We start from the raw sequence: 66,087 nt of genomic DNA, 5'->3' as shown, positions 1-66,087 counted from the left end.
GTATCAAACAGAAACTTGGTCATACATGGTCCTCGGACCACATACCTTATGAAAATTGATATTTTATCATGTGTTAAACAGAACCTTAGTTATGTCGGGTCCACATACCTTCTACTTTGGGGAAATTAACATCTAAAGTTACAATTTCTAAGTATCAAATAGAAACTTGGTCATGGATGGTCCTCGGACCACATACCTTGTGGAAATTGATATCTTATCATGTGTTAAACAGAACATTAATTATGTCGGCTCCACAGACCTTCTACTTTGGGGAAATTAACATCTAAAGTTACAATTTCTAAGTATCAAACAGAAACTTGGTCATGGATGGTCCTCGGACCACATACTTTGTGAAAATTGATATCTTATCATGTGTTAAACAGAACCTTAGTTATGTCGGGTCCACAGACCTTCTACTTTGGAAAAATTAACATCTAAAGTTACAATTTCTAAGTATCAAACAGAAACTTGGTCATGGATGGTCCTCGGACCACATACCTTGTGAAAATTGATATCTTATCATGTGTTAAACAGAACCTTAGTTGTGTCGGGTCCACAGACCTTCTACTTTGGGGAAATTAACATCTAAAGTTACAATTTCTAAGTATCAAACAGAAACTTGGTCATACATGGTCCTCGGACCACATACCTTATGGAAATTGATATTTTATCATGTGTTAAACAGAACCTTAGTTATGTCAGGTCCACATACCTTCTACTTTGGGGAAATTAACATCTAAAGTTACAATTTCTAAGTATCAAATAGAAACTTGGTCATGGATGGTCCTCGGACCACATACCTTGTGAAAATTGATATCTTATTATGTGTTAAACAGAACCTTAGTTATGTCGGGTCCACAGACCTTTTACTTTGGGGAAATTAACATCTAAAGTTATAATTTCTAAGTATCAAACAGAAACTTGGTCATGCATGGTCCTTAGACCACATACCTTGTGAAAATTGATATTTTATCATGTGTTAAACAGAACCTTAGTTATGTTGGGTCCACTGACCTTCTACTTTGGGGAAATTAACATCTCAAGTTGCTATTTCTAAGTATTAGACAAAAACTTGGACATGTATGGTACTCGGACCTTGTAAAAATTGGCATCCTACTTGTTCTAGAAAGGAAGTTTGGTTGTGTCAGGTCTTTGAACCCTTTACTTTGAGAACATTAGCAAAAAAAAAAAACCATATCACATTAGTGCTGAGGAGTTGATGAAACACTTGGATTGCTTTACGTCCCAAGTTAAATTCTAAGTTAAGTTTTTTATTGTATATTGTTGTTTCACATATGTCTTGTTCGTGGGTCATGATTTGCAAAGTATAAGCTAAGTATGTGTGCTTCTATTTAAAGTCATGACAAATTAAAATATTGCAAGTGGTGTTAATTGTTCCATTCATTCATTTTTGTGTTGATGAGCATTATTATACTAAAAAATTGGAAGGCAAATGAAAATCAAACCAAACAGTTTGTCATTAATTTCTCTTAATTTACATTCCAAGCAAAAAATTTAAAAATTTGTTACATAGCAAGAAAAGGGAGAAGTCCTAGCTAGCCTAGACCCTAAGCTTTTGAAGGGAGGTTTTGCTCCGAAGTGCTGGCAGCCTCTGTGCGTTTCAGCTCTACTTCAAATGAGGACTGTGCTTGTTTCCCCTTGTCTATTGCCACAGGTGGAGGGACGTTAGGCTCGGCGCTTTGGCTCGTAGCCTTCTCGGCACCTTCACCCTGTTTAATCTCTTTATTGGAACTTGTAGGTTCTGTAGGAGTACGAATGGGCTCTGGGATCTTAGGAAGGAGCATGGAAGGTGCTGTCTCAGGGGTAGGGGTGATAGGAGGAAGTTCTTCTATCTCCTAGATGTCTAGGGGAAGCCAAACGTTTTCGGGCTTCCTCAGCTCGGAAGTAGAGGGAATTCCTGCCACATTTAAGGTTTCCTCCCAAACTTGCTGGCAATACTCTCGGCACAGCCCGACGAACTCTTCAATTAGCTGGTTTTCTGTTGCCACTACCCCTTCCTTGTAAGCGGCCTTCTTTGCAGCCTCCATGGAGTCCTTGAAGGTACAAGCCTCATCCTTCATCCTGGCAAGCTCTTTCTTCAAGTTGGAGTGTTCTTGTTGAGCTTTTGATAACTCTTCATCCTTTTGACGAGGAAGCTTGCATTGCCCCTCCACCTGGGTCCTTATTGTCCTCAGGCTGGCCTCGGCACCATCATTTTCCCTTTTTAGCTTCGCCAGCTGTGTGGTTAGCTTCGCATTCTGCGCAAGGGCCTGGCCTAAGGACTTCTCGGTCTCTTGCCTAAGCTCCAATTCAAGTCCAGCCGTCTTCTGAGAATCCTCCACCCACTTCTCGGCAGCAAAGACTTCCTGGATGGCCTGTGGTGAAATATCAAAATGAATGCACTATTAGTAACACAAGTCCCCAGTACATAAGAATGTTTCTTATAGTAAGGGGTAATGAAAAATAAGGCGAGGATAAGACTCAAATACTTACCAGGACTAAGTCCCTTTTTAGCGAAAGGAACAGATGGGGTTGGTTCATCTTGTCTAGGGCTTCCATGTCCTTGGGTAGAAGAAGGGGACGTTCCAAGGCATCGGCCAGGTGGAGGGCATGGCCTTCTTGGAACGCCCTAATGTTAGACTGGCAAGAGATTAGTGCCCTGTCTAGCTTGAGCTTGGGAAACCAATTAGCCGGTGCACGACGCACCTTAGCAAGGTCCCTGTTCTCCCCGCTTTCCACTGAGGAGGCACGTCCTTTTCCTTTGCTAGGTTTTGATTGTTGTTGTTGTTGTTTCAACTTTTTCTACCCCTCTGCATCTGTATCCTCGACCTTGCTCTTTCTCTTCTTTTTAGGCTCCACCACGGGAGGCTTAGGATCAGAGGGAGGAGGGGGTGGGGGCAGTGATGGAGGGACTTGCGACCCACCTGCTCCCTTTTGGGAGACTCTCGCACCCTTTTGTGCATCAATTGCTTTAAAGCGTCCATCTCTTCTTCTTCAGAGCTGGAGTCAGGCTGGGCAATCACCAGACCTTGTATCCCTGAAGTCTCGGCGGGTGCACGCTCGTTGTTCTAGAGAATAACAGGTGGATCTCCTCGAGGCCTTTCAACGTCCTCGAGTTGAAATTGGTTTATCTCTTCGTCCAACGAGTGTTGCGAGGACGCTTGTTCTTCTCGGACGGCGGTTGTCTGGGAGTGCGCCGAGAGGGGAATCGCTGCGAAAGGGCATGTGTATAGAATGGTGGTGGGATCGTCGGGAAGTTCGCGATTGGATAGGAAGCCTGGTCTTGCCATGTTTATCCTTCTGCGTCGCCTATCCCCCGCGATGATTGCGTTTTCAATTTCCTGGAAGTCCACTGATATGGGGTCGTATCCCAGTATCAGGTGGGCAGCCCTCACTTGTAGGTCCTCGTTGACAAATACTTCTGAGCAGAGGACACGGTTTAAGTCAGCAACGTTGCAAAGGCTGAGGCGTGGACGTACGTGTTGTTTATCTGTGAGAAAAAAGGCATCCGAGAAAACAAACATGGTCAGATTAGTGATAAACATTAAGGCAAGAAGTAATAGTGTGCAATATGAATTGAAATGGTAAAGGTAACGGGATTGAATCACGGGTTAAGAAATTTAACTCCTAAGGAGTCACACCTGGCTCTCCCCATTCGACTGGGTAGTGAGGACCGTCATACCAGTTTCCTGAGGAGACGAGGTAGTCGTCTTTCATGCCTTTGTTGGATTTAGGAAGGCAGGAAATCAGCCTAACTATGTTAGATCGGGATTTGATGTAATATCCTACATTTTTAAGTTTATGACACTCGTACATATAGGCAACGTCGTGCCATGTAAGGTTTAGGCCCATTTGCTCGTTTAGAGCATCAACACTACCTAAGACCCTAAACACATTTGGCGCGCACTGGTCTGGGCATAACCTATGGTTGCGAAGGTATTCGCTGGTCATATTTCTCATGGGGAGAGTCATCCCACCTTCTATGAAGGCAATCATGGGAATGATGACTTCTCCGTCTTTCCTAGCGCTACCTACGGCTTCTACTGGGCAGTATCTCAAGCCTATGTCATTGGGAATTTGGTACTTGGCCCTAAAACTTTCCATACCGGCGTCAGAATCCACCAAACACTTAAATCTACCCATTTGGTAAGGGCAAAAATGAAAGTTAAAGGAAGAAAAGGAGTTTAAATGGTGGCCGAGGACAGAAGCCCAGAAGGAATGAATAAAGAAAAGTGAAAACTTACGGGAATTGGTTATGCGATTCTTCAAGAGCTTCTGGAGAGAAAAGGTGATGATTGACACTTAGATGCGATAGATCTCTGAAAGAATGAATGAAGGTACAGGTTCCCAGGCGTTTTGACGTGCGGGAGGCGACCTCGAAATTAAAGTTCTACCGCTTAAATTTTCAGAGCCAACCTGGACCGTTGGATGTTCATCTCACCGTTGAACGTGGGGAACAGGATGTAACTTGCGGTCATAAATGCGCGCGTTCCAGGTTTCGAAGCATCAGAAGCGTTTTCAGGAAACGAAAGGACCCACACACGCGTGGCGGTTTACAAAGCGTGTGGGAGGTGTGTTGGTCGGATCAAAACTCTATTTCTCTCCTCGGATGGGAAGGGCAAAATAAAGTTTTGAGGGGCTATTGTGGGGGGTAAAAACTCTTGAATAAACATTTGGGTTTTGGGCCTGATTGGCTAGTACCAGTTTGTTTTGATTAGGGCATCTAGGCCCACAAGTCAGTCTGCACTGTAAAGGTCTGAGGAGGAATATCTCCTCGGACAGGCCCAACAACGACCTTAGGACTTGCTAAACGGGTTAGAGACAGAATTCTGGAAAAACTAATGGGTAAGAGGGTGATCCAAACACCCTTTAGAAGCAAGGATGTGAGAGAAATATCTAAGGAAAAGGCTGCTACCTCCACATTAAAGACCCTGCATCTACCTCCCTAGTCGCATTAATGGGGAAGTGACCCATGAACAGTAGAATTCAGCCTCCCTGCTATTGTTTGAAGACTTCAAGAAGGCGGTGGATAGGACAAGTATCCAAGGGAAAGATTTGTACGACACGTGGATAAACCAGTAAAGAAGAAGAAGTATATAAGGAGAAGAGAGAGGAAAGAGAGGGGGATCTGCACCTTCTGCTGAGAAAAATAGGTACTAAGGGTTGTAAACTTTGGCATAGAAAGAGAATATTTATACAACTCGTCTTCGGCTTAAGTCCGAGAAGGTCTCTTTGTCATATTCGTTTATCATTTGCACAGATAGTGGCACTCTAGCCTATCAATTAAACTTCCAACATCCCGAACCTAGATTTCAAATCCATACTCTATAAATTTTATTGCATAAGGCTCATTGGGCCTGAGCCCAACACTTGTTTTTGGGTCCGGGTACAATTGTGCGCTTACAGTTTCAATACTATGTAACATTTTATGTTGCAAAACAAGTTTCTATCAAACAAAGAAGTAAAAAATAAATGGGCTTAAATGCAAAACTCATTTAAGTTTTTTCTGAATTCACATAAGTCCTCTAACTTTTATTTCATTTATTTTAGTCCTCTAAGTTTTAGATTTATTCAATCAAAGTATTTTTTTTCAACTTTTGTTAAAAATTTTTGGAAAAAAAAAGTTTGAAAAATACATTTCAGACTTTTTTTAAAAAATTTAGAAAATTAACTAGGGATGGCAATTTTTCCCCTCCCCGCTTCACCCTGTGCGGGTTTTTCCCACCTCGCAAAGGTGATGGGACGAGGATGGGGCGAGATTTTAAATCCGCACCATAGGGCAGGGCGGGGATGGGTTTACACTTTTTAGGCCCGCCCCGCCCCGCCACGCCACGCCATGTCACGCCACGCCCCACCCCGCATTAATAAGGATTAAGTTGTAATTTTTTCATACTCTAAAGTCCTACTATTTAAACAAAAATATCATCAGCTTATTTTATTCTACCTAACGTGGTTCTACCTCTCTTTTCTCTCAAGCAAAGTTGGAAATAAGGTACCAGTTTTAACTTCTTTTTTTTTTTTTTTTGTCTTTTCATTCATGATTCATATGTCTGTCTCAACTTACTTTTCATCATTAACATAATATGAGATTTTTGTGTCATACTATGAGATTTTTGTTGTGACATTGTCTTGTTAAACATTTAGATAATATTATTTAGTTTTTGTTAAAAAATAGTTTGATTTGATAGGATAAATTTATTTATAATTTCAAGTATATTTTTAATATTGAAACGTGTCATTTTATTTGAAAAAATGGTAATAGTTATAGGGAAAATTAACAAGAAATAAAATTTTACAGTGTAGGGCGAAGCTTCGTAGGTCTTCGCGAAACCTTAAGGGGCGGGGATGGGGCAAGAAATTTTCCCCATTATGTGGGGCGGGGATGAGACAAGAAAAATCTATACGGGGCAGGGGCGAAGATCCCATCCTTCGGCCCCGCCCCGCCCTATTGCCATCCCTAAAATTAACCACTACATATAATAAAAGTTATAGAAAAGCCTTAATTGAATAACCTTGAAAGTTAAAGGACTAAAATAAATTTTGGTGAAACCTTAGACTACAACCTTACTCAATATCTTTTTATTGGAGATGAATTTTGACAAATGCACTATTGGATTACATCTTCTTCTTATATCCTTCATTCTTGCGAAATTTTTAGAAAATTAAATATCAATAACTATATCATCAATAATTTTTTAAAATTGCAAGTTTGTGTACTTTAGAATTATGCATAAAATATAAACTTATAGATTATATAAAAAATAATATCCTATTAACACAAAATTTGGCATGTGTATTAAAAGCGTAAAGAACATATAATTTAACAATTAGATCTTTAAAATATGTAGTAATACTTATTTTATTGAGTAAGATTGTAGCTTTAGTCTACAACAAATTTTATAACTAAATTTTGTCCTTTAAAACATTATAGCATATTTGAGTGATTTTTCAAAAATATTAGATTGTTATGGGGGGAAGGGGAAGTGGGGTTTAAACAACCAATATGAAATATAATAATAATAATAATAATAATAATCATTACTGCCGAGTACTGAACTATTACTTAAAACTCCAAATCGGTGTAACTAGTATCCTAGAAGTTCTTGAGCCTTTTCACAAACCACTAGTAAAGAGTTGGAAGAAAATAGAAGAGAGGCAGCAAATTATAGCCATTTATATAAGAGAATTATTAGATTTTTTTAAGGTTTGGATCTATACTTTTGAGAGGTGTTTTTGGAAATTAGTTCTTGCTCTAGGTCCTATAAATAAACTATATTTGTAACGAGTAATTGGAAGCCTCTATGCTAAGATTGGTGTTAAATTTATTTTAAATCATATACTATTTCGTCGTGAAGTATTAAATTTGAATACTGACATCTACTTTATTTGTTTGGTTAAATTTGAACCCATTATACTACCTTTGTCATGTGTTGGGCCTCAGGCTCATTTGTAGCTATCACGTGTCTTATTTTGACATGTTGGAAGTTATATAGACTTTTATATTTATTTTTTTGGTTGATCAAGTCTGAAATTTATGCCAAGATCTTTTATAGCTAGTCTTGTTTAAAGCTATAGGTTGTTGTTTTAATTTTCATTTTAAACAAATTAATGGTTTTTTTTTTTAAAAAAATCGTTAGAATATTTAAAATGTGTTTAAGAATAAATTATTTTCAGTAGCTTATTTATATAGTTTTATCATAAGATATAATTTTTTTGTAACTTTTATGTTATAAAATTTAAATTTAAATTATTTGAAAAAAAAAGAGTTGAGAAAATAAAAATGCTAAGGGCATGTTTAATAACTATTTTTTCCCTTTATTTTTTGTTTTCAAAAACAATTTTCTATTTTTTAAGACTAAAAAACTTGTTTGACCACTCAAAATGAATAAAAAAAAAACTATTCTTAAAACTCAATTTGTGAAGGAAATTGAAAACATACAAAATGTTGCTTTTAGTTTCTAATTTTCAAAAGTTTATGAAAATATGCATTTAATTTAATAAATCTGTTTCATTTAATGAGTTAGCATTAGAGTTCAAATCCTAGTAACAACATATTTTAGTATTTTCTATTTTTTCTTCAATTTTTTTATTATTTTTATTTCAACTAACCAAACATATTTTTGATTTAAAAATACAAGAAAATTGTTTTTTCTTTATGTTCTCAAAAACAAGTTTTTGGAAAAAAAAAAAAAAAAACTGCTACCAAAGATAACCTAAACTTTTTTAAGCAATACCTAAAGGACAAAGTTTGGCAACAAACTTTGTTGTAACCTAAGAATACAACTTCATTCAACATCTTTCTATTGGATGTGAATTTTCACAAATCCATGATTGGATTGCATTTTCTTTTATATCTTCCAAGTTTACAAATTTCCAGAATATCAAATAATTATACCTATGTCATCAATCAAATATTTAAATTTCAAGTTTTTGTAGTTTAAAATTATGCATAAAAAATAAGTTAATTGATTGAATAATAAATAAAATCTTATTAGCACAAAATTTTAGATGTTTGTTAAGAAATAAGAACTTAAAAAACATTCAATTTAACAGTTAGATTTTTAAAATATATAGTCAAATTAATTTTTGAAATAAGAGTTGTATTTTTAGGCTACAACCAAGTTTGTAGCCAAACTTTTTCCATACTCAAATGTACACTTAAAGGTTTTTTTTTGTTTTTGTTTTATATTCTTATATATATATATATATAACCGAAACCTTTGAAGTTCCCACAATTTTTCACATCACCACTATTTTCTTTTTCTTTTTATTTTAAAAGGCCAACTCTCAGTCTCTCACACAATCCCCCTCTCATCTGCTTCTTTCTTCTATCTTTTAGTCACGCTTCACTCTGCTCCTCTCTCAAACCCTAAAACGCCAGCCTTATATGTCTCCACTCTAGTCATGTATCTTCTCCACTATATGGGTATTGGTCATGTTTCCCTGACTCCGATATTCCCCTCCCAGTTGCTTCTCTGCCTTCTAGCATTCATCTATTTTGAAAAAATACACAGGCTGAAACTTGGTGTATGAATTATATGAAATTTATAATATGTATTGGTGTGAAACCATGTTGAAATTTTCACCATTTCAATCAGTCTTTTTGTTCATAATAAACACACAAGATAGTCTGAAGAATTACATAAAAATTATTACTTTTTTGTTTGATAAGTAGTGGTATTTTATTAATGGAAACGATTAATATATGCTCAAGATAATGAGCCTGAGCACATTGTAACATTAATAAATTCTGCTTAAAAAGATTGCTTCTTTCAGCTTTATTCTACAATGTTTTAAATTCTACAACGTTCTATTGATCAAATTGGCTACAACCTAATAATCCTAAGTAGGTGACATTATCTGCCCATTTAGCAAGCCATTCTTTTTCACATCTTTGCTAAAACTTCTATTTTGCAGAGTGCTTTGATATGCTTATCTAAGCAACATTTTGTGCTAACCTTATATGAATTTTCTAATATGTGTTGGTGTCGTTGGATTTGATTATATTGGTTGAAACTTGGCTATTTAATATTTCCAAAATGACTTTACTATTTAAAATTTATATGTTAATTATCCTTAAATTATTGTTAAGTTGGTGCTAAATTTTTTTCAAAATCATATTTTGATAGGTACTCTTTGGTTTTTTTTTTTTTATTATTCCAATCTTCTATTAAAATTTGATTAAAATAGTAAGCTTATAATTTAATCTCCATTATGATTTCAAATTTAATTTTTCCTGCTACCAGTTTGATAGTTATCGTCATTGAAAGTATCAAAGTACATAATTTTTCCATAGGTTTTTGAGATGGCATAGGGTTTTGTAGCAATAATTCAATTTGAAATAATCTGATTTTTGTTTGTTTGTGATATTAAATATTATTTCATTGTATCTTATTTTCAGTAATTTATATTCTCTGTAAGTTCATAATTAAAACAGTACAATCAGGTTTTCAGTTAATTAGTTGGATATACGAAGTTGTTATTTTAACCATTTATTAATTTTCTTTTGATTAAAACAAAATATACATAAGTAATTATGATATTTCAAGAGTATAGCACAGTGGTATTTCTCCTTCCTATCCCACAATATTTAATAATTTTATAATAAAATATTTTAGCTTTTACTTAAGTGTAAGAATAAAAAAATCTTGTCCCATTATCGGTATTATCCAGTAATTACAGTTTGTCATGTGTTTGATTTTTTTTTTAATTATAAATAATTTGATAGTTGAGGTGGGGGTTTTGAATCTTGAAAATCTCTATTGAAAACATTATGAAGTGTCAGTTGAACTACAAAACTTTTGACGTATCTAATTTTTTTCCTCCATTCTAGTGAAAGTTTATAATAGCTCTTTATGAACTATTGATTCAAGGACCGAGCCAAGACTTGGAGTTAGGGAGGACGACTCTGTTGCTCGCTGTGTGCAGTAACTCCGACCATTGACTTTACTACTTAACCAATAAGGATTTTTGTTTAAAACTTTTTAAAGAGCTAGGTTGTTTGTTTTGGGTAAACTATATTGGTTAATTGGGCTTAATTTTTTTTAAAAGCTTTTTATCGGTAATTTTTGTTATTGGACTAATTCTTTTGTGCTTGTATATTTTGTTTTATATTTAATCTATAAATTTGTTATGGCCCTTAAAAGGTAGAAAATGCTAAAACTATGAATTGATGGTATTGTTAAAGGGGGCAAAGTCTAATTTTATTGAACAAAATTACTAAGATTAGTACCTAATAATATATTAATATTTAAAATAAAATAAAAATTTGGGGGGCATCCTCCCCCCCAAAGTCAATATATAGCTCCACCCATGTAAAGATTCCTTTGTATGCAAGAAATGGTAGGAGATGGATGGTCACCTCTTATTGTGACTTTCTTTATGTAGTTATTATTGGCAAATTTGGTGATAAGACTGGCCATGGTGATGGTTACCATTGGCAAATTTGGTGTTACATCCGGTCTTACGTGCGTTTACTGGCTTTGTGTCACTTTGTGATCACATGGCAAGCTCTGCAGTTGTCAATTTTAGGTCAATAAAGGAATTATCCCCTTATTTTAGAGTGGTACACTTCAAATTGGTTATATTGCTAAAAACATATTTTCTCAACATATATATTAAGAAAACATGCATATCCTTCATATGAGATTTTTTTTGGTGCAATAAGTCCTTCGACTAGTTGGATATAAGAAGTTGTAATTTACCATTAATTAATTTTCTTTTGATTTTATTAAAATAAACATAAGTAATTATAATATTTCAAGAAGTACCATGGTACTTCTTCCTCTTATATGAATAGTAGATCCCACAATATTTAATAATTTTATAATAAATATTTTAGTTTTTACTTATGTGGAAGGATAAAAAATTTTTGTTCCATTCAAAGTTATTCACTAATTACAGCTTCTCATATGTTTTATTTATTTATTTGTAATAATTCGATAGTTAGGGAGGGGGCTTTAAATCTTAAATATCTTTATTGGGAATAACATGAAGTGTCAGTTAAACTGCAAAACTCTTGACGTTTCTAATTTTTATTCCTCCACACTAGTGAAGGTTTATAATAACTCTTTATGAATCCTTCACATGTAAGAAATGGTAGGAGATGGACGCGTCAGCTCTTTTTTTGGCTTTCTTTATGAAACAGTTGCCATTGCCAAATTTGGAGATAAGACTGGCCATGGTGACGTTTACCATAGGCAAATTTGGTATTAAGTCTGGCTTCGGGTGCGGTCATTGGCCTTGTGTCACTTTGTGATCACGTGGCAGACTCTATAGTTGTCAATTTCAGGTTAAAAGAATTGTCTCTTTATTCTAGAGTGATATATACTCCAAATTGATTATCTTACTAAAAACATATTTCCTCAATATAATATATATTTTTTGAAAAAATATGTATATCCTTCATAAGAATGTTTTGATCTCACATATGATGCATCACAATAAGAACTTACATATAAGCTAAGTGTCTATTTTTTTATATATAATTTGATAGTTATGTGAGGAATGATTTGAATTCTGGTCATTTCGTTAAAACACTAAAAAATACCAATTAATTTACAAAGTTTTTAACAAAATATATAAGTGTCCATTATTCATTGACTTAAAAAACATCACTCTTTTCTATAGTCTCACTTTTTAAATATTATTTCATAAAAAACAAATCTTAATATCGTTACAATTCACAAACCTATATATAGTCTCTCCATTTTGTTTGGTAAGTTAGACTATATACTCATCACATTCTCCCACACGCAAGAGAGAAAATCTATCTTTTCTGGGAAAGACGAATCACAGAATCTTTCAAACATACATACGTGGCTAAGAAAAATATGGAAAAAAGCAGTAGCATTGACAAACTAGGGTAGTACGTACAAGGAAATCAGAAAACAATATTGTGTATATATATATATATATATATATATATATATATATATATATATATATATATATGTAATCTTTAGGCGGCACGTCCTTGCACGGCCAGAGATACAGATTTCTTTCATTCGGGCTCTTTTTGTAAGAGAGAACAATGGTGAGAGAATCTGCAAGAAAGTGCTCCCATTGTGGGGTTAATGGGCACAACTCTAGGACGTGCAATAATAATAATAATAATATTGCCAATGGCAATAATAGCGTGAAGATTTTTGGTGTGTATTTGCCAAAAATTGTTGATGATTCTATGAAAAAGAGTTTTAGCACAGGAAATCTGAGTTCCAAAAAGATCAATGACGATGAAGCTAATACTGGGTATCTCTCTGATGGTATTGTTCAACGCAAGGCTGTTGATCGTGAGAGAAAAAAGGGTATGCATGTATACATATATATGTCAGATTTGCTTTATATATCAGTGTTGTTGCTTTTGTTATTATTATTACTACAATACTACTTCTATGTTTTTGTGTTCTTGTGTGTATTGGGATGAGTTTTGATTCATAACATGTTGTGATTTGTGTACATGGGATCTGTTTGTTTGGATAATTATATTTCACTATTTTTTTTCTTTTTCTTTTTTCCAGTTTTACAGATTAGGGTTCTGCAATCTATATATTTGCTTGTTAATTACGATTATTATTACTACCTTTCATCAAAACAAGAATTTACTACTTTCAGTTTTAATTAAATCTGATGGAATTTATCACACAACTTTTCCTTTTTTTATTTATTTGGATTTGTTGGATTAATGGATCTTCAGTGAAATCTATTTATTTGATGTATGATAGTATAATTTATAATTTTAGATGGTGGGTTTTATTTTATTTCTTTCTTTTTGGCTTTTGTAACTATTGTGGTAATTTGTACTCTATAATTTAGAAGGAGATTTCTGGGATTTTTTGAACCCTACGCGAGGATATGCTTTCCATACTGATTTGTGAAGACTCTTTTTATTTTATTTTATATATATATATATATATATATTTTTTATAGCATTTATCAAAACATTCAATGATTAAAAATATTACTAATTTGTATTCCTAAATTATTATTACTAATAGCACAATGATTGATCCCTTCAGATTCTTATATTTCTTTTGGATAAAGTTAAACTCCAAACATGTTTAAAGCCAATAACTTTTTAATGTGAGTTTTAACAAATCCACCATTAGATTATATTTTCTTTATATTTAAGAAGTAAGTTTATGAATTAAATAAAAAATAATATTGGATTGAAATAAAATTTGATATACATATTAAGAACATAAAAAATATGCAATCTTGTAGTTAAATTTTTAAAATATATAATTATGTTAATTTTTTTTAGTGGGTGTTTGAAGCTAAACTTTGTCATTTTCTTTTTACGATCATACAATATTGTGTCCATTTGGTGTTTGCTAAAAAGACGTTGCTGTTTGTTTGTTTGTTCAGGGACGCCATGGACTGAGGAGGAGCACGTTATATTTCTAGCTGGTTTGAAGAAGCTTGGGAAAGGTGATTGGAGAGGAATTTCAAAGAAGTTTGTGACCACCAGGTCCCCATCTCAGGTTGCTAGTCATGCACAGAAATATTTTCTGAGACAGGCTGCAATTGATAAGAAGAAACGTAGACCAAGTGTGTTCGACTTGTCTCTGAATGAATATGTAATACATCTCTCTCCTTCTCTCCCTCTCTCTCTCTCTCTCTCTCTCTCTCTCTCTCTCTCATTTCATAGATATGACTAGAATCATGGACTTACAGGAAATAACTCCTAAGGATTCCCCAGTTTCACAAACAAAGAAAAGTGATAGTGAAAGGTCATCAGAGGTAAGCCCATACACCCAAGTTTATTCAAATATAATGCAAAACAGTATGTTAAAATACAGTTGTTAACTTAGTGAATATTAATGAGAGCCAACTAGAGGTAAAAAAAGTCCATAGATCAATGAGTATAACTAATACTTGTATCTGAGTTGTTGGAATTTAGAAGTCTTTAATGGCTTTTTTGAATGTTATAGGCTACTGCTGCAGTTCAGAATGTGAATCGATTCCCGCATGTCTGCATCGATATTCCACCATCTGCTCAAATGTCACCCCTAATCTCTGGTGCTCCAAATTACTCTTGGTGTCCATCCATGGTAAGCAACAATTTGACATTTGCCACTTTTTATTTGTCGAGATATTTCATATGGTAGTAAAAATACTGATTTTAAGTTCACAGCATTGTGAGTGTTTTATCTGTACTATTGGATAATTGGATAATAACTATATGAACTATTAAGCTAAAAAAGAAATCCGGTTAATGATCTTTAAATGCAACTTGTAAATGCATTGAACCTTGTAAGGAAGTAAACCATTCCATGCACACTATTTATAACAACAGAGATTCAATGTCTTGAAGTGACATTTTTAAAAAAATTTCTTTATGAGGATTTTAGAGAGGGATTAATATGAAGGGTTCTCAAGGAAACATGATTTCTTAATTATGGCCACTGGAATAGTTTTTAATGGCCTAACTGGGAATGTACCTTTACAGAAATCATTTTCCTTTTACACTGTCTTGCCAATCACACAACATGACCACAATGTTTGAAGTGTTTTTGGTGTTTCGTTTTAGATATGGAATTAGTATATCATGTGACTTGTTTTGAGTGGTACGTAGTTGCCAAGATTGGAATATTATTTCACAGTACTGCTGTAATGTAATCTTGTTTAGCAAAACACAAAAAAATAAAATAAAATAAAAAAAAGAAAAAAAAAAGTGTTGTAATCTTAGGGATCTTCTATGCTTTCCTTCATTAGAACTAATGTTATATAATTGGAAATTTGTAACCTTTCTTTATGCACTAGAGCCTGGGGGAATATGCATATATTCATGATAAATCACTGCCAAATTGATGTTGCATCACTGTTCTCTAAATTTCCACAAACAGCATGTTGAATTCTATGGTGACTAGGACTTATCCTTGATCTTTGTCCCCATTGCAGCCTCAGATGTTTCTAAAATTCACAGATAGCTTGTTACAAAATACATTTCTTGCATGGAATTTTATTTTGTCACTTTTCATTCACCAATAAATCTGAATACTTGCAAGTCTTAGGATATAAGAACTATGAATTTCCTTATGTTTCCTTGATTTTTTTTTTATAAATCTCCTTTTTATTTTGAATATTTCTCCTAGCCTAAGCACCAAACCAATTGCTTTATGATGATTTTACTTGTCTTACCAGGTGGGAATGCCTGGCAATGACCAGTTCATCCCAACAGTGAATTTTGCTAGACAAAGTTTTCCATCCTATTCTTGGCTGCCTGGAACCCAGAGGAATTTTGGTACTTGTGCTCCTGTTATTATCCATCCATCTGGTATTCCTTCACCAAAGTCTTTCCCTCACAGTCTATCTCATTAAGGCCTCATTGCTTCATCAATTGCAAGAGATGCTGTTGAGCTTAAAATTGGACAACCTCAAAACCCCACCAAGCCAAAACTTATCATCTCAGACATCCTGAGCTATTAGACCGACATGAAAATTTTTGATGAGTTGAAGCTTAATTTTTGCATTTTGAGTTATCAGCTGAAGTCTAGAGTTAGAACAATGTGAAGGCAATTTATTCCTTGCAATTGAGCCTTTAGATATATAACCCATCTGGCTTCATATCTTTTTCCTAATCAATAAAGTTTTGCCAAAACCACCAATTTTTGATCTATTGCTGATTATTTCAGTCTGCAAGTTCGCTACAAATATGGCCTACATCATTTTCTTTGTGTAGGTGTCAATTCTAGTGATTGCATTCTCTGTCTAGTTCACCTTTTTTTTTTTGTTGAAACTCTATCTGATTCACCTTAGAGATAGGAAAGGAAGAGTACAAGGGTAAAATATTTTTTATAAACCATATTCATTTTAGATATCCTTTATGTAGGTCTCCATCTTAAAAATAATTTTATCAATTCTAATTTTAAAAAACTTTTTTTTGTTGTTGTAGAATTAACTAGTATAACATATATTATAAGTAGAAAGTAAAAAATTACAGTCCATAATTTTCTAGCACCTCCCCCCCCCCCTCCCCACTATCTATCCATCTCAAAAAAGAAAAAAAAAAAAAAAATCTAGTCCTAAGAGTTGAAAAAATCTGTAGTAATTTCAGAATTTGTATAAATTGACTGCAGTTTTTTTTTTTTTTGTGTGGAGAAAAAAGAAGATATATTCTTTAATTATGATATAAGAGGGTTAAATGGAAAACAAAAGGGAGCCATTTCAGTCAAAGCCTCATTAATAAGTAGTCTAATATCCCATTGATGATAATAATAATAAGCTGTCTAATAAATTTTAAATTTCATATTTGTTGGTTCATTAAATGTGATTCTCAAGTAAGAAAAGAATACATCTTTTGAGTAGAAAGTGATCTTCTTCAATTGCGAAATCTACCTCCTTAAAAGATCTGGATTCCTATCCGTTTTAAATCTTTTTTCTTCTAAACCAAAACTAGATGTAAGAAAGGAAGAGTACAAGGTTAATTAAAATATATTTTATAAATCATATTCATCTTAGATATTCTTTATGCAAGTGTCAATCTTAAAAAGAATTTTATCAATTATAATTTTGAAAAACTTTTTTTTGTAAAATTAACTAGTATAACATATATTATAAGTAGAAAGTAAAAAATGACATTCAATAATTTTATAGCACCTCCCCCACCCCTCTCCACTGTCTACCCAACTAAAGAAATAAAATAAATCATTATCGTTGCAATTCAGGTCTAGTCCTAAGAGTAGAAAAAATATGACAAAGATTCAAACAGTTTCCAAATAGTTCCACAGTGAGAGCATATATGTTTTATATTGTCATAGTATGGTTTCTAATTCATTAGTTTCCCTGTTTATGTTTAGTTATGAGATAAGAGAGATGCACAAATATTTTCTAGAATAAGAGTAGAAAAAATATGTTGCAATTTCAGAACTTGTATAAAAATGTCGGAGGTTCTTTTTACGTTTCTTTTCTAAGAAGGAAGTTGGGCCTGACGCTCCACGGAATGGGCTCCAAAATACCATTCTGCTACTGCCAGTTTGTGCGCAAACGTTAAGTCCAAGTCCATGGGAAGATGTTGCAAAGTGGGCTTATCCTCTATTTCTGCTGCAGAAGGAACTTTTCTCCAGTTTCTGCCATATGATTGACTTTTCTGCTAAGCAGTAAAACCGTTTGCTTTGCAATAAAGCTTCTTGCTCTGCAGTAAAGCTTTCTGCCGTGCATTAAAGCTGTCTGCTGTGCATTAAAGTCTTCGGCCGTGCAGTAAAGCCTTTGGCCGTGCAGTAAAGCCTTCTGCCGTGTAGTAAAGCCTTCTGTTGTGCCGTAAAGCTGTCTGTTGTGCATTAAAGTTGTCTGCTATGCATTAAAGTCTTCTTCCGTGTAGTAAAGCCTTCTGCTGTGCCGTAAAGCTGTCTGTTGTGCATTAAAGCTGTCTGCTGTGCATTAAAGCCTTCTGCCGTGCAGTAAAGCCTTTTGCAATGTGAATGACTACTCTTCATTGTTTACTGCAGAAATACTTTTCTACTTCCTGCACATAAACAAATCTAAAACCCAAAGAAAATACCAACCAAGCAAATGTTAGCTAACATGGGTTAGCATATTCTCAAATATATATACATACATATTCGTAAATATACTTATACGTATTCACATACACATCTATAAAATATATTTTGTAGAATATGAGAAACAATATATATATGTATATATACTTATGGCAGGATAATGATTAATTCGTGTCAAAAGTAAAACACGTAAGAACAAAGAAATAGAAAAGCTTCAACAGAAAAGGTTTAGCTATTATAATAGCTAACACGGTAAATATGATAAAAAAGTGCTACAGCAGAATAACTAGTACAACAAGTAAAGATACCACCCCAGGACGACTGATGCAGCAAACTTGATAAAAACGTGTTACGGCAAAATGATTAAATACAATAGATATAAATTATAATGAGAGAAATCAAATATATTTACAATCGAAATCAAGTATTGAATCTTCCTACAGAATAAGTAAACCAAGAAGGAACTCAAACCCCAACTTGAACAACCTTGTCATAAGCTTCTGTCATAAAGTTGTGCATTTTGGAGAATATGCCTAAATGGCTACTATCTATTACTTTTGGAGACTTCAAAGAGTGGGTTTGCTAAAAAGGAGGGAAAAGATGGTCTATTGATGCATGCCCCTATTCCTGCCGTGTTTTCTCTCTTCGTTTTACTACTTTCCTTCTTTCTTTCTTTCTCTCCATTCTTTTACTCTTAGTTTCTTACTACTCTCGTGTCGTGGGTTGTTCCCCATTTGGTCTTTTCTTTTCCTAGGTCCCTCTCTCTGGGTGTTTACTACTCTCTCACCATGGGTTTCCTCCCTTAGGTGCTTCCGCTCCCTTGGGTCTCTCCTCCCATTTGGTCTCCCTTAATTCCATGGCTACCTCTTCCTTTTATAATGAGCTAATTCAATGGGATTTCTCCCTTTTATCCCTAGGGCTTCACCAATTGTTTTTGGTTTGTTGTGGGCATCCCTTCAGGACTATCCACCAACTCATTGGTTGCCTAGCCTCTGCTTAGAATACGTCAGCTGCACCATTACTCATTTCATGACAAAATTTCCTTTTGTTTGTTTTTGCTGTATACCTCTACCTCTGGGTTCAAATGGATAAGGATTGGACTACCTCACTACCTAGCTCTATGGCATGCATCAAATGGTCTCAACCATCTACTACTTCTTTTGGGTAAAATACCATCCCAGCAGGATATATTCCCAAAAGAAGTCACAGCTGGAAACCAAATATAGACCCCTTTTTCCCCCCACCACCAAACCACACCCTCTGAATCCCTTTGACCATGGGCCCACCTCCCTTGTATTGGCTGGGTATAGGTTGGTGGTGCTCCGGCCCTTCTGTGCTTGCTCCACTATCTTCTGTTTTTGTCTCCCACGCCGTTTTTGTCGTAGTAGATTAATTCTGTTTCGTTTTGCTCCGTGTCTCTGTCTTATTTCTTCACGCGTTTCCTGCTGTGTTTGTCATTTCCTTTAGTTTGGCTTTTCTTTCCTTCACGTGTTTCCTGCCGCTAACACTTTCTGTTGTTCCTTGTTTATTTTCATCGTGCTTTTTCATATTAGTTTTCACGCCTATCTTTTATACAAAATGATTTGGGCATTTGTGGGCCAAATAATGTTGACTGGATCAAACGGTTCTTGGGCCCAATATGTCTTTATCTGCCGAAGTTATTTTGCCAAAGAACTGTATTTTGCGGCAGATTTGTATTCTGCTGCAGATTGCTTTCCCTTGCACTTCTTTCTTTGGACCTTTCTTGCTCTTTGGTCTTCTTGGTGGATCTTTGGGCCTTGCTTTTTATTGGGTTTTCTTTCTCATAGGCTTTTGGATATGGATTCGCAAAAATAGGCATCAACAAAATTAAATGCAGTTTTTTCCCCCTTTTGAGAAGCAAAGGGATATATTCTTTAATTATGATTTTTTTTAGAGAGTTTCAACTTATAATGTCCGCTCCTAATGATAACTCTTTATCATTAAACTAAGACATCAATCGATTTTGGGTGTAAATGAATATTAATGAACTCCAAATCTCTTATTCAACTATTAGAGATTTTACTAGATGAGTTAACTAGAATCCACTTCTTTAATTATGATTTAAGAGGGTTAAATGGAAAACAAAAAGGAGTCTTTTGAAAGTCAAAAGCCTCACTCGTAGTCTAATATCCCTTAAAATAATAATAATAATAGAATAATACTAGAGATATAAATTATTTTACAAAATATTTTATAAACTACTGATGCGGTGAGTGATTATTGGTAAATGAAAAAATGATATTAATGGCGGGCTTAGATAAAAACTAATAAGACGTTGGCCACATCAACATTTTGTAAAAATCTTATAAAATAGTTTGTGACTGTAACATTGCTCATAATAATAATAATAATTAGTCTAATAAATTTTAAATTTCATATTTTGTTGGTCATTAAATGTGAATCTTAAAAAAGGGATTGAGTTCAATTACACCATACAATTAACTCCCTCTCCCTCACAATATTTTTTCACTAAACTTACCTTTTTTACATTTTTTTTATTTATTCAATGGTTGAATTTAAAGTTGCTTTTTGCAATTTTAACTCTTAGCCACTCATAACAATTACACCACGTGCGATATTTTGAGTAGAAAGTAATCTTCTATTGGAATATCTACCTCTTTAAAAGATCTGGATTCCTTACCTTTTCAAATCTTTTTTCTTCTAGCCAAAACTAGATGTCAAACATCTAGATTTCAATTTTTTTTTCCCTTCTAAAAAGAAATGGGATCGTTAACATCCGATTTCCATATTTATTATTAATCCGTATGTTCAATCTGGATTCTCTTAATTTTCTCTATGATATCTATGCCCTTTCTCATATGACCAAAATGACTAAAAAAACAAAAGTTTGAAGCACAAGAGAAGAACTATGCACTTTCGCTTTCATTTAGCCTTTTTATTTTTTTAATGAACAAAAATGAGCTGGGGCGACCATTGTGACTCACCCCCCTGAGGTCAACCATAGGAGTACCCCCACTAGAGAATGTTGAAATTAGCCATTTAATACCATTTATTCGATGCATTGCCTAGCTGAACCTCCCATTCACAACTTGCAACCTTTTAGAAACGTCATCATGAGTAGTTAGAGGCACTTGTATAAAATTGAAACTTTAATTCAACTTTTTCCGTGCAAAGATTAGTCGAAATTTATATAAACTTCGACTGCATTTTTTATTTTGCCTCTTAGGACTACAAATTTCTCTCTTTTTAACAACACTGTTGCCTCCCTTTTTTTTAAACCAACATTGTATGCAATTCATTTTTAAAGCATTTCTCATCATAATTAAGATTAGCAGTAGGTTATGCTATTCTTTATTCATTTGACAATTACAAAGAGAGAGCCATTAAAAACACCGAGAAGTGCCAGTTGAACTATAAAACTTTTGCTAGGTTATGCTATTCTTAATATACTTCTACAACTACAGCCAAGGGTTTCCTATCCTGTTCACTAGAATACGTTTCGCTGTTCAAAAAGTTGTCTAGAATTGCGGGTTCATGATATTTAACAAATTTGGCAAAAACACACTGCTTGAAAAGTAAAACAAAAGGAGAAGGCCCTAAACATGCCCTGCTAGAAGAAAGGGAGAAAAAAAGGGGGGGGGGGGGGGTTCAATATTTTCTCATTCCAATAGCAAGCTAATCGAAATATCATCAGACTATGAAGTCAAAGCATCAATACCTAAACTTTGATTAAAGTGTGATTTGCAGTTTCCAGAGAAGGAACAGTGAAAAAAAATTTAACAGATATTGTGGCTGAGCATCAGATCATTTTGTACAGACCGTTTAAAAACAAACTGAAAAGAATGGAATGGCAGAACATCTTACAAAGCAAACTGATGGGCATATCATCATATATAGGTTTTAGGAGGCTTGAACGGTCCACTCTGATTCAGAGAGAAGGGCTGCTCTTATATGCATACATGCAATGGAATTTCTGAAAGAACCAACTAAGAAGAGCAGCAGCCAGATTTCTGATTAACCGGTTGTCCTCGTATCTGCACTGTTGGTGGCCTTACATTGTTCATTGGTTGACTTGCCATACTGAAAAAAGTGATGAAAGAATTAATTTCTCATAGAAAAAGGCAATTGTGCACAAAGATATAAGGCCAAGAAAATCCTGTCCCCAAGCAACTTAGACAACCGCAACAAAACTAATGCTGAATTTATTTCTTAAATAGTTCCTTTAAAGCTGCCCAACACCTGTTTTTTCCTTGAAAAAATTATGCATCTTATACCCCTTCTCTAACTAATTTCTACAATAAAAACATCAGAATAGCTTGAATAGTTGTATATAAGAAATATGTACCGAGTCTTGATGTCAGCAGCCATGGCCATAAAAGCCTGCTCCACATTAGTAGCATTTTTGGCACTCGTCTCCATAAATGGAATGCCAATTTCATCGGCAAACGCCTTCAGAGCCCAATCAAATCACAGGCAACAGTGTTATTTGAGTTCTCAATAATACAGTAAAAGGAAAAAAACAAGGAAGAGCAATTATAGGACCGTGGTTCTACCTTCGCCGTTTCATAAGACACAACTTTGTTAGCAGTGAGGTCAGACTTGTTTCCAACCAGAAGCTTGTTTACATTCTCACTAGCATATCGGTCAATTTCACTCAACCATTGCTTAACATTGTTAAAGCTCTCTTGGTCTGTCACATCATAAACTATCTGGCACATACACCAAGAACATTGTGAAACAAGTTCAACATTCACACCAAATCGTCAGGGCAGAACCATGAGCAAAATGCTGAAAATTTGAGAGAGAGAGAGAGAGAGAGAGAGAGAGAGAGAGAGAGCTTACAATAATGCCATGTGCTCCACGGTAATAGCTACTAGTCATTGTCCTGAAACGCTCTTGTCCTGCAGTATCCCACTAAATATCCCAAAAAAAGTTCAACAGCCAGATAGAAACAACAGCAACAATCATAGGATGTTGCACTACATAAACATCATATTATGAACCAATGACCAAATTTCAATCCATTAACAATATTTAGGATATTTAACCATCTTGTTAGTCGTTTCTGCATGAAGATGGCTATCAGCCAAAAGTAAACATGTTAAAAATGACCCCAACCCACAAAGAGATTCCACCAAAGGATTATAGTAGATTTTTTTACCACCACCACCACCACAACTATCATAATCATTCTTTATTACTTGTTCCCTGTGATAACTAAAAACAACCCATACACCCATGTTGATTTATAACTACAACATCACCCTCCACCACTTATTTTAGAGGGAGGTGATGCCATTTAGTCCATGGCCAGTGGCTTACTTTTACATCATGCGTTATACCAGATTTAAAGAACAAGAAACACCCCCCCCCCCCCAAAAAAAAACCACCACCAAAAAGAAAAGCAGGCAAAAAAAGAAAAGAAAGGATTATAAAGCATGCGAATGATACTTCTTTGGACTGCTGATTGGGCAGTTTAACAAATTTCCAGGAACTAGTACAACCATACAACTTTACCAAACTTAAAAAAAGGGGGGAAGAAGGCTTACGATCTGAAGTTTTATGGTCTTTCCATCTTGCTCCACAGTGCGTATTTTCTAATAATAGGTGGAATGCAACAATTAGGATTATATTGCTTCAATTGATATAACATCTATTAAAACCCAAAGATAAATACTTACAAAGTCAACTCCAATTGTGCTAATGTAACTGTCCAGATATGAATCATCCTGTGTCAAAGAGACGAAAGAAAAAAAAAATCACATTGCATTTATATTCATAAGTTCTGCTCAAGAATTTCAATTAGAGCCAAGTAGGCTTCAATATGCTCAGCAACCAGAAAACTTTCCACTAATGAGTCAAACATTTTTTTTTTTTTTGTTGCTGCAGTTCTTTTTATAACACCAAATGTTGCTTGGAGATAATATTAGATAGTATGGTAAGATAGCAGTAGGATCTACCAAATACATAGAGTACATGTTTTGAATATCATAAAACACCAAAATTCAACTCCAAACAGAAATTTTTTATTGGTACAATACCCATGCCCCCCATGGGTTCAGAACCCAAGACCTTACTTTCCATCCCATTATTAAGGGAGAAGGGAGTGCCATTTAAGCTAGAGTTCATTGGCAACTCAAAATAGAATTGCTAAGAAAGAGTGATAATAGCAACTCCAAACAGAATTGGAAGACAACTTTCAAAATAAATTCTACTTAAGCCTTAAAAATTCACTATAGATGTGATTTTTTTTTTTATTAAGTAATAAAATTTTATTTATAAAAAAAAAAAAAAAAAAAAAACTACCTCATGTACACATAATGTATACATAAGGTAGCCTAAAGAATTACAAATAAACAAGTATTACAATACAAAAAGATAGGGAATCTATGAAAGCTACAACAGAGTGAGAATCACTAAAACCCCAATCCTGGGAACTATCAAACAAAGATCTAGTAAAAAACAACTTCAATTTCTCCCAAGGCTTTCTTATCTTCAAGAGTAAGCTGATTTCTCTCTCTCAAAAGTGTCCATACCAGGCATATTGATGCTAAATTCCATAGTGCATAAGAGTGTTTACTACACTAATTCCTCCACTCATATAGACAACCAACAACACTCAAGGCATCAAATGCACCCTAAAGAAGCTGAAAAAATGAAGGTCCACATGGCTATACAAAATCACAATATAATAACAGATGATCCACTATCTCGCCATTTCTACTACACATGCAACACCAATCTACTATCATTTGATGTTTAAACCAAGTTCAGCCATAATCCTATCTGAGCTGAAAAATAAGGTGTGGAAAGCTGATGATTTAGTTTCACCCTTAAACTAATCGGTGTGCCACAATCTCTTCTTGGGGGAAGAAATAGCAATGAGTAAAAAAAAAAAAAAAAGAGGGGGGGGGGGGGATCATAAGTGCCCTTTTATATTGGTTGCAGAAGTAACATATCTATCTAAACTTTAACATAATTCAAAGTGAACTGTCACTTTAATTCACAAAATTACTAGTATGTTAAATATCTTATAATCACTAATTTAGGATAACCATCCAATGAAATAATGATACAAGGTCTCAAATTTTCCTCTCTTCTAAGCAAGCAACAGAGCAAAGCAAATACAACTAAACAAAACAACAGCAAAAAGGATTAAGAAGAGCATAATAAGAGGCAAGTAACAGATAAAATAGATCAGGAAAAGAAAATTCAAATATATGATCAAGACAATATTAATTAACAACATATACATACATACATATATATATATATATATATATATATATATATATTTGTGTGGGGGGGTGGGGGGGTGGGGGGGGGGAGCATTTAATGAAGTCAGGCATTTTGACAGCTTACAGCAAATCTCAGAAGAAGACATGATTTGCCAACACCAGAATCTCCAATCAGCAAAAGCTTGAACAAATAGTCACTGCAGAAGACAAGATGAAAGCCAATAAATCTTTTGCTGCAGTTCCATTTGGGTTGCAAACTTGTAAATTTATTATTTAACAAAAAGAAAAATTGTTTTCTACTTTTAGAAGAAAAGGATATACGTGACCCCATTATGAAGGCCATGGGTATGGCACTACAGCAAATGGTATTCACGTAAAGTCGCAAACTAACCCAAAAAGTGAAATAGTATATCTAGGGAAACTCTACACTTTTTTTTAATCACAATAAAAAGGCCTTAGAGTTTAAGCCCCTAACAGCACCTTGTTTGGTATACAAGGTTCCAAGTTTGATCCTAAACATAAAGGCAATATATACTTAACTTAGGGAGAAACATATAATTCACAAAATAAACATTATTTGGCCAAACTTGGTTGCAACAGCGTAAAGTCTCTTCAAAGATTTTTATAATTTTGAAAAGTCTCCTCACAGAAACTATCATTCTAATTATCACAATTTTCAATGATAGGTAATATGCAAATCAAACCACACACAAAAATGCAAATAAGCAATTGAGCACGCTTGTGCACACACATGCCACAAATTGAGCTATGCAATCAGACTAAGCATTGAGATCTGAAACTTTAACCTAATTAACTTATTAAGATTGAAAATCACAATCCAAACAAGGAATGATCCTATCACAAAAGTGATATTTTTCATAACAAGACTATCAAAATACACAATTGCACATCGCAAGTAAAACACCTCAAATTTCAGATCTGAATCGATGAAACAACAAGCGCTTCGATTTTGTTCTACATATACGATTACAGAACAATAAACTACGAAAATTAAATCTACATAAAATTGAATTATCCATAAATTTTTTTTTAATTAAATCTAAAATTGGCGACTTTAATTTCTTCTCTCCCCTCATTTTTCTCGGTTAACCTATATTTTAGGAATTCGTCAAAAAATTCTCTCAAATCCACAACCGTAAAAAGAACAAAATCATCAAAGATCTAAAGAGATTATCCAAATTAACATCACGTTCGGTTGCGTAGAAAACAAAAGAGGAAAAATAAAAATCGGAAAACGAAAATTAAACTCAGATTTTTCATTTCCTTTTCGTTTTTAATTTTCCGAGCGACCAAACAGAGGAAAAAGCTGTAATAGTAAAGGAGATTGAGATCGAAGATGCTTACTATTCAGGATTCATGACTGAATTGTCGTTGTTGGTGGTGGAGGATCTACGAAGAGCTTGACCGGGTTTAGACCGGTCCGAGAGAGAACGCTAGACCGGGTTATGGCGAAGAAGAAAAAGGTGAGAGAGAGAGAGAGAGAGAGAAAAGGAGGAAAGAACAAATGGAATGAAACTGTGAAATGGGGAAAAGGGAAGAAACGAAGAAAGTGGACGCTGACGAAACCGAAAAGTTCGGTTCAAGCGCTTATATAGTGGTTTTTAATTAAAATCCGATTTTTCCACGGATCTCATCTGGGTAACCCGCGCAACTGGAGATGGTCACGTGGATTGTGGACATTTTTAGAGCCCTTGTTATATTCACTCAAACACATATTTTCAATTTTTAAATAATATTACAAATATTTTTATACATTTTTTCACCCACATGTATTTTTAAACATATATTTTCAATTTTTAAATGCATGTACCAAACACAACCCAAGTTTTTACGGATCCAAGATGCACTTTTATTATTATTATTATTATTTTTTTGGTGAAAATACTTTTGGTCCCCACATTTTGGGCTGATTATTATTTTGGTCCCTATTTTGATTTTGTTACTATTCCAGTCTCTAAAAACAGAAAATCAATTCTATTTTGTTTACTGTCGTCAACTCACTAATAGAAGAAAACTCTTACGTGGTAGACAGAGTGTCATGTTGGTACATTAAATACTGACGTGGCTATTAAAATAATTAAGAAAAATTATTTGGCGTTTAAAAATGCCATATCAGCATATAAATTATTTTAAAAAAAATTAATTTCTTAATTTTAATTTAAACTGAAAATAAAAATTTGATTTAAATTAATTTCTCAATTCTCATATTTTCTTGCATTTTTTATTTTTTCTTAACCAAACACAAAAATACAAAAGGTTTGGTTTTCTCTATCTCTACCTCACGATCTCACTCTCTCTAATCCTTCGATACTCACAAATCGGCAAGGCCTCTATGGTCAAGTGGAGAGAGTAGAGGAGGACGTGGTGGAGGTGGTGGAGGTTATGATTAGAATTTGATTCACCTATTGGAGAGTTTCTGTGATGGTTCGTCGATTTCGTTATCTTTGTCTTCGTTGAGCAGGGAGTTTCTGAAGGGGTTTAGATCGCAGCGGTCATTTTCGAGTTCAGATCGGTTGAACGTGTCATTGTGGCGGCAATTTGGAACAATGGGAATAAGGATTCGGTGGTGCTATGTTGTTGTGAAGCCTAGATCGGTGGGTGTGCTGTGATGTTGTGAAGCCCATATCGGTTAAGGTGGTGGTCGGTCCCTACGGCAAATCCTCATGCAATGGCTCTCAAACCTCTCTCTACCTCACCCTCGCTCTTTTCCTCTCTCAAGCCCGATCCTAGCTGTTGATAGGCGGTTGTTTGGGTGATTTGAGTTTTGATGCGGAGAAAACGATGAGCAACATTTGGGTTTTTTGGATTTTTTTTATCAGTTTCAAACGCATATCTGCCTTTGGGGTTTGTTGAGGATATGTGGTTCGATGATTTTGTCTGGAATTTATGGAATCACAGAGGTTGGGTTTTGTTGGTTTGATCAGTGATATGTTGTTTCGTTGTTGATTTTGGATGATTTAGATGTTTTGTTGTTGATTTGGTTGGGTTTTGATTTACTAGTTTTAGAGATATGTTTTGATGATGCCAAGAAGATCAGTAGGCTGGATGCTTCGGACTTGATAGGACCGGTTGCTCTCTCTGCGGCCTGAAAAAGAAAGAGAAGCCAATCAAAGGCGACCGGGGCTGCCGGCCAAAAACCCTCCGATGGTAAAGTTAGTTCTTCTCACTATGTTTTTGGAATTCCAACTTTTTTGGAGTCGAAATCAAGCATACCTTTGCCTTGTCTGAATCAGTCTTTATATAGCGCCTTCATAGACGGTTATCGAAATAGGAACCTCTCTTGGATTCAAGGAGGCTTAACGTAACTGCCATAACCGTTTAGGAGTTACACTTCTATTTCACAACGGATACATGACCGTTATGCGTGGGATAAGGGATTGTCACATTATATTCGGAGATTCTCCTAAGTATGATACCCTCGTCCTGGAATTCCTTCGTCGAGTGCGCCTGTTAATTCCAAGTGTAACATCCTAGTCCATGAATCTTTACATGGACGAGTCCTCTCAGGGTAGGCTGTGCGCATCCCACGGAAGAGGGATGTAGCTTCGCTATCACCCTCTGGACGTCCTTGTCCGTTACCCTCGGCCTGAGGATAACTTCTGGACGGCTGCTGAGGTGATGCCCGTCCAGGGACGGGTTGAGTGTTTTCATCCCACATCAGTTGCCCCTCGTCCAGGAGTTATACGATGTATCAACAGATTTTAAAATGCACCACGTGTCACACATCCATAGGAGGTTAGTCAACTGGTTTACTCCTCCGAGGCATGCGCCATCTGTCACCTTCTAATTAGGTCCGTCGTTGCGGTTACCGAGACTTTTCTGCCTATAAATAGTGGTTTCTCTCTCGTGCCCCTCTCACTTTTCCAAATTTTCTGCTTTGACACTCTCGTCCGTAGCTTCGTCTAAGAATATCCTCAGCGTCCTTAGTGTCCCTCGTCTAGAGCCAGGTAATCTTTCTATACTTACTTTAGCTTTCCTTTTTAAGTGTTAGGACGTTTTCAATGGCCTCCTGCTCGTCTAGCGACAGTGTGGTCAGGGCCATAGACGAGTATCACGACGACTCTAGTTGTGACACCTCTAGTAACGTCAGTAGTAGTAGTGGTCACACAACTGAGGAATACACATCTGGTGTTCCTGGAATCCCTGTAGAAGCTTTTCAAAAGAGTATTAGGACGAGAACAGCCTCTGGGGCTGACACCTCGACAAGCTCCCTGCCGTCCTCCCCTTTAGACGAACAGGAAACTGTATATAGTTGTGCTTTAGAGGTTCCTTCCAAGACGGACGAGAGGAGGTTAGATTCCCTTAGGACTTGGTTTCAGATTCCTGATGATCTAAACCCTAGGCTAGCTGTCCGAGGTGAGTGGTGTTGCCAGCCTCGTTTTGGAATAGGTGTTTATGAAGCCTATTTGTTAGGGGGGCTTAGACTTCCTTTAAATGCCTTTGCTAGGGAATTACTCACTAGGCTGGGCTTGGGAGTGTGTCAGCTTAACCCCAATGCATGGAGACTAATTGTCTCCATGCAAGTCTTATGGATGGAGGCGTTTGACGGGGACCGTCCTATTACCGTGGACGAGTTCTTGTACTGCTATAAACCCTCCGAGATAAATCAATCTCGAGGCTTCCATCAGTTCACAGCCAGGGGCAATGACTGTAGACTGATTAAGTCTTTGCCCTCGTCTGACAGAAACTGGAAGACGGAATTTTTCTTCGTCTCTGGTTTCTGGGCGGGGCATCCCGTTGAGATTGGTAGAGACTCATTTGCTCCTTATACTGGAGACATAGGGAACCTTCGTCCAGAAAGTATGTTATGTTCTTCTTTTTTTTTTCTTTTATATTATACTTTCTATTTGGACGATGGTCTGACCTTAATTTCCTTTTTTCCTTTCCAGCCGTTGGACGACCTTCTTTGAGCAAGTTCCATCGTGACCGCGTCCATAGGGCCCGTCTACATCCTGAACGAGACTTTCACTCGTTAGTGACCCTTAAGCGTCTACACAAGTGGGGACTCGGCCCTGAACCGTCCGTCGAAGCTTTAGCACACGAGTTAACTACCCGTAGACGTGAGTGCTCCTCTTAAGATAGGCATTTTTCATTTTTGTTTATGATTACTATTTATTTTTATTTATTTATTTATTTATTTTTTTTAGGAATGGCAACCATGAAAGGAAACAAGGGGAAGGAAGTGGTCGACGAGGTAGCTAGACCTGAACCTCAGCCCCAGCCTCGTCCTGCTTCTGGAGAAAAAAGGAAAAGTTTGTCCAAGCATGTGGACTTGGCTAGCTTGCCAAGTCGTCGGGGGAAGAAAGCTAAGTCCGGGCCGTCCAGGACTGAAACTGTTAGGCCTGAGCTTCCTCCTCAGCTGCCCGTCTTGGTCATTGACGTAGATTCGTCCACACCCCTTAGCGCCACTCCGTCCAAGTCCCCTTCTCCTGACTCGTCCCAGCCTTCTCAAAGGACTTCTACTAATTTATTGGAGAATGAGGATCTGGCTTGGGAACGATTCCAAGAGGCTGTGAAGGGCGAGGACGTAGCTGCGTGCTACGACATGTCCTTGAAAGAGTTCGAGCACTCTGGCGTCCACGATCTCTTCAAGGTGACCATCTTTGCCTCGTCCTGATTTGTCCATGTTTGCCCAATATTATTTCTATCATCTGAACTTTCTATTCTTCTATGCAGGCAATGTCCAAGTTCATAGCTGCGTCCAGGCAGGCCACAGAGATGGACAGGACGAGGATCCTTCTGGAGAAAAGGATAGAAGAGATCAAAAATGACTGTAGGACGTGGGCAGAGGTGGCGAACAAGGCCAAGGACGAGGCTGAGGAGTTCAAGGCTTTGGTGGGGGAGCTGAAGTCCGACACTGCCAGGAAGGACGAGCGTCTTGAACTTCTTCAAAAGGAGAATGACGAGCTGAATCTACTTCTGAAGAAAGCTAAAGACGAGGCAGTGGAGGAATTCAAAGCGTCCAAAGAATTCACTGACCTGATGGATACAAACTACGCAGCAGGGTTTGAGGACTTTAGAATGGACGCTATGGACAACTTTCCTGAAGTTGACTTTAGCACCATTAAACTCAACCTTGCTGCTGCTACAAGTTCCCTCGTCCACACAGGCTCAGACGATGTCAACATCGAGGACGACGCTTCCACTAAACCAGCTCAGGACGACCCCAACGTTGATGCCCCTTCCTCTTGAAGAAGTTGTTATTGTTGTTTAGCTTTCTTCTTTTCTCTTTTTCTCTTTTTTATTTAAAATGTATTTGAGAATTTGAAATGTTATTCAAGTACAATTTCCTCGTCTAGAGTGTTCTAGACGAGCTTATGAACAATGTCTTTTACTGTTTATTTTATAAGGGTTTTTGGACGGTGGCCGTCTACCCTTTCCAAGTTAAAGAATATCTTCTTTGTTTGTTATCATTTATGTCATTGTCTTTTAAACTATGCTCTAAGTGTTGAATGACCGTCTACAATCTTTTTATGGACGACCCACTTAGGACTGATGATGACTGCATTACTTTAGCCTGTCCTTTAGGCAATTATTATTCGCCTTCTCGAAAGCAGTTTATAATGTTTATGTTTTCTCGTCTTGACGTGTGCTCGTCTCTGGAATGTTATATCTTAAGGCTTACTTTTCTTCCTTAGACGAGTGGGCCTTGGCCTTCTTCCTTTTGCTTTATCCTCTTTTTTTTTTTTCTTTTTTTTTTTTTTTTGAAGGAAAGCTTTGGACGAGCAGTCCTTGGCTTCTTTCTCTTGCTTTACCCTTTTTAAAGGAAAGCTTTGGACGAGCAGGCCTTAGCATTTTTCCCTTTGCTTTGTCCTCATTTAAAGGAAATCTTAGACGAGTTTGCCCTCGTCCTGAGATTTTATTTTTCTGAGGCTTTTGCCTCGTTCGTGGATATTATCAAGGAACTGGAATTCAAGTACATAAGAAATCCAAACCATATTATTACATGAACATTGTTCACAAACTTGGCACACGCTTATAAGCTAGTGCCTTATTAAGATATCAAGTACATAGCATCGTCTTTCATAAGCTAGTCTGTAAGTAGTGCAAAAGTTTAAGAACTAGTGCACTTTTATTCATAACACACCATAATAGTAGTAAAAGCACAAGTAAATATAAGCAAACACGCAAATCACAACTGTAATTTTGCCACTGACTTCCCTCGTCCCTGCTCATCACTGATAGTACATTTACAGATGTTCCACGTTTCAAGGATGCTCTAACTTCCGCCCGTCTAGGGCTTCTAGGTAGTAGGACCCCTGCCTTTTACAGTTGATTACCCTGTAGGGTCCTTCCCAATTAGGTCCCAGTTTTCCATGAGCTGGGTTCGTGGTTGCCAAGGAGACCCTTTTGAGGAAAAGGTCCCCCACACCGAACCATCTGGGATTCACCATGGCGTCATGCTGTCTGGCCATGAGATTTTTGTACCTTGCCGTCCGTTGTTCCGCATCCATTCTTACCTCATCGATAAGATCGAGGTCGAGGTGAAGTTGTTCCCCGTTGTCTTTCTCCTGGTACTCCATCACTCGGTGACTCGCCATGTGGACCTCCGCTGGTATGGCAGCTTCACTCCCATAGGCTAGTTTGAACGGGGTCTCTCCTGTTGGAGTTCGTGCGGTCGTCCGATAGGCCCAAAGAACACCCGGTAGCTCGTCTGGCCATATCCCTTTTGCCCCCTCAAGCCGAGTCTTGATAATTTTCAGCAGGGATCGGTTTGCTACTTTTGCTTGCCCATTTGCCTGTGGATGGGAGGGTGAAGAATAGTGATTCTTAATTCCAAAATGATTGCAGAAGTCCCTGAAGGGTGCATTGTCAAATTGACGCCCGTTGTTAGATACTAATACCCTGGGTACTCCGAACCTGCATAGGATGTTCTTCCATACGAAATTTTTCACGTTCTGCTGAGTGATTGATGCAAGAGGCTCGGCTTCTACCCACTTGGTAAAGTAATCTATTCCAACCACCAAAAATTTCATCTGCCGGATTTCTACGGGAAAAGGACCCAGGATATCCAGGCCCCACTGTGCAAAGGGCCATGGGGCCGTCATTGGGGTCTGGTATTCTGATGGCTGTCTAGGTACGTTGCTATAACGCTGGCATTGGTCACATACCTTGACATAGGCTTTAGCGTCTGCCTGCATTGTTGGCCAATAGTAGCCGGCACGGACGACCTTATGGACAAGGGACTTTGCCCCTGAATGATTTCCACACGATCCTTCATGAACTTCTCTTAGAACATAGTTTGACTCGTCAGGAGCCAAGCATCTTAAGTAGGATTGGGAAAAGCCTCGCTTGTACAACACTTCATTAATGAGGACATACTTGGCCGACCTGACCCTCAACTTTCTCGCCTCATCCTTGTCCTCTGGAAGCCTCCCATCCTTGAGGTAAATTATTATCGGACTCATCCAATTCTCTCCTCCTCCTATCTGCTGTATGTCAGGGATGTCTATGCTCGGCATGTACTGGATGTCGTCGAACTCGTCTATGACCCCTGCCGAGGCGGCTTTCGCCAAGGCGTCTGCCTCTGCATTCTCCTCCCTGGGAAGTTGAATAAAACTTATGGCTGAAAATTTTCGGGCAAGGCGTTTCACTTTGTTAAGGTACTTCTTCATTCGATCTTCCTTGACATCACACATCCCATTTACTTGGTTGATGACCAGTTGAGAGTCTCCTTTGATTGTTAACGACTCCACCCCTAAGGACTTGGCCAATTCCAACCCCTTGAGTAGAGCCTCGTACTCAGCCTCGTTGTTGGTAGTTGGATACTGCAGACGGGCCGCATACTCCAGCTTGTCACCCTCAGGGGACTTCAGTACAATTCCAATCCCTCCTGCATACATTGTGGACGATCCATCTACATTTACCACCCACATTTCATTTCCTTCGTCCTTGTTCAGGTCGTCCTGACTGGGAGCGAATTCTGCAATGAAATCTACCAACGCTTGCGCTTTTATTGTGCTCCTCGGGAGGTACCTGACGTCGAACTCGCTGAGCTCAACGGCCCACTGTACCAGCCGTCCAGCAGCTTCCAACCTGCCCATCGCCTTTTTTATGGGATGGTCTGTCAGGACGTTGATGACGTGTGCCTGAAAATAATGTCTCAGCTTCCTGGAAGTCGTGACTAATGCAAAGGCTAGTTTTTCCATCATCAGGTATCGTCCTTCTGCCCCTCTCATCGCGTGGCTTGTGTAATAGACCGGCCTCTGGACTCTCCCCTCTTCTCTGACCAACGCTGAGCTTACTGCGTGTGGGGACACTGCCAAGTACAAGTACAACTCTTCCCCAAGTACAGACGGACTCAACAATGGGGCCGTCATTAGATACGCCTTCAGGTCTTGGAAGGCCTTTTGACACTCGTCCATCCATTCAAAAGCCTTTCTAAGGACTTTAAAGAAAGGTAAACATTTGTCAGTAGCTTTCGATACGAACCTGTTGAGGGCGGCGACTCGTCCAGTAAGAGACTGGACTTCCTTGATATTTCTCGGTGGCTCCATGTTCAGTATCGCCTGGATTTTATCCGGATTCGCCTCAATTCCCCTGTGCGGCACCATAAACCCCAAGAACTTACCCGATGAAACCCCGAAAGCACACTTGCTCAGATTTAACTTCATGTGGTACCGTCGCAACGTATCAAAAGTCTCTTGAAGGTCGTCAAGATGTTTATCCTCGTCCTGGCTCTTCACCAGCATGTCGTCCACATAAACCTCCACATTTCGCCCGATTTGAGGACGGAACATATGGTTAACCAGTCTTTGGTAGGTCGCCCCTGTGTTCTTCAAACCGAAGGGCATAACCTTGTAGCAATACAACCCTTGGCTCGTGACGAATGAGGTCTTCTCCTGATCCGCTTCATTCATCTGAATCTGGTTGTACACTGAGAAAGCGTCCATGAAGCTAAGTATCCTGTGACCTGCCGTCGAGTCCACTAACTGGTCAATGCGCGGCAATGGGTAGCTATCCTTGGGGCAAGCTTTGTTGAGATCGGTGAAGTCCACGCACATCCGCCACTTGCCATTGGCTTTCTTGACCATGACTACGTTCGCCAACCAGTCTGGGTAATGAACTTCTCGGATAAACTTCGCGGCGACCAACTTCTGCACCTCTTCCTTAATGGCATTATCTCGCTCGGGAGCAAAAACTCTTCTCTTTTGACGCACTGGTTTCGAATAGGGACACACGTTCAGGCTGTGGGTAATGACGTTTGGATCAATGCCAGGCATGTCCTCATGACTCCATGCAAAGACATCGAGGTTTTTCCTCAGAAACCGGACCAAAGCGTGCTTTGCCCCCTCTTCCATGCTTGCCCCAACTCTGGTAGACTTCTCGGGCTAGTCATCGTCCAAAGGGACGTCCTCTAATGCTTCAGTGGGCTCAGCCACGACCCTTTTTCCGTCTATACTCATTGTCTGCATATGCTCGTCCATGGCCAGCATGGCTAAGTAGCATTCTCTGGCAGCCAGCTGGTCTCCTTGTACCTGGCCTACTCCGTGCTCGGTCGGGAATTTAATGGACAGGTGGTAGGTAGAGGTTACCGCTTTCCAACTGTTCAAAGTTGGCCTTCCAATAATTGCATTGTATGATGATGCACAATCAACAACAAGAAAATTCACCTCTTTGGTTATCTGCTGCGGATACGTCCCCACAGACGGCGCCAACAGATGATGCCAAGAAGATCAGTAGGCTGGATGCTTCGGACTTGATAGGACCGGTTGCTCTCTCTGCGGCCTGAAAAAGAAAGAGAAGCCAATCAAAGGCGACCGGGGCTGCCGGCCAAAAACCCTCCGATGGTAAAGTTAGTTCTTCTCACTATGTTTTTGGAGTTCTAACTTTTTTGGAGTCGAAATCACACATACCTTTGCCTTGTCTGAATCAGTCTTTATATAGCGCCTTCATAGACGGTTATCGAGATAGGAACCTCTCCTGGATTTAAGGAGGTTTAACGTAACTGCCATAACCGTTTAGGAGTTACATTTCTATTTCACAACGGGTACATGACCGTTATGCGTGGGATAAGGGATTGTCACATTATATTCGGAGATTCTCCTAAGTATGATACCCTCGTCCTGGAATTCCTTCGTCGAGTGCGCCTGTTAATTCCAAGTGTAACATCCTAGTCCACGAATCTTTACATGGACGAGTCCTCTCAGGGTAGGCTGTGCGCATCCCACGGACGAGGGATGTAGCTTCGCTATCACCCTCTGGACGTCCTTGTCCGTTACCCTTGGCCTGAGGATAACTTCTGGACGGCTGCCGAGGTGATGTCCGTCCAGGGACGGGTTGAGTGTTTTCATCCCACATCATGTTTGGAATGAAATTCTATGTATTTAGTTGAATTTGTGTTATGAGAAATGTTGGAAAATAAAATCTTTGAGTAGTATGTTCTTTGTTCTTCCTTAGTATTTAATTTTTTTTTTTCGTTTGCATTTTTATGTTCTTGTGATATGGTTTGTGTTCTTGTAATCTATACTATTATTTAAGGGGCTTCTATATTCCAAAATACCCCTATTTTCCTAGATTTAAGTAGAGACAAAATTAAAGGACAACAAAGTAAAAATACATCTTTAACTTCCATTAAAACATTGCCCAAAAAATAGGATTACTCTTCCACTAACCCACTTATTCAGAAACAAACTTCACGTTTAAACTTCTCTTTCTTTATTTTTTTAATTGGCCAAATTTTTTTTTAATCCCACATTACAATGTTTTTTATTTTTTTATTTTAGAAACCCACGTGAAAAAGTTACTACTTTTTTGGGTAAAATTTAATAATTTGTATAAGTTATAATTTGAGATTACTATATTTTTCAATTACAAAAAAAACTTAGGGGTCTGATGAGTGTTATGCATTTGTATCAAATATTAATATTATAATTGAAACAAATTATTAAATTTTACCCAAAAAAATAGAAGAACCTCTGAGTACGTGCATGAGCGCGTGCTTAGAGGCTAATATGGGTTTATGTTCTTGTGTATTTATGTTCTTCAACATGATTTATGTAAGTGCATAATTGTACCTGGACCCAAAAACAAGTGATGGACTCAGGCCCAATGAGCCTTATACAATGAAATTTGTAGAGTATGGGTTTGAAACTTAGGTTTGAGATGTTGGAAGTTGATTAACAGGCTAGAGTGCCACAATCTATGCAAGTGATAAATAAATATGACAAAGAAGCCTCCTCGGACGTAAGCCGAGGACAATTTGTATAGTACTTCTCTTTCTATGCCAAAGATTACAATTCTTAATTCTTTTTCAGCTAACCAGAAGGTCCCTCATTCTTTCCTCTCTCGTCTTTTTATATACTTCTTCTTTTTCCCTATTTCGTCCACGTGTCACACAAATATTCCTTTTAGATACTTCTCCCGTCCACCACCTTCTTGAAGTTTTCAAATAATGGCAAGAAGGCTGAATTCTACTGTTCAGATGTCATTTCTCCATTAATGCGATCAGGAGGTAGATGCAGGGCCTTTAATGTGGTGGTAGCAGCTTTTTCCTCAGATATTTCTCACATGTTCCTGCTTCTAAAGGGTGTTTGGATCACACTTTTACCCACCAGTTATTCCAGAATTCTGCCTCTAACCCGTTTAGCAAGTCCCAGGGCCGTTGCTGGGCCTGTTCGAGGAGATACTCCTCCTCGGACAACTTCTCGGACCTCTATAGTGCGGACTGACTTGTGGGCCTAGAGACCTTGATCAAACAGACTTGTACCAATCAATCAGGCCCAAACGTTTATTCAAGCACTTTACCCCCTACAATAGCCCCTCAAAACTTTATTTTTCCCTCCCATCCGAGGGGAGAAATAGAGTTTTGAACCAAACAGTGCACCCTCCACATACTTTGCAAACCGCCACACGTGTAGGGGTCATTTCATTCCCTGAAAACTTCTCTGACGCTTCGAAACCCGGAACGCGCGCATTTATGACCGCAAATTACATCATGTTCCCCACGTTCAAGGGTGGGATACGCATCCAACGGCCCAGGTTTGTTCTAAAAATTTGAGCGGGAGAGTTTTAATTTTGAGGTCGCCTCCCGCAATTCAAAACACCTAGGAACCCGTATCTCCATCCATTCTTTCAGAAATCAATCAAATCTAAGTGCCAATTATTACCTTCATGAAGACTCACCTAATCAACTCCTGTAAGTTCTCACTTTTCCTTACTCATTCCTTCTCGGCTTCTATCCTCGACCACCATCTAGATCCCTTTCCTTCTTCAAACTTTCGTTTCATTCCCACCAAATGGGTAGATTTAAGTGTCTAGTTGATACTGACGCCAGTATGAAGGGTTTTAGGGCCAAATATCAGATTCCTCACGACGTAGGCTTGAAATATTGCCCAGTAGAAGCCATAAGTGACGCTAGGAAAGAGGGAGAGGTTATCATTCCCATGATTTCCTTCATAGAAGGTGGGATGACCCTCCCCATGAAAAATGTAACTAGCGAATACCTATGTAACCACAAGTTATGCCTAGATCAGTGCACACCAAACGTATTTAGGGTCTTAGGCTGTGTCAATACTCTAAACGAGCAAATGGGTATGAACCTCACATGGCACGATGTTGCCTATATGTACGAGTGCCATAAACTCAAAAGTGTAGGATACTACATTAAATTCAGTCTAGCGTCGTTAGGCTGATATCCTGTCTTCCCAAATCCAACAAAGGCATGAAAGACGACTATCTCATCGCCTCAGGAAATTGGTTTGACGGTCCTCACTACCCAGTCGAATAGGGAGAGCCAGGTGTGACTCCATAGGAGTTAGATTTCCTAACCCATGACTCAATCCCGTTACTTTTGCCGTTTTTGAATTATATTGCGCATTATTGTTTTTTCCTTGATATTTATCACTAATCCGACCATGCTCGTCTTCTCAGACGTTTCTTTTCACAGATAAACAGCACGTAAGTCCGCGTCTAAGCTTTTGCAACGTCGCAGACTTAAATCGCATCCTTTGTTCTGAAGTCTTTGTCAGTGAAGACCTACAAGTGAGAGCTGCCCATCTGATACTAGGATACGATCCTATATTAGTGGACTTTCAAGCAATTGACAACGCGACCATTGCAGGAGACAAACGACGCAGAAGGATAGACGTGGCACGACCCAGCTTCCTTTCTAACCGCGAACTTCCAGACGATCCCTCCATCATCCTATACTCTCGCCCGATTGCAGCGATTCCTCTTTCGGCACATTCCTAGACAACTGCCGTCAGAGAAGAGCCAGGGTCCTCGCAACAATTTCTTCTGCCTCTCCGCATCTGCCTCCTCAGCCTTACTCTTCCTCTTCTTCTTAGGCTCCGAAACGGGAGGCTTAGGATCGAAAGGAGGAGGGGGTGGTGGCAAGGACGGAGGGACCTGCGACCCGCCCGTTCTCTTTTGAGAGACTTTCGCATCCCTCTTATTCATCAGCTTCCGTAGAGCGTCCATATCTTCTTCTTCGGAGCTGGAATCAGGCTGTGCAATTACCAGACCTTGTATGCCCGAAGTTTCGATGGGCGCGTGTTCTTCGTCTGAGAGGATGACGAGTGGGCGTTCCAACAAGGTCACGCTCACCACCTGGCCGACGCCTTGGAACGTCCCCTTCTTCTGCCCAAGGACATGGACGCCCTGGACAAGATGAACCAGCCGCATCTGTTCCTTTTGCTAAAAAGGGATTTGGCTTTGGTGAGCATTTAAATCTTATCTTCACTTTATTACTTTCATTACCTCTTAACGAAAGAAACATTCTTATGTACTTTAGACTCGTGTTACTAATAATGCATTTATTTTGATATTTCACCACAGGCCATTCAGGAAGTCTTCATTGCCGAGAAGTGGGTGGAAGATTCTCGTCTGCTTTGATTTTCAGGCTGCTGAGAATTTTGAGGGATGAGGCTCCGACCTGAAATTTCTTGTTCAAATTTTAACCCACATCTGTTAAAATAAGGGGTAAATAGGTATTTTTGCTCAAATTTTATGTCTCTCTCCTCCCAAAACAAAAAATAGCGCAAAAATACAAGAGAAAGAAGATCAAAAAGGGAGGGTTTTGTGAAAATTAATAGCTATGGCAAAACTTTCAAAATCACAACCCAAACTTCTCCTAATTCTCATCTTCCTATCCTTGTTCTCACTCCACCACTCCTCCGCCGCCACATTATCCATTGGCGTCAACTATGGAACAGCAGCCAACATCCTCTGCTCATAAGCTTTCAAATATTACCACTCTCCATTTCAAAACCATTCTCCTCGACTCGCACGATTTCGACTCATTGACAACGAGTAGTACTCCGATACAAAAGCTGGACCACGTCGACGTGAGACAGTCCGATTTGGCGGCGATATTTTACTCGTCGGGGACCACCGGAACAGTCAAAGGAGTGATGGTGACTCACCGATCCAACTCTCCTCTTCTTCGTCTTACTTCTTCCTTCACAAAAACACATCCCAGAAAAACCCAGAAGCTTAAACTTGCTTCTTTGTCCAAAACATCACCAAAGAAATGAAAAAGAAAGCGAAGGGAATTTTGGTAATTTTGGCACTGGTGGTGCTGGCAGTGGCGGTGGAGTCTGACCCGGACACAGTGACTAAGGTGAAGACAGTGCTTGGCAAGAAGGTGTGTACCAAAGGTTGGGAGTGTAATTAGTGGTCACAATTTTGCTGTAACGAGACAATCACTGATTACTTCCAAGTGTATCAATTTGAGGAATGATTTTCCAAGAGGAACTTGCTTATGGCTCATGCCGTTGGGTTCTAGGACTACCAGTCGTTCATTCTTGCTGCTGCATTGTAAGAGCCACTTGGGTTTGGGACCACTGGTAACAAGATTGAGAAGATGAAGGAGGTCGCTGCTTTTTTTGGCCATGTGTGATGGGGTTTTGAGATTTGTTGTGTTTTGCTTGTTGGGCGTTTGATTTGGTTGTTTCTATTTTGTGGGTGTGTGTGTGTGTGTCTTTTGATTAGTTGTAGGAAAATGTGTTTAGTTGACTAGATTGGAATTTTAGAATGGGTTTTATTTTCACAAAACCCTCCCTTTTTGATCTTCTTTCTCTTGTATTTTTGCGCTATTTTTTGTTTTGGGAGGAGAGAGACATAAAATTTGAGCAAAAATACCTATTTAGCCCTAATTTTAACAGAGATGGGTTACGAAAAACAAACAAAACATACCACAGGTGGGTTAAGTGATACTTTTTGAACAACGGGTAGACAAAGTGATTTTCGCCCAAACCACATGTGGGTTATGTGTAATTACTTTTTTTTTTTTTTTTACTGTAATCACAAAAAGAAAAAGAAAAATTCATGACTTTTTATTATGAGCTAATAAAATCTCTCACTTTTAGTCAGCCTGATGACCTTAGGATTTATATCCTGCATAATTTGACTAAAGGATTTGGTTGCTGTCTATTTAATTTTTGTGCAAAGTATTGTAATTGCATTGCTCGTATGTTTTAGTTTTGGGGGCAAAAAAACATTCTCTTGTATGCATGTTGTGGATGGAGGCATCTCCCCTTTACATAATCAGCATTGTTGCTGATGATGTCCCCACTTCATATTCATGAATAATTTTCTATTTATATTTTCATAAACAAAGAATCTTCTCGGAATGTGAGATTTTATTTTTCCTAATTATTTTGTAGTCAAATTTTGGGATTTGGATGCAAATTATATCCTGCATGATTTGTCATTTCTTTTATCCGGGTATTTATTTCAAGTGGGTTTCCATTATTTGAAACAATTACTTTTAACGAGGGGGTAAGAACATTCACATTGGGTGATCCAAAGCCATTGAGAATACAAAATGCATAACACTATTGACGCAAATGCACAAAAACCAACTCGATTGGATGATGCATTTTGCATCAGAATTTGCATTTTTGCTACTGTATTATGTATTTTTGCATAATACTATAGCATCCTTCTTTACCAAATTAATTAATTTTATATTCTCTTTTCTCTCTTTGCCCTTCTCTCTCCTTTTGTGGTGTAAGATCGTGGGTAGAAAATATATTATTTTAATGTGATGGAATGCAAAATAAAAAAAAATGAGATATAGGGTGTATTGTACAAGTGTTAATGTAAAATAAATAAAATTACTTCTGATGTTGCAAAATGTTTTTTTTTTTTCCTCTTTTTTGGGCATAAGTTGATGGAATTGCTCTAATGCCAACTTGTGCATTTCCTTGCCCACCATAACCTTTTTGTTGCTATAGGTGATAACTGAGATTATTTGGCAAATTATTTGTAGCCCATCAAAATCAACCCCTTTAGGGAAATGCCAAGTTGCAATTTGAGTGAGGTTAATCCGTCACAATCAAATCTTTAAATATTAAGTTATCTAAAAAACACTTTAAAAATCATTTTAAATATGCAACCTTAGGATAAATAAATACTCAGTATTATATATATGTGTGTGTGTTTGCGTGTGTGCCCATAAAATTTTACTTTGTTTTTGTGTTGAATTTTCCACGTATGAGTGGTGTGATTAGGTTTTTTTTTTTTTTTTTTACAAGATAGAAATTCTATTCTAACTTAATTTAAGTGTATATGTGTGTGAAGCTCCTTCTTGGAGACTTGAACCTCGGCCATTGCCCCCACACCCCACAAGCACTTATACTTGTGGAGTGACAATCGCACCAAAGGTATGCGGTGGTAATGGTGTGATTTGTTAAGTGTTGAACTGTTATACATGGGATACTAATGACAATTGACAAGACTGAGTGGTCACTGTAAACATAATTGGGCTTAAACTCATTGACTTTAATTTTTTTAATCAAGTGATGTCTTTATGTTATATTAGCCCATTGGTATTTGCTAGAGATATAAATAAATCCTATCAGTTGCATGTTTAGTGTGGATACCAATCTTTCTCTTAGCAATACAGCCTGTAAGTTGTAACCTCCTTCGGTTTGACAATTAATTTTGATGCAGCGGATGAGTTATTTTAGTAGGTGTTTGCTTTTCAAGAAGAGTGTAAGCATGTTTGGATAGTGACTTATCTCCAAATAATTCTGTGTGGGCTGGAGCAAAAGACCAAGACTTATATTGATACGTAGGTCTATCATAAGCAAAGCAGGTAGATCTCAGAAACAATATTTAAGGAGGACATAAAAAATAAAAAAAATCGTCATGCTTATCAAATATTCACATTCCTCTTTGACTGGTCCATATAGGAGGTCATAGCTGCAGTTGTCAAGTTTGTATCATAATTCAATATATGTTGATATAGATCTACTAGCAAGTAGCCCATGTTAGCCATTCGGATCAACTATCACAATTCACAAGAGCCAGTTATTCTACTTCATTATTGTGGAGATGAGTACCTAGTACAACGATACCATATATGGTGCATCCAACATATATAATCACCTTTTCACATTGTCCATACATGAGAAGTGGTTACATTTATATATTGGATACACAATATTTTTACTTTTCTATCCGAAATGACCATACCACCCACTATGCTAAGTTTTGATAATATTAATTCATTAAGTGTCCTGCTTCATGCCAATTGGCAACTACGATTGCAAATGAAGACCCAACCTAAGGAAATCAAAGACTAAAAGAGATATATGGTGTATCCAGCATATAATCACCCCCTCACATAGTCCATGTATGAGAAGATGGTTATATATATACTAGATACACAATGTTTCTACTTATCTATCCGAAATGATCATACCACCCACTATGCTAAATTTTGATAATATTAATTCATCAAGTGTCGTGCTTTATGCCAATTGGCAACAATGATTGCAAATGAAGACTCAAACCTAGAGAAAGAAATCAAAGACTAGAAGACCTTCTCAGGCCATGCAAAACGTGCATTTGGATTAGCTTTTTGTTGAAATTGAAAGTCGGTAAAAATACAATTGTACCATTAAAAAAAAAAGAAAAGAGTAAGACCTTAAAAAACTGGATATCATCAAATTAGATTATAAACCAAACAGAAAAAAGCTAATCCAAATGCCTAATAAGCTAAATGTGCTCGAAGGATGCTTATATATGAAAGCTTTATAAAGCATGGATAAGAAGCACAGCCCCTAAGTAGAAATTATTTTTCTCTCATTTCTTATTCAATCACCTCTTCTTCTTGCTTCTCCTTTGAGCAAAGCCATACTATTTACCTAATTACATCATTAATTTATCATAGAGTATGGGACATATCACATATATAAAAAGTGAAGAGGAAATACAAATCTGGGGAAATCCCAATATAATTAAATGGGTTCCAAATTAAACCAAAAATAAGAAAATATTAATACCCGGTGGGAAATGAAAGGCATCATTTGAGTCCCTTGGTCAATTTCTTTGAATGTTTGTGTTTGTGGAGTCGATTAGGTGAGTCCTCCTCTGAGTCCATTAACGGTAAAAACCCTGTTTGGGTACCATCACTATCATTATCGATTTCTCCATCGAGTGTCAATCTCAATCCTTTTACTGCTACTGGATCCCCTTTAATTCCCAAATTGACATCTGCATCAAAAAGAAATATGTCAAATTTAATTTAAATAAACAAACATATAAATTATCTTTTGCTTAGGTATTGACACTCGTTCTTGTTTGTTTGCCTAGAAAAAAAAAAAAAAAAATTTCTATCTCATGATCATGGTAATTTCACACATTTATAAACAAAATCTTGGGTTCAAATCGAAACTTGTCTAAGTATTTGGTGAACAATTTTCTACATAATAAAATATCACATTAATTTGGCACCACAGCCAGTTGATTTAATTGCTAATGAATGGAGCAAAACAAATGGTTCACTGTTCAGATCCTTCTGGACTTGTTCTCAATCATGATCAAGTCACTAAATTATGATACGGGACAAGAGCTACCTGAATAATAAGATGCCATCTCTTAAAACAAATAGTCATATTACATATCTACATAAACAAAACAAATAAGTGAATTTGTAGTTAATTAAAACATGATTAATTATCCTCTTGCTTAGAATAAGATGCATGAATTTTGACATGTCATTTGAATAGGAATTTGTTTAATTATACACTATTTGTACTCAATGAGAGAAAGTGAGAGAGTAGCCTCTAGCGCTCTATTTTCTTTGATTTCTATAAGAGAAAATAACATGCCAAGAGCCTTATAGTTCAGCAATCACTTCTTTATGTTTTCAATAAAAATGTACAGGATTCAAATACCTCTTCTATCAACTATTTAGACTATTTACTGAAAAAAAAAAAAAAAAAAAAAAAAAAAGAAGAAGAAGAAGAAGAAGAAGAAGAAGAAGACTGAAAATCCAAAATGAGAAACATAAGTTACATTATTTTTTTTCTCAAAACAAAACAAAATCTCAATATCTACAGGTTCACGTGTAGGCTATGACATGATTATAGTGGTGTTTTGGAATTGTGAAAATATTTTCTTACACTCGTCTACATTTATTATTTTTCATTAATTTCTATAATTGATACAGAAATGTTCACAAATTTTTAAATGTCTATATTAAAACACATGAAAGTGAATGCCAAAAAAAAAGTATTAAAGTATAAAAGCATGGTGGGATTTGGCCACCTTAACCTACCTGGATTAGAAAAGAACCAAAGCACAATGGCACAGAGAAACAGCACAAAGGGTATAACATGCACAGCATTCTCAGCAAATTTGGCTCGTGCCTTCTCCTTCCTAGCCAACTCGACGATGGGATCATAGCCTGGCAGCTCATTGACATTGCTATCAAATGAATTCGACGGTCTTAGGCTCGGTGGCGCTGCCTTAGATGGAGGATCGGAGTAGTCATCCGTCACGCGGGTCCAGCTCGACGATCGATACATCTTTCTTTCCTTGCGGAAAAAAATATGGAAGAACTAATGAAATGCGAAAATTTGAAGAACAAAGAAAATGTACATGATTATGTGTTTATGTTCGTGTGCGCTAGTTCAAGAAAAGCGGCTTGCATTTTGGGTGAATCTGTTTGTTGTAGATTTGCATTGACTGTGTCCTTGTGTTATGTGGCACAATAGGCTGGCCATCAAAATCCTCCTAAAGTTTTGAGATCAGTTGATCCATTAGTTGTTTTATTGTTAGACAGTTATAACTTCTTTTGATGAACTATTTTTGGTTACATTTATTGTTACATGAGTGGATTGTGTAACGTTAGCAATAATTTAATCAAACAATTCTACTGTTACAATTTTTTTTTCACAATTATTAAAGTGGGAGTCTTAAATAATAAACAATAAAACAATGTGTTTACCAAAAAAAAAAAAAAAAAAACAATAAAACAATGTAAGTGGTAGGCACATATAAGAATCAATAATAATTTGACAACTTGAAATTTTTTTTGTCAATTCAAATATTCTGTCTCCAATACAATGATGCGTTAATAATTAGTCGGTAATTATTAACTTAAAATTTATGCACTTTTGTTGCTTATATTTGGGCTTTTAGTCAGGCTGGGCTTTGTTATCCATATATATTTGGCTTTTAGCTTAAAATTTTTGTATTTGTTTTACCAATATATTGGACACCTTACCAATTTTATCTTTATTCTAATGCCAGGGTCTTATCTTCTTTGAGAAGTTGATCGCAAAAAAAATCCTTTGGGGGCTTTGCGACACGAGGGAGGATCATACGGCGTAAGACTAGATGGAAGTCCTTCCAGCGGAGCAAATCTCTGTATATATCGATGTACTTCAACCCACCACTTTTAGTCAAGCTCCTTATAAAGAACGGCTCCCAGAGGTGCTCGTCTCTGCTACCTTGTGCCATTTTTTGAGTTCGTGGATATTTTGGTAATTTTTGGGTTTTAGGGGCATTTTGGTAATTTTTAGGTTTCGGGTGTATTTTAGTCATTTTTTGGGTTTAGGGGTATTTTGGTAATTTTTAGATTTTGGGGGTATTTTGGTCATTATTTGGGTTTCGAGGGTACTTTGGCAATTTTTAGGTTTCGGAGGGTATTTTGGTCATTTTTTGGGTTTTAGGGGGTATTTTGGTCATTTTTTGGGTTTTAGGGGTATTTTGGTAATTTTATATTTTTGGTAATTTTAGTTATTTTTGAAGATTTTAGAGTACTTTGGTCATTTTCACTTTAGTGGCATTTTAGTAATTATGATAATTGGGTGGGTTGGAGTTTACCCATAATAATTGGGTTGGGTTGGATTTGGATTAGAAGCAATTAGTTAAATGGGTCTTAATGGGTATATGGGTTTTATATACCCAACACAATTATGTCCACCCCAAATCCACCCATTTGTCACCCCTAATCTTAATTTAGGTGTTCAAAACTAATTTGTTGATGTGATTGTACAAAAACATTTCAATGATTTCGTAAACCTTGTTGGAACAGTAATTTTAGAACTACACATTATTTCACAATTTTTCACCACAATTCTAATGTGGCAAACTATGAGTGGTTGTCTATTATTTACATATCGACCTATTAATTTTTCTCTATCACTCACACTGCCGCATCACATAAAAAAAGTTATGAGATAAGTTATGATACTAGATTTTCTTATTAAAAAAAACAACGTAATAATGTCACACATTATTTTATATTTTTAAGGGAAAAAAACTTTAAATTAATTTATAGTCAATTTTGTGGTAACTATTACATCACTTCAAAACAAAAGTCCTCTTAACTCACAAGGGAGTAGAAGATGTACAAGACTTTAAGAAAGAAAGAAAAACACAACAAAATAGAAGAGAAAGAACAATATGTTTCAGTTCAAAAACATCAATAGTGGCCTCCATAGGTGTCATTAGAATCAGTGGTATTGGGTTCATCACACAAGGGTTGTGTGAAGTAAAATGGGCCTAAAGTATATTTAATCTGATCACGATACACCAAATTAGGTAGGTTGAGCTTCACTCCTCTCTTTCCACCAGCAAAGTCTGTGAGAATGTTGCAAGTCTAGTCTGGAGAGGAAACAAGTCTCACTGAGCATAGCTTAGCTTTGAGTTCCTTCTTGTTTATGTACTTGTTCACAATGACATTGAATTGGCCTAACTCGTCGGTCACATCGCTTCCATAATACACAACTCTACTCCTATCATCCATGCATGTTATTGATACCTTACCACCTACAATGAATCCAATTAATTGACACATTATTTGGTGGTGGAAAAACTTACTGAGTCTCAACCTATTTAAGAAAAATGTTACCTTTGATTGGTTTGCAACCATGAACCCATTCGTTCCAGCCTTGGGTGCAATTCTGGCACAGTACTTTTCCACCTACATGTATGACTTTGAGTTCATTCAAAGCCGAAGCTAAATTGGTGCAACTCACTAAAAGTAATGCTGTAAAAATTGCCAAAACGACACACACACACACCAAAATAAGTTGAGATGAGAACCACATCCGAAGAAGCTATACATAAGTAGTATGGGAGCTTTGACTCGGAGTGGGACGGCACTACTCTTGACGTGCGATCCACTTTTGCACGTTTTAACATATTATTTTTAGAATATATTCTAAGTTTCTTGTGCACATATTAAATATATTTTCTCACAAGATAATAATTACTTATTTAAAATAAAATAAATAACAAACAAAATAGCTCTGATTTTGATTTTTTATTTATTTTAAATTTGGACCAAAAGAATCCTTTGAATATGAAAATATCAAATCTAATACAATTCTTTTAAAATTTTAAAATACACGAGCTTTGGATATAAATATTTTGAATTTTGGGGGAAAAAATAGTACTAAAAAGTACAATTACATTGCGCAACACGAACTATATTTGTGGACCAAAAAATGCATAAAGTACTGTTACATCAATTTACACACAAAAAAAAAAAAGACTAAACTTCTGGAAACACAAACATAAAGGGGGATACTGAAACAAACGGAAGGCCAATGACAAAATTAAATAAAATTCTTCGACAACGCTGTAAGTTGGTTGCTCCTCTAGCCCCATCTATGAATCAAACAACAATCCAGCCTCCTTAAGGGCATTGTTGTAGTCTTCATCACTATCCCAAGAATTGACCTGCAAAAAAGGTGCAAAAACATAATTTAGATCTTGCACAGGAGCTGCTCCAACAAAACTTGATCAAAAGATTCTAGCGTTTTCCTCTATACTACTATATTTATCTATAATCATCAGAAGAGCATAGACAAGGAAAGAATCATATCTAGAATTTGACAAGGTTCTAGCTTTTTTCTTCTATTATCTCCAATTTACCTTCATCTTCAGAGCATAAACAGGGAAAGAATCATATAGCTAGATAGGGAGTTCTTAAAATTACCTCTGCAATGTGGGTGCCAAAATATCCCTCAATTTTTGTCATGATCATCTCATCCCTCTCACTGCACAGCAAGTTAAACACAGCTCCTGTAGGAACAAAAAACACAAGACATTGTTACTGCGAAGGACTATATATTGTATATTTAATAATTAATAAAGAAGAGGGATCACGACATAATATTCTTCTGCTTCCATACGACTAGAGATGTAATCAGGATCCAATTAACTAAGTCATGGATTGCCAGGATCGTATGTAGAAGAAGATTCTTCAGAGTTGGGAGTCATAAGTCCATTTCATTCCTACCAACGCTCTTCAAACATGCACCAAAACAATATGTTTAAACAATTTTATGGCTGGCCTCAGATCTGACATGGCCAGGGGCAATTTTTATTTTTTATCTTTGGCTAGGTAATAGGGGAGAAGGGGGCTGGTGGGATTCAAGCCTAGGCGCCAAACTACTCGTACATCCCTTGAACCCCATGTATCAGGTAATATTTTAGCAACCACTTAAAATATATAGTATGTACTCACCCTTGCGGCCAAAACGCCCTGCCCTACCAATCCTATGCAGGTACACCTCATAATCAGGCTCTGATTGGTAGTTATGATTCACCGGAAGATCGTAGTTGATAACCAAATTAACCTACATTTATAAAAAATAAAAAATAAAAAGTCAAATACTCAGATGTCAAGTTTGAAGCACTCTTTAGGCACAGAGAGTCAAAGAGGAGGGGGATTGTGAAGCACCTGTTGCTGGTCAAAGCCTCTGGAGAGTAAATCAGTTGATATAAGAACTTTAGTCAAATTATTTTTGAACTCTTGGATTATTTTGTCTCTATCTTCTGGAGTAGCAGCACCTTGAACGGTAGTAACTGTGTAACCAAGCTCAGCAAGTGCCTTATGCAACATTGCCGCATTATTTCTTGTCCGTACAAATATTATTGTCTGACCCAAGTTCTCTGCCAATTCAAATATTCTGTCTCTAATCACTAGAACCTTGGCACGTTCATCAGGACAACGCACCTTGTACTGCTTCACAGACTCTAAAGATAGTTCCTCTTTCTTGACATAAAGTTGATTGTAATCTTTGACGACCCTTGAAATGAAATTTTTAACGGTTTCATTAAATGTAGCAGAAAACAGTACAACCTGAAAAAGAAGAAAAAAAAGTGGTTATAGAAATAAGTTAACTATTTTTTTTTAGTTGGAAATACAACTCATTCAGACCTATGTCAACATATCTTATGCAAAGTATCGCTTCAATCCCTAATGTAACTACAACTTACCTACCACAAGAAAGGAAGTAATAGATAATATATAAACACAACAGATATAATGCAACCTTTACCATAATAGTTAGTAATATCTAACAATAACCTACTTGATCCTTTAATCTTTCTTGGGACTCTTGCAAAGTGCTTTAAACCAAACTGAGATATTTTTAAAGTAATATTCATGGGCTTATTAGCCTGAAATTTTAGGAATTGGGTTTCACCAAGTACTTTTGATATTGTTCTCATTGCAGCTCCAAAGGTATTTGGTCATCATATAAAGGAACTATATGTAAAATTAGCATTTAAACAAAAGAGAAGCATCTAATGCATCTCCCCAACTTCACAACTCACAAGTAATTTAAAATCTTGAATGAAGTCAACAGAAGGGAAGAAAAAAGTAAATAGCAAGAACTCATCAAGCAAAGCTCATTTTAAGAATATATGCCCACACACACAAAAATACACAAACCACATTAGTTAAACAAACCTGGCAGTGAGAACTCTTTTTTTCAATGTCCTTCTTTATCCTCAATGAATCATCTTTAAAGCCGGCCTACATCAAAATGAGCAATCGATGATCAAAAACTAAATTTAATTGCAAGCCAAGCATCCATATGCAAGTAAGCACTAGAAATAAATAATGTAACGGGAATTCTAGCGATGTTGATTTCGGTTGAATTGAGCAAAAAACACATTAGTGCTAAGAAAGATGGTGCATGCATGACAACTTGCTTCTTAGTATGAAGTAAAAAAAAAATTGATAAATAGTATGAAGTAAAAATTTTAGTCCACTTGCACATCAAAAATGTTTCAGCAATAAATAAAAAGAATGCTAAAAAATCTCACCCTGTGGATACAGTAGAATATATTTTCATAATGCAACTTGGGCCAAATAAACCCAAGATTTAACCACCAAATATGACAGCTTTGTTGTATTGATCTTGAAGGCATTAGGCAATCAGAAATGCATGTAGTTTCATGTCTACATATCATACCATGTAAGACATGCTTGCAACCACAAATCACCCAGAAAAGTACGGACTGATTGATTGCCCCAGCTCAAAAGAAAAGGCAGGAGATCTTTCTTCTCCTCACTCACTGAAGGGCTGCAAATGCTTGATTTTACTCTTTTTTTTTTTCTTTTTTTTTTATTCATTTCTAGTATTATTGGCTATATGAAAAGTTTAATTATATTTACAATTTACTCCTATAATTTCCAGAAATTACAATGCCAATAAACGGGCTAAAACTAAAGGATGGATAAATTCTTTACTTACCACCATTAGAAGTTAGAACTAAGAAAACTAGAAGCTTGGATTTTTTTTTTTTTTTTTTTTAAATCCAGCAAGGGCTAATGGCATCATGCTACATAAAACTTCGGATTTATTAACCCCAATATTTCAGAATGTTCAACTATTAGTATTAAGTCAAAAAAAAAAAAAAACTTACATCGTCTAGCATGAGATCTGCCTCATCAAAAACAAGAATCTTAATATAAGATAGGCCCAATTTCCCATTCAATATGTATTTCCTTATTGTCCCAGGAGTTCCAATTACAATTTGAGCTGACAATGGGGGTATTCTTGATATTGGAACATAATTTGCTTTGTCCATTGGCACAAGACACTCAGAAGTTATCTCTGTGTATTTCCCCATCTTCCGAAGTACTTCCAAATTCTGCCAGATGCACACAATTAAACTTTGTTAGAGATATGGAACATAGAAAAGCAATTGCATGGGTTTTCAGAACTTAATTTTCACCATATCATTCTGATCTCCAGAAAATATGAGCCAAGAATATCATGCTAGAATACATTAGAATTGCAAATCAAAAATTTTTATTTTTATTTTTAAATTTTTTGATAACATGGAACCTTATCAAGGAAGCCCTTTGGAACCACCCCTAGGAAGTAAACCATGGATACACGATCCCACCCACCAAAACCATGTATCAGGTAATCTAGGGTAACTCCTAGTGAGGATCAAGCCCAGGATGTGTGGGTCTACAGCTCCTCCAACCACTAGGAGGCACCCTGACAAGTAGTTGGAAATCATAAAATTCAACAAGCATTTTGGTTTAAGCTTCAATAATGTAATTCTATAATTTTTAAACTATACTGAGGACAGAAAAAGCAGAAGTATTTCATAAAAGATAGTCTTCAGTTGGGTAATTGAGATTTGGAGATGAAGACACAAAATACAACATATTAACAAGTTTTCAGTTGTTCAGTTGAGATTTCAAGATGAAGACACAGAAAACAACATTTTAACAAGATCTACTTCTGAATTTTGTTTTCATGCAAAAAAAATTTCAATAACATACCACCACCAATAAATTACAAACTATTATAACTTGGGTTCATATTTAATTAAGACCATGCGGACCGAGAAAAAACAATACATTCAAGATCCTTAAAATAATTCCTACAGTATTTAAGGGATGATCTTGAACAGAACATTAAAAAGAACAACATCAAAGAAACAAAACGAAACATTTAAGTATATAACAAATTAAGAGCAAAATTTTACCTGCAAAGCCAACTCTCTCGTGGGGCAGACGCAAAGGGCCTGAGGAGCCTTTAGATTCAGATCAATGCGACTCAACATCCCAAGCACAAAACAAGTAGTTTTTCCAGAACCATTATGCGCCTGGGCTATCAAATCCTTATGTGGAGGAGTCAAAATCATGGGCAAACTAATAGCTTGAATTTTACTCGGCTTCTGGAATTTCATCTCAATATATAAACCCTTCAGAAGCTCCTTCGACAGATTCAAGTCCTCGAAAGTACTGGCAGATGTATACGGGGTATCATTCACAGTAACCTACATCAAATAAACCCCCCTAATACATCAAAACCCAAAATTGAAAACTGAACAAAACATATCTATTAGACTCTCAACTATACATGTGTGTTTCTGCATTCATGTTCCAAGTGACATAATAATAGGAATTAAAACTATAGAACACTATATCTCTTACAACACCGTATAAGCATCAAAACAAAAATTAATATCAATGATGAAAATCTCAAACTATAATCAAAATCAGTACTTTATTATGTAATGAGTTGATCGAAACCCTAATTAGGATCAGGCAAATTAAGAAATTCAAATCTTGGTGATGTGAGAGAGAGAGAGAGAGATTGATGGTACCGCAGTGATGTGAGCGTCTTGGGGTTCATCGAGGTACTTGTTGACGGTGCTTTTGGTGTCGTCGATGGTCAAGGCCTCGACGTTGAGTTCGGCGGCGGCTTTGTCCTGCTGCGAAGTCGACGAAATAGCCGGGTCCTCCAAAGGCTCGTCGTCTTCTTCGTCGCCCCAGCGTTTCGTCTCCGTCTTTGGAAGAGGGATTTCCTGTGGCGGCGGCGCTGCCGTGGTGGCGGTGGCGGTGTCAGCCATTATAAGCTAGAGAGATCGATAAAACAAAAAAAAAAAAAAAAACTTAAAAGAGTAGAGTGAAGAGAATGGTTTATACAGGTACTCAGATAGGGGGAGGAAGATGATGGGGAAGCTTGACTGAAAAGTCGGATATTATAGTTTAAAATTTACGCTTATATTAGAAGGGAGTGGCTCCTCTCCCGTTTTCAAGTCTCCAGTTATCTCCATTTTTATTTTAGATGAACGACACGTGGCTACTAAACAATCTAAGGGTCGGAACATAACAACTTTACATACAATTTTTATAGCATTATTTTTTATTCTTTCTCTCTCTTCTTTTCCCCCTCTGTCTCTTTCACCTGAGTTTACCAAGCTACTGTGCAAACAAAGAAGAAGAAGAAGAAGACAATGACAGTAAAAAAAACCTAGCCACTAGGAAACGACATTGGTTTTCGGTGCTCTATTATGAAAATAAAACTTATCTATGCCCTGTAATTTAAAGACCATGTACAACTACATCTACATCTATGGACCATAATAATTTCTACTGTTACTAATTTCCCAGCATAGGTGATATTTTCAGCACCATGCCTTAGTTCTATGATACATATTCGGAAGTATAAGAGCTATAAATCTACAGCCTGAATGTAAACAAATTTATGTTGTTAAAGATCCACAGAATTCAGTAAAAGCAAAGATCCATGGAGTTAATATTTTGTCACTATAACACGTAGGATTAAGGGTCCGTTTGGATAGAACTTATTTTGTTGAAATTAAAAATTGAAAACTGAAAATATTGTAGTAAAATAATTTTTAAATGTGTGAATAGTACCGTGAGACCCATTTTTAATGAAAAAGTTGCTAAAAAATAAAATTTGTGGGACCCATGAACAGTGCATTTGTACACTGTTCATGGCTGAAAAGTCCAACCTTGCGGCTGGGTTAAAAAAAAAAAAAAAAAAAGCAAAACGCAGAGGCAGCACTAATAAGCTGGATCCAAACCAACACTAAATATAAAAAAAATCATGTCAAAATCCAAGATTGGGTTGTGATTAACTGTTTCTTTCTTTTATCCTCATATATTGTTTCGATATTTTGCAACAGTTATTAAACCCTGTTAAGTATAAATAGAAACCCAATTCTCTCTCTCTCTCAAGAAAACCCTAACACTAATTTTTGTTTGTTTTTTGTTGTTTTTTTTTAACTATTTAAATCTTTCACATTGAAGGCAAGTTGTACATTTAGGTGATCCTGTGAGGTATGAAAGTCCCATATTGAAGTTGATGAGGACATCATGATAAATGCGTAAGAAAACAAATATGTTATCATGATATCACATCTAGTGAACATTTTTTTCCAAGAATTTTTTAAGTTGGCGAGGACATAGAGAATAGAGATAACTGATAAAATTTTTCAATTTTTTTTTTCCTTGTTATCAATATTGTTCAATTTTTTTCTAAGAATTTTTGAAGTTGATGAGGACAAAGATAACTGATAAAAATTTTCAAAAATTTTTCCCTTTTTATCAATATTGGTCAAATAGAACCTCAAATATATATATATATATATATATATATATATATATTATTGGTCAAATATTCTTGTGCGTATGCACGCGTTACATACTAGTTTGAAAGATATGGATAGAGACTTCATTATAGTCTCATTGACTTGTAATCCAAATTCAAGCAAATGTAGATTGATATTTCATTAATTGGGTAGAATTTCTTATTAATCAACATTTCTAGAAGAAATATTCTCAACCAAAAAAAAAAACATTTCAAGAAGAAATAACGAGCCTATTTTAATTTGTTTTGAATCTAGACGCATTTTACATGGTTACATACTTATATGTGGCCTTTTCTCTTATTCCAGTATGCATAGAATAATGAAGTGTGAATACTGGCAGATGAATGTAACTACATGATATTTTACAGCAACTTGACAGTTTAGACTTTAGTCTCTTTCCCTCTCTTTTGTAACTTTTTTTTTTTTTTTTTTGGTAAAAACTTAAATTTTTTTTTTTTTGATAGGAAAAACTTAAAATTATTGTTTCTTCAAGTTTTGAAATCATTTTGTTAGAAACTTTGAATTGTGATTCGTATGTTTTAAGTTGTTTCCTTGTAGAGAAATCATATTACATAGTTTAATTAGGACATTTTGAGGCCCTAAATTTAATTGAGAAGCTCATGATTACGTTTTTTTTTTTCAGCCACATTTTTAGGGGTTATTTACTATATATTCTTATTCAGAAGGTGCTGTGTTTGAGCTTGTTTGTTGTTAATTTTGTGTCCTTTTTTTTTTAAATATCTATGTTTGTGAAGGATGGAATTGACGTATAGTACATGGATTTATGCGAAGAGAGAGTATATTTTAGTCCGTGGGATTCCAAAGAACTCCACCAAGAACTTTAAATTGTCCTTGTTACCACCAAATGGTGAATAATCTCCCAATTTTGTGTGTGCGCAAGTGAGCATGTATGTTGGATATTCATTTGATTGTGGTTGCGCTCGTATCATTATGGTGAAGCTTAAGATCATCTAGAGTTCTTAGAATAACTTCACTATCCTAACCATTTGATTTCAAATGAGTGGTCTCCACCAATGGTGATAGTTAATGTTTGTTTTGAATGTTGATGATGTGGGAAATCCCAATCTATGCATTTCAAAATAGATGGATAGGACTTAAGTAACTCAATGATGGAGTTAGCCTATGCACTCATGAGGATCCTAAAAGAAATAGTGTAAATGTCTAATTGAATCATTTTGGGTGATTAATATCTAAATGTCGAAATGTAACATTTATTGTTGCCGCGCTCCTTTTAAGCCATATTAACATAGCATTTTGATTTACTTTAGTCGAATTCGATCCATTTTTTTCCACTTCAGTTCAATTTGGTCACTTTGGTCCAACAACCGCGATGATGGTATTCTCTTTAAAACTTATCAAGTTGCTATTGGGTCCTAATATAAGTTGTTTCCCACAAACAAATTATAGAAATTGAACATAATTAGGCTTGTTTTGGACGTAAAAGTTTCTGATCAGATAGTCATACTGATGATTTGGAAGTTTTTGTTTTAAATATATAGTTTTTGTTTTGATAATATGTCCTATTGTCAGTTGCCTAATGGTCTGGTTTGTTGGATTCAGGAAAGATGGAAGGAAACATGCAAATAAGAGCAAATTTATAACAAAATGATAATGAGCATAACACAAAAAAAAAACACAAACTATATAAAAAATTCTTAGAATTTGGTTTTTATTTAGGTAAAAGGGCAAAAAAGTAAATAAAAAAATATATATTATTAAAAATTTTAAAATATATTAAATATAGGTAGATCAGGTCGGGTTAGGCAAATTTGTAAATCTCATGACTCGAACCCAATCCGACCCACTATAAAAAAATTTATGACCCAACCCAGCCCTTAAAAACCGACCTAAGAGTTGAGTCGGTTTTGGCGAATTGACAGGTTCATCGCACACTCCTAATTTTACCCTTTTTTATGGTCTTTTTTATATGATGTAATTCAATTATACAAGTTGCTTTTTTATTTATTAAAATGATGATATAAGATTTATTTATTAAGATGATGATGTCAAATTTTTAAATGCTAATTTTGTGTTTAAGATTTTGGTTTTTTTTTTTAATTAAAAAAAAACATATCATGCAATTCTAGCTATTATTTAGTAATAAAATAATATGGGACAAGGGAAGGGTTCCTGCAGACAGAGATCAGGTGTTATAGATGGCTATAATTCAAAGTTACAAAAGGTAAGTTTAAATCTCATCCATTGAGTGAAAAAAAAAATTGAATATTTTTCAAAAACTTTTGAAGTATTTGGTACATGCACTTAAAAATATGTGTTTTGTTGTTTGAAAGCATGTATAAAAATATGTGTCGGTGAAAAGGTGTGTAAAAATACGTATAATGTTGTTTGAAAACTGAAAACATGCGTTTGATTACTTACCAAACAGCCCCTTTAAATCTCAAACCATTTTCTCATTTAGTGGGTCTCGCTTCTACGATACTCTTCCTCTTCTTCCCTTTGCCTATCTCCCTCTGTCTCTCTCTCACTCACTCCATCACATTCAACGACACGCTCTCTGTCCCTCACTCACTCCACTACAACAACACCGATTCGTAGCTCTCTCCTCTATCACAGTGCCGTCTCACTCTCACAATTTCAGGTAATCTTTTATCAATTTTTACTTGATTTAATGACCTAATAATTAACATATGCTGAAATTTTAGATTAAATTTTTTTTTTTGTTCCTAAGACATGCTCTACGTGTTTGTTTAAATTTCTCAGTGAACACTTTTTAGTTTGGCATTGAAGGAATATCATATCATTATACTTTATTTTCAAGTTCATGTTAGTAAAAGACTGAGATAATGTTAAAAGATTGTATAACACTTGTAAATTCTTGCCATGGATTCATTTGTAAACTGACAGAGAGTATTCTATGGCTCCTCCCATTTTCACCTCGCAAGTTCTAATTTTTGGGATGAAGGGCCTCGGTGCCGAGATCGGTATGTAATTTCATGGCTGCTGGTGCTTTTTAGTAATGCTACTATTAGTCTATGTTACAATAACATAAATCATATGTCAATGGCATGCAATGGCATTAATAGTTGTGATATTGCATTTGCATTATAAATTTTTGGGGTTTATGTTGTTGCAGCGAAGAACCTTGTTCTTGCTGGTGTGAAGTCTATCATGTTGCATGACAAAGGTGTTGTGGAGTTGTGGGATTTATCTGGAAATTTCATTTTTTTCCGAGGATGATATGGGTAAGAATCGTGCCAATGCTTCTGTGTAGAAATTGGAAGGGTTGAATAACTCTGTGGTAATTTCAACTTTGACAACTGAATTGACTAAGGAAAAACTTTCGGATTTTCAGGTAATGTTGTCGAGTTATTTAATCATTGTTGGTTAAGGAAATTGCATATGAATGGGATGCTTGACTTTCATTGGCAGTACTTTACGTCTGGAACCTTAAAAAAGTTTGTTTGGTTGTATGTGTTGATGCAGTGGTAGAAATTAAGGTAAGATTAAGAAGAAACAAAAAAATTAAACAATTTTTCGCATCATAGTATTGGTTAATCAATAATTATGCCAAGAGATATCTTACCACATGATACACTTGCATCATGGAAAATGCAACTTGGTGGTAAGACATTTGATTCATTATGGTCATAGCTTATCTCCTTTACAATTGTTCCATCCTCGGAGAGGTTGGACTTTGGCATGATGGCAAGTGCCCTCTGCCCAATTAATCTGTTGCAGTTACCTATGGACTAACTCTCCTAGAAGGATGCAGAATAATATGTGCATGTAGATTGATGGATGCTAGAATGGGAGTTCAACTAACATTGGAGGAACTAAGCATTTTTTTTAAATTATAAAAAAAAATCCATCTTTCATTCTTTGTATTTTTATTTGTCAATATACATTATTTGTAATATAAGTCAACATAAAGTGTCTTGGTGAGTTTCAATTAGCTCCACTGATAAAGTATCTTGTCGTTGAGCAAGCAAGAGATGTGAGCTTTAAACACCGCCTCCATCAAAAATAAATTGGTGTATTGGCCTAGTGATAAAGAGCAGGAATCATCATAGAATGGACATCATAGGTTGAAATTCTATCATATTTTGAAAAAATAAAGCTTCTTGAGAATAAGTTAATAGGTACTATTTAACCTGACCAAGCCTTGTTCAAAAAAATAATGTCTATTTCAAGTTTTGAGGTGAAAACAGCAAGGGTTGGAGAGTTTGAATCAATTACACAATTATCATATGTATGAAATTGCTACAACTAAGCTGCAAGTGGATAGTATTTGAATTTTAATTAATAACTGTGTCATAGATTAATTGTTTAGAATATATGAACCAATGGCCCAACAAATGTTCTGATGGTAGAACTGGTTAGCTATTTCCTTGATCCTTGTCCAAGGAACTTCAATGCTTCTTGGAGTTACTAAGTTGGAAAATGATGTATCACAGCTAAAGAGGGGGATATGTGGATATATGAAGTAGTGTTTCACCTCTTTCTAGATATTTCTATCAGCTTGATAAATGTTTCTAGGTTGCATAATTCTGCATGTTATCTGTGACATCTGAAATTGTTCTTTTAGCAGGTTAATGCAACTTGCAATAGTTGTGTTAGTGTGTTTGCTTATGAGTTTGTGAAATGAATATATGTTTGTTCTTTAACTGCTAGATGGACATCGTAGCTGTATATTCTTTTTAGGGACATGATTTCTGCAAAATGTAATTTGAATCTTGGAAAAGATGCATGTGCTTCGGTTCTGATTCTGTTTCTAATTCTATGCGTGTCTTTGGCATTTGAATTTTTACAAGTGGTAGTTTTTACTTTTATTTGCTTGGAGAAAGCATTTGAATATAATGATTAGTTGATTACTGCCGTAGTCATCAACCTCCAATTATTTTTATAAAATCTGAAGTACAAGGCCTTTTCGGTAGCGTGTTCTGTGACTTTAGCCCCGAGTTTCTAGTATTTCATGATGAGGATCCACATACAGGTATTGTCACTCAGGTGAGGCAACCTAATGTAAATTTTAAGCCATTACGAGAAGCACTAAGGGACCTTGGTGATTTATTTCTATGTGACTTCTCCAAGTTTGATTGTCAACCCCTTCTACACTTGGCATTTCAAACGCTAGATAAATTCGTAACAGAGTTTGGATGCTTCCCAGTTGCTGGATCAGAGAATGACGCTCAGAAATTCATTTCTTGGGTCATTGAAATCAACAAGACCTTATCAGATGGAAAGCTTAAGGTGATTGACCAAAACCTTCTTCGTCATTTTGCATCTGGGTGTCAGGGCTGTGCTGAATCCCATGGCTGCAATGTTTGGTGGTATTGTTGGACAAGTAGTTGTGAATGCTTGCTCTAGGAAATGTCATCCTCATTTCCAGGTTAGTCACATAATTTGGGGATTGGTTTTGAGTGGATCTGGAAGCTTGATAGATTGATAGTTGGGTCTACTTAAAGCTTTGCTTTTTCCAGACTATGGATTGAGGCTGCTTTACTGATTGAGTGAGCTTTTTTGCCCCTGCTGTCTTGAGTTTACCATCAACTCACATATTAATTATAAAACTTTATCCTATGTCGTAGAAGTTCTGACATTTTATATTTTTAACTCAAATGTTATTTAATTTTTTTTTCCTGCACAGTCTTTGTACTTTGACTCGATTGAGTCCCTTCCCATGCAACCCTTGCATCCTAGTGATCTGAAGCCCTTGAACAGTTGTTATGATGCACAAATTTTGGTGTTTGGATACAAGATTTAGAAGAAGCTGAAGGATGCCAAAGTGTTTATTATAGAGACATAGGAAGGTCCCTAAACATCAGAATGAATAAGGTCAAAGATATCAGTGGATATTGATTCACTAGTATTGAAAGGCAAAGTTGGTTGTTTTCCTAACTGACATGAAACATAACTAAAAATTTTTGTAGACACTGAACCTAACAAACTTTTAGAAGCCAATTGTTGTACCCGAGAAGAAGATGCATGACCAAGTCGAGCATGCCAAAGTGCAAGGGAAGGAATAGAAGAAACTGCAGCAGCTGCGGCAACAAAACATGAGCAACAAGTGGAAGACGAAGGTTGTCAACGGGAAACATACGCCCAACTCTGGGACCAGTCTCAAGCTCCTATCCCGTCCTTGGATCCTGCAAAATACACCTAGAATAATCAAATATAATGCGATAACCCAACTCAACTAATTGTCCCACAGATTGTAAGAAAAATCAGGAACATTAAAGACCCCAGGAACTGAGAGGTTGGAGGTCGAAACGAAACCTATATTATGACCAAACATTGTGGAACCATTTGCTGTGTAAATATTAGGAGAGTGTGGTGCAGGTTTAAGTTCAGAAAATAAGGACAAGTGAGGTGTCATGTGATTGCAACAAGCAGAATCCATAAGCCAAGAGGAAGGAGACATACCAGATAAAGCTGAGAGAGATGAGGAATAAGATGCATTACCAACCATACAAATGACATTAGTGATGATGTTTTTAAGGTCATCTGTGGACATGGTGAAAGTGTGACTTGAAGACTTAGACTGTGCAGAGATGGGAGCCATTGGTTGGACACTCTCAGTGTTAGCAACAATAGCAGCAGAAATTGGAACGGTTGATTTATTGCACTGATAGCAAGTCTCAATATTATGGCCAAAACGTTTGCAAAAATTGAAAAAACGTTTGTTGGATTGTCGGCAACGATTGTTGCAAAAGGAAGAAGACATATCCTTATTCTTCATTTAGAAGGAAAAAATGCAAAAATGGATATCAAAAATGAAATCTACGCGAAAAACTGGATAAGGAGCACCTCGGCTGCAAAAAGTCAACTCTGACAAAAGTCAACTGTCAACGATCAACCAGTTGAAAGTCAACAGTCAAACCCCAGAAGTCAAACGATGACGTCAACGGCTGATGCAAGCAAGTGATGTCAGCAATGACCTAACGACGGCTAACGTGGCAAGATGACGTCAGTCGGAGGGTTGAGGCACGTGAAGGCGCATGCGAGTGCGTGAAGGCGTGTGACCATCAGTCGTGGCGCATGGGAGCGCGTGGATCAATAACCTAGTTGCGCAATGGCGCGTGGGGCATGTGAACTGCGAAACAGAACCTTCTGGTGGCATGTGGGGGCGCATGCGGTCTTCGATGGCTTTAAGGTTTCCACGAGTTTGTAGATCGGTGCAAGACGAACTCAGTGGTACCTGCAGAAAATTGATCGGAGCAAGATGCTCGACGATGCTGAAAAAGGCAGTGGTGAAACAGGGTGGAAAAGGCTATACACATGTCCGGAACGGCTACAAGGCTACAAGTCCGGAACCAAAAGAGGATGTCTGGAAGACATCGGTGGTTCAATGGAGAAAAGGCTGCGGCAGCTGCTGTGACGGCGGAAGCGATGTTGAAAATGGAGTAACACCAATAAAGACATGACTGCTAAGAGAAAGGTCAGAGCAGTAACTCTGATACCATGTTAGAAATACTGAATGATTGTATTGTATTTCTCAACTGAGGAATATACATGTATACTTTTATATAGGAGGCATACAAGTGCAGTACAAGTAAATGTGTAGTACAAGAATGTGTGCTATACAAGTAATCTAGTTGGGCCTAAAGCCCATAACACTATACACATTAACGGTTATCAAATGAATTTGACGGTCTTAGGCTCGGTGGTGCTGCCTTAGATGGAGGATCGGAGTAGTCATCCGTAACACGGGTCCAGCTCGAGGATCAATACATATTTCTTTCTTTGCGGAAAAAAATATGGAAGAACTAATGAAATGAGAGAATTTGAAGAACAAAGAAAATGTACATGTGTTTATCAAAAAAAGAACAAGAAAATGTACATGATTATGTGTCTATATTCATGTGCGCTAGTTCAAGAAAAGTGGCTTGCATTTTGGGTGAATCTGTTTGTTGTAGATTTGCTTTGACTGTGTCCTTGTGTTATGTGGCACAATAGACTGGCCATCAAAATCCTCCTAAAGTTTTGAGATCAGGTGATCCATTAGTTGTTTCATTGTTAGACAGTTATAACTTCTTTTGATGAATTATTTTTGGTTACATTTATTGTAACATGAGTGGATTGTGTAATGTTAGCAATAATTTAATAAAATAATTCTACTGTTACAATTTTTTTTTTCACAATTATTAAAGTGGCGAGTCTTAAATAATAAACAGTAAAACAATGTGAGTGGTGGGTACATATAAGAATCAATAATAATTTGACAACTTGAAAATTTTTTTGTGCAAATACCATTTAGATATACATTTTTTTTTAAATTTGATAAACAGCATGCAGATATAAATAGTTATACTATGTTTGTTTCAACATTAAAGTTCTCTAGAAAATAAAAAATTTCTAATTATTAAATAAGAAATCTAGAATTCAACCCGATAAAAACTCAATTGATATTTTGATTTATAAAAAAAATAAAATAAAAGATCACAACTCATCCAACACCCATTTTCACACCCTTCCCATGTGGCATGCCACGTCAGCTCTTCGGCCCACCGACTCAAAAGCCAAAAACAAAAACAAAAACAAAAATTTTTAAACCACAAACACAAATATAAAGCAAAAACCCAGAGCCAGATGAGTTGGTTTTCGTTCTTTTTCCCTCCAGATTTCACAATCATAGACTTTCAAACTGATTTCTCTATTCCTTCTCATAATCATGGTTCTCCTTTCAACTTGAAAACCCAGATTTTATAGAAACTCATAACCTCATTAAAATTTCAAAATCCTCATGGTCTTCAAGTATCCGGAGTTGGGTTTTGGGCATGGACTTCTCCGACCATTTTTAAGTAGGCAGCGGTGCAGATACGGAGCACTACTTGACCCGAATCTGGTTCTCAGATTTTGGTAGTGCTGCTGGTGGCACGAGTGGATAGATAGCTTATTGGGTGGTTGGAATTCAACGGGTAGTTTGTGATGCATGGCAGAACAGTGTTGATAGTCTTGTTGCGTTGAGAACCGAAATATTGTTGCATTTTGTGATTTTGTATGATATTTCTTTGGTTGTTTGTAATGGTGATGGCTTGCTCTTTCAATCGGTGGTTCTGTTTTGGGTTTAAAAGGAATGTACGCCAAGTGCTTGAGAAAATTTCTCAATGAATTTCAAATAATCAACCTCCTGGAGCCAACCAGCCAACTGAAGGGAGCTGATTGTTGTGCTACCTGATTTTTATTTTTAAGTTTCTTTGGACAAGAAAAAAAAAAAGACATCATAACTCATTAGAAAGCTTTGTTAGCAGCTACAATGCTGGTGGATTCAATTCTTTCAATAGTGCAGTTAATTATATTTATCTCTTTGTAAATCTTCTTTTATATCAATAGAAATCTCTCATTAATATTGAAGTCTCTTGGTGAAATTTAATTGAAGAAATCTAGTAAATATGCCATGTATCATTTATTTATTTTTTTGTTAAACAAAGAGATTTTATAGCAGTAACAGGCTAGCTGTATAGATAATAATAATAATAATAATAATAATAATAATAATAATAATTTAAAAAAATCATTCAAGAACAGAGACAAGGTAACATCATAAACCAGACATAATTGTTGATGTCCACATATCCGTTCAGATTAAGGCCTATCTAGAAAAATGATGATGAACCCTCTTAGCCAATACCACTTCTAAAAATGTATGATATATATATATATATATATATATATATAAAGAAGAAACTAAAAAGTAGGTAGGAAACTTTGAGCAACATCAACATATAGCAACAAAGATGATTTTACACTGAAATCACCACAACTAACCACTACCAAACACACAATACGGTAAAATTTATGTAAGATATGAAATTCTGCATCAAAATATATTTAAATGACATAACAAATTTCAAAGCATACTAATTACGAAGAGGAACTAAAACCTTCTTCTCCTAAGCCATACAAAACTTATACTATAAAGAGGAGATGGTGAAGGTTCCACTTGATTACAAAAGGTTCTTACTTAATTACAAAAGATTACAAAAAGCTTCCACCATGTCAACTTGTGTCACTTGTACCGTCTTTACGCAATTTTGGATTTTCATCTTTTTTTCATGTAATTCATATTGGCCTCCTGAATGATGACCCTATAATAAGAAAAATGAAAGACAAACATTTTAATAAATGACACTCAAATTTGCTGTAACATCTATTAAAGCTCTATAAATAGCCAATGGAATAAGTGTGTTCCTGAGATTCATTATTTAGATGAAAATATGGATACATGTCAAAATTTTGTCCAATAATATTTGGCTGAACTGGAAAGCTTCTTCCTTGTAGCATATCTTGTATGCAAAAAGAAAGAGTTATCCCTGTAATATTAGGAAATCCACTCATATTGTTTGGCCACATAAGTGATTGGGGAAAAAATTCATAATTCCCTGCACCAATATGTTGTGATTGTTGCAATTGTTGCAATTCGAAATCCTATATTGCATACAATATAAAATTCA

The 66,087-nt window shown here is 36.4% G+C and overlaps 5 protein-coding genes and 1 pseudogene across 5 annotated transcripts; 2 read left to right on the top strand and 4 right to left on the bottom strand.

The window, feature by feature from the left end:
* The first annotated feature begins 12,532 nt into the window (after nucleotides 1–12,532).
* On the top strand, nucleotides 12,533–15,882 carry LOC142618852 (putative transcription factor At5g61620). Its single transcript, XM_075791886.1, has 5 exons — nucleotides 12,533–12,806; nucleotides 13,867–14,078; nucleotides 14,176–14,241; nucleotides 14,433–14,552; nucleotides 15,646–15,882. Exons 1-5 carry the CDS (start codon nucleotides 12,533–12,535, stop codon nucleotides 15,820–15,822), a joined length of 849 nt encoding a protein of 282 aa, XP_075648001.1. The 3' UTR covers nucleotides 15,823–15,882.
* Nucleotides 15,883–21,682: 5,800 nt separating this feature from the next.
* On the bottom strand, nucleotides 21,683–26,805 carry LOC142618761 (GTP-binding protein YPTM2-like). Its single transcript, XM_075791776.1, has 8 exons — nucleotides 26,588–26,805; nucleotides 25,347–25,419; nucleotides 23,666–23,713; nucleotides 23,534–23,581; nucleotides 22,827–22,898; nucleotides 22,538–22,693; nucleotides 22,330–22,433; nucleotides 21,683–22,064 (listed from the first exon to the last, which is right to left on the bottom strand). The coding sequence occupies exons 1-8, from the start codon at nucleotides 26,599–26,601 to the stop codon at nucleotides 21,971–21,973; spliced, it is 609 nt and encodes a 202-aa protein (XP_075647891.1). The 5' UTR covers nucleotides 26,602–26,805; the 3' UTR covers nucleotides 21,683–21,970.
* A 3,596-nt stretch (nucleotides 26,806–30,401) lies between these two features.
* LOC142620407 (uncharacterized) lies at nucleotides 30,402–31,435 on the top strand. The gene is made up of 3 exons (XM_075793779.1): nucleotides 30,402–30,495; nucleotides 30,628–30,836; nucleotides 30,920–31,435. The coding sequence occupies exons 1-3, from the start codon at nucleotides 30,402–30,404 to the stop codon at nucleotides 31,433–31,435; spliced, it is 819 nt and encodes a 272-aa protein (XP_075649894.1).
* Nucleotides 31,436–44,281: 12,846 nt separating this feature from the next.
* Nucleotides 44,282–46,026, bottom strand: LOC142618466 (uncharacterized). The gene is made up of 2 exons (XM_075791406.1): nucleotides 45,756–46,026; nucleotides 44,282–44,689 (listed from the first exon to the last, which is right to left on the bottom strand). The coding sequence occupies exons 1-2, from the start codon at nucleotides 46,003–46,005 to the stop codon at nucleotides 44,499–44,501; spliced, it is 441 nt and encodes a 146-aa protein (XP_075647521.1). The 5' UTR covers nucleotides 46,006–46,026; the 3' UTR covers nucleotides 44,282–44,498.
* A 2,800-nt stretch (nucleotides 46,027–48,826) lies between these two features.
* On the bottom strand, nucleotides 48,827–54,262 carry LOC142619899 (DEAD-box ATP-dependent RNA helicase 38-like). Its single transcript, XM_075793259.1, has 8 exons — nucleotides 53,858–54,262; nucleotides 53,234–53,527; nucleotides 52,154–52,381; nucleotides 51,192–51,257; nucleotides 50,178–50,579; nucleotides 49,962–50,073; nucleotides 49,431–49,516; nucleotides 48,827–49,171 (listed from the first exon to the last, which is right to left on the bottom strand). The coding sequence occupies exons 1-8, from the start codon at nucleotides 54,101–54,103 to the stop codon at nucleotides 49,100–49,102; spliced, it is 1,506 nt and encodes a 501-aa protein (XP_075649374.1). The 5' UTR covers nucleotides 54,104–54,262; the 3' UTR covers nucleotides 48,827–49,099.
* An 11,743-nt stretch (nucleotides 54,263–66,005) lies between these two features.
* LOC142620406 (protein FAR-RED IMPAIRED RESPONSE 1-like) overlaps nucleotides 66,006–66,087 on the bottom strand; it is a 7,957-nt pseudogene continuing 7,875 nt past the window's right edge.

The sequence above is a fragment of the Castanea sativa genome, chromosome 12 (genome assembly GCF_040712315.1).
Source record: "Castanea sativa cultivar Marrone di Chiusa Pesio chromosome 12, ASM4071231v1".
In the NCBI taxonomy this organism is placed as follows: Eukaryota; Viridiplantae; Streptophyta; class Magnoliopsida; order Fagales; family Fagaceae; genus Castanea; species Castanea sativa.
The sequence above is the reverse complement of the archived record's forward strand: the minus strand, read 5'-3'. Positions and strand labels throughout refer to the sequence as shown.

Coding starts and splice junctions, on each gene's coding strand:
- LOC142618466 (XM_075791406.1), bottom strand. CDS start 46,005: ATGTATCGATCGTCGAGCTGGACCCGCGTGACGGATGACTACTCCGAT. Junction 44,690..45,755: donor TTGGTTCTTTTCTAATCCAG/GTAGGTTAAGGT, acceptor TTTTTGATGCAG/ATGTCAATTTGGGAATTAAA.
- LOC142620407 (XM_075793779.1), top strand. CDS start 30,402: ATGAAAGGAAACAAGGGGAAGGAAGTGGTCGACGAGGTAGCTAGACCT. Junction 30,496..30,627: donor TTCTGGAGAAAAAAGGAAAA/GTTTGTCCAAGC, acceptor TCATTGACGTAG/ATTCGTCCACACCCCTTAGC. Junction 30,837..30,919: donor GCGTCCACGATCTCTTCAAG/GTGACCATCTTT, acceptor TCTTCTATGCAG/GCAATGTCCAAGTTCATAGC.
- LOC142619899 (XM_075793259.1), bottom strand. CDS start 54,103: ATGGCTGACACCGCCACCGCCACCACGGCAGCGCCGCCGCCACAGGAA. Junction 53,528..53,857: donor AAGACGCTCACATCACTGCG/GTACCATCAATC, acceptor TATTTGATGTAG/GTTACTGTGAATGATACCCC. Junction 49,517..49,961: donor AGGGCGTTTTGGCCGCAAGG/GTGAGTACATAC, acceptor TTGTTCCTACAG/GAGCTGTGTTTAACTTGCTG.
- LOC142618761 (XM_075791776.1), bottom strand. Junction 23,714..25,346: donor GTCTTCTTCTGAGATTTGCT/GTAAGCTGTCAA, acceptor TCTTTGACACAG/GATGATTCATATCTGGACAG. Junction 23,582..23,665: donor GCACAATTGGAGTTGACTTT/GTAAGTATTTAT, acceptor ACCTATTATTAG/AAAATACGCACTGTGGAGCA.
- LOC142618852 (XM_075791886.1), top strand. CDS start 12,533: ATGGTGAGAGAATCTGCAAGAAAGTGCTCCCATTGTGGGGTTAATGGG. Junction 14,242..14,432: donor ATAGTGAAAGGTCATCAGAG/GTAAGCCCATAC, acceptor TGAATGTTATAG/GCTACTGCTGCAGTTCAGAA. Junction 14,553..15,645: donor ACTCTTGGTGTCCATCCATG/GTAAGCAACAAT, acceptor TTGTCTTACCAG/GTGGGAATGCCTGGCAATGA.